At 33.8% G+C, this 71126-nt stretch overlaps 7 protein-coding genes across 13 annotated transcripts; 5 read left to right on the top strand and 2 right to left on the bottom strand.

Moving 5' to 3' along the window:
* Window positions 1-3496: 3496 nt before the first annotated feature.
* LOC7472750 (homeobox protein BEL1 homolog) lies at window positions 3497-7431 on the top strand. The gene is made up of 5 exons (XM_024591550.2): window positions 3497-3816; window positions 4030-5000; window positions 5418-5800; window positions 6288-6348; window positions 6527-7431. Exons 2-5 carry the CDS (start codon window positions 4101-4103, stop codon window positions 7154-7156), a joined length of 1974 nt encoding a protein of 657 aa, XP_024447318.2. The 5' UTR covers window positions 3497-3816; window positions 4030-4100; the 3' UTR covers window positions 7157-7431.
* An 8034-nt stretch (window positions 7432-15465) lies between these two features.
* Window positions 15466-19113, bottom strand: LOC7479297 (uncharacterized). Its single transcript, XM_002297981.4, has 3 exons — window positions 17769-19113; window positions 15953-16495; window positions 15466-15825 (listed from the first exon to the last, which is right to left on the bottom strand). Exons 1-3 carry the CDS (start codon window positions 18678-18680, stop codon window positions 15724-15726), a joined length of 1557 nt encoding a protein of 518 aa, XP_002298017.1. The 5' UTR covers window positions 18681-19113; the 3' UTR covers window positions 15466-15723.
* An 11070-nt stretch (window positions 19114-30183) lies between these two features.
* Window positions 30184-36307, top strand: LOC7479296 (putative pentatricopeptide repeat-containing protein At3g25970). 6 transcript variants are annotated; one of them, XM_052447349.1, is made up of 3 exons: window positions 30184-33228; window positions 34959-35047; window positions 35475-36307. In XM_052447349.1, exon 1 carries the CDS (start codon window positions 30337-30339, stop codon window positions 32794-32796), a length of 2460 nt encoding a protein of 819 aa, XP_052303309.1. In that variant the 5' UTR covers window positions 30184-30336; the 3' UTR covers window positions 32797-33228; window positions 34959-35047; window positions 35475-36307. The 6 variants fall into 6 exon arrangements, with proteins under 6 accessions (XP_052303309.1, XP_024456914.2, XP_024456929.2 ...); XM_024601146.2 differs by having other exon boundaries at window positions 34959-36307; XM_024601161.2 differs by having other exon boundaries at window positions 30184-35047.
* A 1561-nt stretch (window positions 36308-37868) lies between these two features.
* LOC7479295 (uncharacterized) lies at window positions 37869-39651 on the top strand. The gene is made up of 6 exons (XM_024611342.2): window positions 37869-38358; window positions 38472-38586; window positions 38668-38749; window positions 38830-38881; window positions 39022-39076; window positions 39163-39651. The coding sequence occupies exons 1-6, from the start codon at window positions 37996-37998 to the stop codon at window positions 39339-39341; spliced, it is 846 nt and encodes a 281-aa protein (XP_024467110.2). The 5' UTR covers window positions 37869-37995; the 3' UTR covers window positions 39342-39651.
* Window positions 39652-42525: 2874 nt separating this feature from the next.
* LOC7472749 (uncharacterized) lies at window positions 42526-45923 on the top strand. The gene is made up of 5 exons (XM_002299477.4): window positions 42526-42985; window positions 43701-44064; window positions 44701-44771; window positions 45342-45440; window positions 45550-45923. The coding sequence occupies exons 1-5, from the start codon at window positions 42782-42784 to the stop codon at window positions 45640-45642; spliced, it is 831 nt and encodes a 276-aa protein (XP_002299513.2). The 5' UTR covers window positions 42526-42781; the 3' UTR covers window positions 45643-45923.
* Window positions 45924-54697: 8774 nt separating this feature from the next.
* LOC7479294 (beta-carotene hydroxylase 2, chloroplastic) lies at window positions 54698-57191 on the bottom strand. 2 transcript variants are annotated; one of them, XM_024609564.2, is made up of 7 exons: window positions 56525-57191; window positions 56340-56399; window positions 55961-56032; window positions 55743-55877; window positions 55398-55523; window positions 55118-55217; window positions 54698-55000 (listed from the first exon to the last, which is right to left on the bottom strand). In XM_024609564.2, coding segments are annotated over exons 1-7 (876 nt in total). In that variant the 5' UTR covers window positions 56906-57191; the 3' UTR covers window positions 54698-54998. The 2 variants fall into 2 exon arrangements, with proteins under 2 accessions (XP_024465332.1, XP_002298016.3); XM_002297980.4 differs by having other exon boundaries at window positions 55118-55174; window positions 56525-57185.
* A 9669-nt stretch (window positions 57192-66860) lies between these two features.
* Window positions 66861-67620, top strand: LOC7479293 (protein SPIRAL1-like 5). The gene is made up of 2 exons (XM_002299476.4): window positions 66861-67211; window positions 67307-67620. The coding sequence occupies exons 1-2, from the start codon at window positions 66987-66989 to the stop codon at window positions 67379-67381; spliced, it is 300 nt and encodes a 99-aa protein (XP_002299512.1). The 5' UTR covers window positions 66861-66986; the 3' UTR covers window positions 67382-67620.
* The last annotated feature ends 3506 nt before the right edge of the window (window positions 67621-71126 follow it).

Genomic DNA, 71126 nt, shown 5'->3' with positions numbered 1-71126 from the left:
TTATTGTTATTTTATTTTTATTTTTGTGTAGGGACCCAAAAATGGGTTACAACAGTGATCAGCCTGTATCCAAGAGTCAATTGTAGAACAAAAAAAGAAGGTTATTTTTGGTTTTTAGCACATTTGTTTTAAAATAGGAAAAATAACACCATTGAAAAAAAAATGTGAAATAACACAGTATGTACATATCACGATTGAAAAACATGACTTTTATAACTTGTCACTATTCACATCCAATAAAAAATATTAAATGGGAAGGGGAGAGGAGAGAGGAGAGATAAAAATAAAGAAAAAGACTCAGAAGACATGTTAAAGCTCCGATTACGACACCACTAGTATCTTCAAATAGATCTCAACAAGATAAATTCAAAGACACCAAGAAATGTGACTAACGGTAACCTGAGTGAGCCACACGCGACGCCAAAAAACAAATGGGTCACCCTCCATATTTGGACAACAAATGTGGTTCACTTGGAATATTGTTGGTCATTTTTTTTGTGTTGTTAAATTCATCTTATTGAGATTTTTTAATAATACTAATAATATTGTAATTAGAGTTTCAATGTGTTTTCAAAGTTTTTTTTTTATATCTCTCATTTTACCTCTCTCTTATCCATTTAATGTTTTTTAATTGGATATCGCTATTCTATAAAAATCATGTTTTTCAATCAATATATATAAATTATGCTATTTCTTCTTTTTTTTCTTTTAAGTTATTTCTTCAATATTTTTAATTAACCTTGCTGTTTTAAAAAAAATATATTCAAAGAAAAAAAAAAAAGCAACATTGATTACAATGGGATATTAATCAATCACATATTTGACTTGACCCTATCTCAATGTTCCGTTCTGACATCGTACTGTCAAAAAGTACTTTGGATCTACAACAATAATTCCACTGCCAGAACCATAATCACCAATCCAAACCAATTACTGTAAAAAAAAAACATTTGATTTTAGGGTTTTATATATTTTTTTCAAACTCCCAATTTCTGATCCCTATCTGGGTCCAAACTGTTAATGATCACCATCAAATAAAGCTGCACTACCTATGATCTACACTGCTACCATTACAGTACTGCGAGTAGCTTAGGTCGGTCCTAGTAAAAACAAATTGATGAAGGACCACTCCATTAGGCTCCCGAAGGTTCAAAACCCCTTGTAAAACCCTGCAGTCACAATTTTCAAAAACATCTCAAAAACGCAGACTGCAGCTAGTGATACAGTGACAAGACTCAGAATTTCACAGTTGCTTTTAATCCCCCGAATTTTGTGGGTGATAATTGACCTCAAAAATCACATCAAATCACAAACAATATATACACATTTTTGCTTTTTAGCTTCGGTTAAAAACAGCCCCATTAACATATAAGATCCAATGAAAGTTACGTGAAGTTACTACAGACCCTGGACTACTGATGATGGATAAGATGCGCAAATGGCGCAGCTTAAGCTAGAGGGAAAAATAAAAGTACAAGCAGAGAGAGCACAGAATTGTTGATGTAAGCAAGAGGTGTAGTGTAGTGTCGTAGGGTTAAGCGAAGAGAGAGAGTGCGGAAGAGAGAAAATTGGCAAGCGGCGGAGAAAGCTTGGGATAGAGGACCACCTGCTTTTAACGGACAAAAATTAAAGCTTGCGGGAGTTTCTTTACCAACTCTCACCTTAGGCGTTTGTAGAATGTGTGCGTGTTGTAGAATTCATACAAGAAGTGTATTTAGTCGTTTCTAATTTCATATTAAGAATCATAATTATCACAAACTAAATCTAAATAATCTTCTAAATATGCTCACTTGCTCCTTGTCAGTTTTCTAAGCTTGATTTTATAACTATATAGTTTTGTTTCTTATTATTATTGCTCTGAACTTAAAGGGGTCAACCTAATGATTAAGAATATATGTTTTCTGTCATGAATTCTGAGTTCAAACAAACCGATACTCAAAAAGATTCATTGAAATTCTGTAAATACACTAGGCTAGGCGCTGATGCGAGGAGGTCCATGCATCTTAACGATGCGTGCTTATAGGATGTGGTTATCGGAGCGGGAAATGGCAGTGCATGGGTGCCCGTGGGAGGTGGGCATATTTTGATGGCGATGAACAGAAAGAAAGAAAGAAAAGATGCTGGTCCCCCGATGCAATAGAGAAGAGATGGGTGGAATACTTTAATAGAGCAATTAATTAGAGGGATTAAATGTGGAAGCAATTGGACCACCTCGTCTCCTTCTCTCTTACCATAATTTGGGAACCATTTTATGCACTGCTCACGCCACAACTCCACCCTATCAGGCGCATCTATTCTTTTAATAGCGTGTTTTGGAATGTAATTGCGGTTGTTTTTTAAAATATTTTTTATTTAAAAAAGTATTAAATATTATTTTTTTTATTTTTAAAAAATTATTTTTTACATCATCGCATCAAAATAATTTAAAAACATTAAAAAATATTAATTTAAAATAAAATAAATAAATAAAATTTAAAACTTTTAAAAAACACTTTTAAAATATAAAAACAAACATATCCTCGATCTTAAACGACCTCTTCTTCGTTGGAGTTTTTTTTTTTTTTTAGCCATGTTGAAAATGAACCAATTTTATCACCCAAGGTTTAGCCCCACCAATAAGAGATATATAGGACCAAAGACTCTCGCATACACATGTCTCACTGAAACCCATCTGAAAAAGCCTGGACATATCTCCTACTTAGGAATGATTTCTTGGGATTCGTCAGAACTACGAAGATATCTTACATATATTATGAAATTAAAGAAGCACATTTTTTATATTTATGATGGGGTTGCAATACTGTTTTTAATTACTCATCTACCTATTAATTATCGCAGGATATTGTATATATCATGATGGTACGTATGATTATGGGTATTTCTAGGAGATTTTTTGGAAGAAGAAACTATTTTGTCTATGATTGGATCTAGCTAGTAATAACTTAACCAACCATCAATGACATCTAGTCATGGTTGAAATTTGCTTGCATTAAAGGTCTTCAATGATATACTTGCACTGCTTTGAAAGTCATAGAACCATTTCATGAAATTCAATTACTTTTTTGGAATTAAAGAAGTTAAATCTAAAGCCATTCCAAAAGAGTTATACGCCTATGATTAAGGGCAGGACTAGCACATAATGGAGGGATATAGTATTTTTTTTTTTTTCTCTATTTTTTAAGGGGAATAAAGGGAGTGAGTGAGTGGGTAATTAAAGTAAGCAAAACAGCAAGTCATGTGGCGGCTTGTATTTAGTGTACCTTGCAAAGGACGATTATTACTTTCTGTTGCTCCTGGTTTCTGTGTCATTAGTACTTTGTGAAGCAGAGGAGTTCTCTTTATATATATATATATATATATATTAAAATAATGCTTTAAGGATGTGTTTTTCTTGGTTACGGTCATATTTTATTTTGCTGGTGTGAAATAATTGATGAGATTATATGGCTAGAAGTCTATTTTGGATGTATTTATATCTTGCTGCATTGACCCACTTGAGCTATAGCTGAGAGAGAGAGAGAGAGAGAGAGAGAGAGAGAGGGGCATATATCAAATGATGATCATGGCTAGAGGATCATCATCACTTCTATCTGATCTTCTAATTCAGAGAAGTTATACTTGATCCTTTTCTTCTTCTTCTTTGGATTGCTTTTCATTTCATGGCATACCATGTTGGCTTATTAAGAGAAGCAGACTAAAAAAAAGGAGGGCTCTTTACCTCTCTCTGGGCTCCGTTCTTCTTCTTCTTCTTCTTCTTCTCCACCAACCTCTTCTACTAAGCAGCAAAAACCCTCTACTCTTTCTTCCTTGAACTAGGTAAAGTCTACCCTTAAATTAGCAACAAGAAGTTAGTCTTCTTTTTGCTTGTTTTCTTTCTTTTTTTTCTTTCTTTGATTTAGCTGGATATCAAAAGTGGTCATTTCATTGAATTGAATTTTGCTTTATGATATTTGTAACAGAGCTTTAATGATGTGAATTCTGTGAGTTCTTTTATTAGAGTGAATCTTGATCATGAAATTGTTGTTGCAGAGTCAACATCAGCTTAAAGAAAAGGTAGAGAAGCAAGAGCAACACAAGGAAGGGATATTTCTTGGTGTTACATGGCTAGAGAACTGTGTGAAGATAAGTCAAGGAGCATGGTATCATCAGGGAGTTTTTGTTATACAGATGTTTCATCTAGTAACCCAACAATCCAGACCCATCTTGTGAATCAGATCCAAGGCTTTGAATCCAATCCAGAGATGTTCAACTTGACTACAGGCATGGAGATGATAGGGTTTTCAAAGAATCTACAACAGCAAAAAAGTGACAGTAACTCAGCTATGTGGAAAGGATTCTTCAACAAACCACCAAACAACAACAACCCTGGTGGTCCTTCTTCTTCAAAGGCAATCAATGACTCAACAAGTGGTGTTTTTTATCAACATGAGTTCAGTAAACCTGATTTCTCAACTGGGATTTCTGATTCAAGTAATGAGAATCTAATGGTTGGACCTGATCACTCAGCTCCTTGGCAAGAAAACAGGTTGCTTGTTGATGATTCTTCTTTGAGGTGTGTGTTTCCATGTGAAGGAAATGAGAGGCCAAGTCAAGGTCTTTCACTGTCTCTGTGCTCAAGTAATCCGTCTACTATTGGGTTACAGCCTTTTGAACTAAGGCACACATCTACTCATCAGAATCAAGATAATCCACAAGAAATGAGGTTCTTCGGGAAATCTCCAGCAAATATTCAGCAACAGATGATGCAAGCTGCAAATTTACATCATCAAGGGCAGTTTCAGCTTAGGAACTCAAAGTACATGGGTCCTACACAGGACCTATTGAATGAGTTCTGTAGTCTTGGGACAAAGCAAGGTGATGCACTAAAGCAAAAGCTCCACAAGCCTAAACAGTGGGATGATGATCAGAACGGAAGTTCTTCAAGAAAGCAATCTCTTCAGTCTCTTGAATTCATTGAATTGCAGAAGAGAAAGACAAAGCTGCTTTCAATGCTGGAAGAGGTATATGTGTTTCATGAAGTCCTTGTTTTAAAGTCCATAAAGGGCCCATCTTTTTCGTTATTCTTTTCAAACACGAACATATTTCTTGGACCTTAATTACTGAAAAGAAAGATTGAGACTATTACTCTTGTGGTTGATTTGTTGTGGTTCTAAACTCAGTTCTGGAACTAGTTTTTAGCGACTTGGGGGCTCTTCTTTAATGCCCACATCATGACAATTCAAGCTTTTCGTAACTTTCAGAAACCTCTATTCCTTTATTTATTTATTTTTCTTTTCATGGCATATTTGTTTTCATCTTATTACTCTCCTTTTGGATGTATCAATCCTGCTGTAACTCATGTTTTCAATGGCTAAGAAACTTCAACTCTATTTTCACACCTATCTCTGTCATTTTTTCCTTTTTTTTCTATTTTTTAGGTGGATAGAAGATACAGGCACTACTGTGATCAAATGAAAGATGTGGTATCATCCTTTGAAGCTGTGGCAGGTACTGGAGCAGCCTCAGTCTATTCAGCTTTAGCATCGAAGGCCATGTCAAGGCACTTCAGATGTTTAAGAGATGGAATTGTGGCTCAAATTCATGCTACAAAGAAAGGTATGGGAGATAAAGATACCATTGCACCAGGTACCACAAGAGGTGAAACTCCAAGGCTAAAGATTCTTGATCAAAATTTAAGGCAACAAAGGGCTTTTCAACATATGAGCATGATGGAGAGTCACCCGTGGAGACCTCAAAGAGGCCTACCTGAAAGATCTGTGTCGGTTCTTCGAGCTTGGTTGTTTGAGCATTTTCTCCACCCGTAAATATCTCTCTCATTCTCTCTCTGGGCTTCCACAAGATTTAGTCTTTATAATATAACTGCACTACAAAGTAGATTTAATGAAAGAATCAAAGTATTCTCCAAACAAAAGCATAAATACAACACATGTTAAGAGTTATGTTCTAGTCCCAGTAACAGCTTTCATAATTTAAGTCTTAACAAGGGTCTCAATCATTTTGCTTGCAAAAACAAAAGCAATTGCCTTGTTAGTTTCTACCCACTTCCATTGAGATTCTTTGTTTCCTTTTTGTCATATTATTTTCAATCATTTAGTTGCCATTCTATGTGCATATTTTTCATTTTTGTGTGGATTAATTTGATTCTATCGCATAGGACCCATATCACTGGCACACGCAAGAGGACTTAGCTAATATGCATAAATATATATATATATATATATATATAGTTCCAGCCTCACATCAAGCACTAACGATCATGCTTCTCATGGTAAACCCTTTTTGATCAGGTACCCAAGTGATGTTGATAAACATATCTTAGCCCGCCAAACTGGTCTCTCAAGAAGCCAGGCACGTCTACATCTCTCCGTAGATTATTTTAATCTTCAATGAATTAATTTATATTATCAATGGGGCATGTCTTCTTAGGATCCACAGTAATAATCGAATGATTACAAAATGTGATTAATTATATATGTGTAGTGTTAATTTATACGATGCCTCTTTGTTTTTACATGTCTTTCAACAGGTATCCAATTGGTTTATCAATGCAAGAGTGAGGCTATGGAAACCTATGGTGGAAGAGATGTACTTAGAAGAAACAAAGGAGCAAGACAACAACATGGCCTCCTCGGATGGGGTTACTGATCTGGATGAGAATAGTAATGGCCGGCCTAATCAAAACCCTTCTTCAACAGATCAAAAACCGACACCGGACCAACTCGTTCGAATTGACTCCGAATGCCTCTCTTCCATTATCTCTAACCCAGATAAAAATGACACCAACAAAAGCATTAAGACATTTCAGAGCCACCATTTACAGCACCAACAACAGAACTTTGGAAACTTTGGTGCTATGGAATTGGACTTCTCATCTTACAATCATCATACGGCGGCAGGGGTTTCTTATGCTAATGAGAGTGTTAATAACCAGAACTTCAATGGTGGTGGAGTGTCATTGACATTAGGGTTGCAACAGCATGGGGGGAGTGGAGTGAGCTTAGCATTCTCTCCTGGCTCTCAAAGTTCTCTATTTTACCCTAGAGACCATATTGAAGATTGCCAACAAGTTCAGTACTCACTTCTAGATGGTGAAGGACAGAATTTGCCTTATAGGAATCTGATGGGAGCTCAGTTGCTGCATGACCTGGCTGGATAAAATAAAAAAGCTTGATTCATCGGACACTCGGTGCGGGGTGCCGCGCGTATAGCCGGAGTTCCAGCCAAATGATGGTGATGGTTGATAAGTAGTTTAGGCATAGATAAATACTCCATACATATTTATATACATAATGCTACACTAGTTTGGTTTAAAATGCTATGGATCGATGTCCATAGCTTAGAATCTTTGTTTTATTTTTTTTATTTTTTTCCATTGGAAATTAAGAACTCGTTTATTTTCTGCTAATTTGAAATCGCAAGTGATTGGTGAAAGTTAGTGCCGCTATTTCTTACCTCTTTTGGTTCGGAATCTGTTTTTCAAAAAGAAAAGAAATTAATTATCATGTTTTATGGGTTGCAGGTACATGTCCCTCTCCCTCTCCCTCTGTCTTCGTGATCGCCGAGGCTGAGTGATTGAATCATTTGTGGCTCTTGTTTAAGTCGGTGGTTTGATCTTTTTTATTTATTTTTTTAAATGGTTCATTGATAGCTAGATTTTTATTTGCTTTTTGGGTTTTCCATGAAGACAAAACTAAGTTAGCAACACAATTTGGTTGGGCCTTGGTTTTGGAGATTAAGACAATTGCTGCAAAAGGTGGTCCCTAATTCATCTTCATGAATAGGATCTTTCATGCCCATACGAATTGCTTGCTTTATGATTTGTCAACTTTGGCATGGTTTATGCTCTCCTGCTTTTGCTGGTGGAAAGGTGCCCCTTTTTTTTACCTGCCTTTCCACCATGGTATGTGATGGATATATATATATATATATATGCTTCTTCAAGCAGAAGATGCAGCTCTTCCAGATTTTATTTCCTTTCTCGCCTTAAAATTATTCCCAAGATTTAAGATGTGAAAAATGCGTGCCTAACCTGGCTAGCTGGCTGCTCGTCTCTTGAGGGTGACGTCCCTGAGCGAGGATAATCTTAATTTCTCTGAAAATCATCCTTGGAGAATCTCGATTATATATTAGATTTATGGATCATATCATGAGCGGAATCCATTCGATCATTCAGTACTATGGGTGAAGATCTCTCAAGAACAAAAATATTTAAATAAATTAGCATTGCTCACTAGCTAGCTCATATTAATGTAATAGCCTAGTATATTTGAGTTTTCTTTTTGTTTACTTTATCTGCGTTTTTTGGCAACGTTTCTAGAAACTAATGAGGGCATAAAGAGAGGAATTCCCTTCATTCAAGTAAAAACAGAATTTGTTCTAAAATAGAGTATCTATATGCTCTTATGCTGATAAGGGAATTTTGTGAATATTTTATATAAAACTTAAAATTCTTCGTACCAAAAATATTCATGCAATTAATATACTTCCAGTTGTGTGTTTTTCTAATGGTATGCTTCTACTACCTAGTTTACCACGCAGTGCCTTTTGTTAGGCCTGGCTAGTTAAAGAACTTTTTTGGAGTTGCGGTGCAATTTGTATTTTTTTTTTTTGTCAAAATTTGATATATTTTTCTTAAATTAATTTTTTTTTAGTGTTGTTTTATTTTTTTTTATTTTCTGATATAAAAAATAATTTTTTAAAAAAATATTATTTAGATGTATTTTTAAGCAAAAAAATATTTTAAAAAGCAATATTTACCACCCTTTCAAATATTCTTTAAAAAAACAGATGACATGATTGGTATATGTGCTTAGAAATAAAGGAAAGTATGGTTTTTCATGTACTAGAGTTTTTTTATTTTTTGTTCCATGATGTCCATTCATGATAAAATGATTTTATTTTTTTATTTTAGAATATCTTCTTGAAATAAATATCTTGATAACAAACAATCAAACCAATGTTATGCCCGAGGTTAATTCGATAAAGTAAATTATTAAAGTGAAACTATCTTTGACTAACGTCTTTAATTTTATTATAAAAAATATAATCTCTTTTATTATTTTAATGGAGATATTTTGGTTTATTAGCAATTGATAATAACACGAAATATGAATTGGTTTTTTCAATTAAATATATAAAGAATCAATATTTTAAAATATAAATATACAGATAATTATTTTATTATTAAATTATTTATTACTTATGATGAATATAATTAATAAAAAAAGACATTGTAGGATACAACATGATGTCTCTAAAAGAATTTACTTGTCAGGTATATAGCAATTCAAGTACATGGAGGGGGCCAGAGGATGCATCCTCTATCTTCACGAATTTGTCCTAATTTCTACACTCATATTCGTTGGAGGACACTACTAAAATAATAATAAAAAAGGCGTAAATCGCAATTAAGAGTTATTAATTTCTTAAGATTGTCGGGTAGAAAGTAATTTCTTCGATTTTTTAATTGTAACAATAGACATGATTTTTTTACTTTTACAAAACAATCTAAACAAATAATTTTATTATTATTATTAACATGGATGTCCGGGTTAGTTTGCGCGTACTTTGACTAATCTCACGAGACCTGAAGTTAACGACCATATAAGTCTCAAGTGGCCATTATATTAGCAACCACATGACTCGAACTTGAGATCATAGAGGGAGCAAACCCCTTTGATCTCAAACTCTTATCACTGAACCACCTACTAGATGGTTAAACAAATAACTTTGGCTTTCTTCAAAACTTGGGCAAGTAATAATTTTATACATCTTTAACTTCATATATACAAATGCAATATTAGGGATAACATCTTACATGTTATATATAAAAGGTTAGTCCCATCCCAAAGGAGTGTTTTATTAATTGATTTAATATTATGATTTTATCATTTATTATATATGTCCACATAATATTTCACAATGTCATTCATTTAGACTACTATATATAAATAACCTTTATTTCTTGTAATATATATGTATGTTTCTTGTAACAGATGACAATATTTCATTGAATTTTATAACAGTTGAGACCTGAGGAAGAGTTTGTGTACGCATGCAGCTCACACATCCGTCAACTATTTATTTTTTTAAGATATGATCTCTTCATCTATTTTTGTTTTCTAGACGAGGGTACCTAAGAATTATTCTTAGGCACGTGTGATCACCAACGTACACGTGTCAATAAGATTCATACCAAACAAAATGTTATTTGATTAGAGAGGGATTAGCTAGGCTGAAGTACTCCTACTCTTGTCATTCGAATAAACTAAGAATAAAAATCCAGGTGAAAGTAAGCAAGCTGCTATGGCCATGAAACCTCTCTCAGAAAACAGCAGCTTCTTACAAGAGCTGAATAACCCAAGATAGAAGGAAAATGCAAGTGGCAGAGGTTGACTGACGGCATCCAATAGGAAATATTCTTTAATTGTTCTTAATTAGGTTTCCTAATACATTAGTTTTATTTGACTTGTTCATCCTAACAACACTACGTACGTACTAGCTTGTTGAAACGTTAAATCGTTTTTCTTGAACAATCATCTAATAGTTTTATACTAGCTATGTGTCTGCACTTTGTTACCAGCAGGATATATATATATATATATATATATATATATATATATATATATAAACACAAAAACAAATATGCATATGCAAGCACGGGCCTACCCAAGCATTTGAGCCATAAAAAGCCTTGCCCTGCGAGACAGGGCTTTTCTTCAATATTAGAGGAGGGTGTATGCCTTGTTCGTTCTTTTGTCTTTTTTTTTTTTAATATAGGAAGACGATTTCATTATTTGCTAGCCTAGTTTTTCAGTGGTTCTTGGTCGCTAGAAAATCATCTTAGGTTTTTTGTTTTACCTAAATAATTAATTTTTAATCTATTTTGACTTCAAAACATTTAAAAAAATAACTTGTATATCTTGATATATAAACTTATTTATGATCTTAAAAAGCCGTTCAAAAACTTGAAGTAAAAAATATTCTTGATCTCAAATCCATCATCTCAGGCAAGGGGAAGGGAGAAGAACACTTAGGCTAAACTTTCCTCGTTAAATGAAAATCATTGACAGAAAAATAAACCTTTTTGGTGGCTAAAATCAATATCAATTATGATTTTCTCTCTAATAGCAGAATTTGACAACTTTTTATCTCTTCTCTCAAACCATAAACTGAAAATTAAAAAAAAATAAAGTTTTTAATCAAAATTGAATTTTCAAAATATTGAGAGACCTGAAGTTCATCATTTGAAGGTAATAGTAGGATCAAAGTGAACTTCTTGATCCAATTTCAAAATTATCATCTATTTTATCCGTATTTTTTATTTTAGTTCTCTTTCTTTTAATCTTGTCATTCTTCAACAAATTTGAATTAATTGGGCTTTATTTTGGCCATAAAAAGACTAAATCATTAAAAAAAAATTAAGGATTAATATAAAAAACACATGATGAATCTACAGCAAACTGTATCTCGATTTACTGTTCATGTGGCTATAGTATTTATGTGAAACGGTTTAGAGTTTTGTACAATAAAGTTTTCTTCTCATATTAAAGAGACTCGAATCGAGGTTTGTTTTACACACACACACACACACACAATCCTCAGGCCTGTTTTTATACTAAAAGCTAATTTAAAACCCTTCTCAATAACCTATTCCCAAGACCATTACTACAAGCCATCAGTCCTACTAATGCTAGCACTACTCGAGCATAACAACAGGAACCGAATACAAGATTAAGATAGTAGATGCGACTTGCGAGACTAGAGCCAACAGATCATGATATGCAACAGAAATATTTCACTCCCCAATCCCTCCCCCCACGCTCCCGAGCTTTGGCTTCTTGAATCACTTGAAATTTTACGATTATGATCCCAAATGAGATTTATTCATGACTTAGCTATGGCAAGCTATGTTCTTCCTTTCCGAAGGAGAGCATTACAGATTAGAAAATTCAACCCCCAAGTTCAGGTTGGGCCTCTCAAAGCCATTACTAGCAATAAAGGGGTCCAGAAGTAGCAGACGCCGTTTCGCCGCTGCTTTCAGCTTTGGACCAAACTTCCCTTAGATTTCAATTGGAGCTCTGGCTGAGCCCAAGCCAAGTGTGGCTGGAACGTACAATTTCTTGGGCTTTGTTTGTGATCGTTGATATACCTGAGCATCGCAGTCGACACGCAGCCATCTTGCAAAAGAAAAAACTGCTGTAAAAATACTTCTACATGCATAATGTTTTATCCCCAGAGCAGGTGTTGTGGGAGCCCCCCCCATCATCCCATCATATATGTGATTAGTTTATCTTTACTTTCTTTCCTTCTCTTTTTTTGGTATCAAAAGAAAAATAATTCTTTCAAAATAACAAGAATTGTGAAAATGCCAATTTAACGATAGAGAGAGTAGTAGATGTGCTCGAGAGTATAATAGCGGTTATTTTTAAAATGGTTTTTTTTAGAAATATATTAAAATAATATTTTTTATTTTTAAAATTTTATTTTTAATGCCAAAACATCAAAACAATTAAAAAAAAATAATTTAAAATAATAATAAAAAAAAACTATGAAAACGTGGTTGAGCCGCAGGCCCAAATAGACAATTAATGCATTTCGGAATTGCATGTAGGATCGAAGAGTTTCGTGAATCCACCTTATGGCTGCCGATACCATACATTTAGATTCTTAATTCATGCAATTGCATTTTCATTGATTTCTTCTTCTTCTTTTTTTATAAAAGACATGTAATTTAATCACACGTTGATTTTGTGTTTTGTATGTCTTAAAATCTTTCCTTTTTCGTTGTAGGATTGTGAGAAGAAGAAATCTTATGAATCCTTTTTAGCTTTTTTTTTTAAGAATGAATGATTTCATTTATCAGAAAACAACTTAGCAGGCAAAGGACCTGCTTACAAACAGAAGCTGTGCTGCATAAGAAGAATCCAGATTACAACTGGAAACAACTACACAATACAATCCCCCAACAGGTCAGGTTTCAAGACAACTTCCTGCAAAAACATGGATTTATACATTCGGGTGGCTAGCTCATCTTCGTTGAGCCAACGCTTGTATATAGTCTAGAACGTTTTCTCTTTCGACGAGTCCATCGCTGTGCTTAAGGACATTAACCCAGGCTCCAGTGTGATCAACCTAGGGAGGCAACCAGGTACTGGACGGATTTTTCTTGCCCTGCGAGCAGGTCCACAATTGACCATCTAGATTTTTTCTGTCTTGAAATGAAGAGCTACTGTCTAGTTCGATAGAAAGTGGGGGAAAAGAATAGAGGCTAGCTCTCGATGAAACCTATTTTACGAGACACAATAATTCAACATCTGAGAAATCAGGTTTTCAAGGGGTTGGCCGTACCGAGGGGGCCGTTCAGGTTACCCCTTATTTTCACTCTTCTATTGAATGTCACATCAAACTCTGTAGACGGCAAGAAACCCATTATTGAACTTATTTTTTTATATTTTATTCTCTGAATATTAAAAGAAAAAAAATCATAGAAAAATATTGATGAGAGATAAAATGCTTAAATGATCATAATTTGATTACTAAAAATTTGATTTTTGTATTAATTTGTTTGTCTTCTCGAAAATATTTCAATAAAGAAGGTGTTTTTCTATAATTATACTTAAAAAAAACGCTATTATTTGTTTGATTTTTATTTTTTAAAGTATATATTATCTATGTGTTGCAACGGTAAATGACTGCAAATATACTATGAATGAATTTTCAGTACAGAAGGGGTCAAAGACCAATACTTCGACACAACTGGACCGGAACAATAATTGATGGCGGTTGTGGGAGAGATGGGTCCCTAATCAAGGAAGCATGGCCCACCTCCCAGTACCTAGGGAAACGAGAGAAAAAAACTTTTTCCTGGAGAAGATGCGGTGTTGAAAGGGAATTGGATTTGGAGGTAGGATTGTTGCTATCATGTCATGAATTTCAAGGGATAGGAACGCCCGCACTTCTACACATTTTTTATGTGAATTTTGCACCGACACTTTTGGCTGTCATTTTTAAGAATTAGTAGCGTATCATTACTATTGTTTTTTTTTTCTCTCTCTCTCTAGATTTTAAGCCCCGTTCCAAAAACAAATTTATATTTATTTATTATTAAAAAAACTGATCAATTTAAAATTTTTTCTAATAAAATAAAATTTTAATTTAGTTTTCAAAAAAAAATTTCTTTTATTTTGAGTAAAAAAACATTCTTTATAAATTGTGAAAAATTCAAAAATATTTTATTATTTGTTGAATATATCAAATTTGATTCTCAATTTTTTTATTGATATATTTTTTTAATCTTTTTTTTTATTTCATCCTTTACAATTTAATTTACAAAAGAATTAAAAATCAAAAATTAAAATCAAAAAAATAAAGACTAAATTAGAAATATCAACAACAAAAAAAATCAAGCTATCAAGAGGTGGAAAGAGAAAAGAAAAATAAAACGCACTAGCAACAAGCTGCTCACTCAACTCTAATACACCTCATCCAAAAACAAAGAAGACGTGGTGATGCTTTCAACAACACGACAAAGAATGATTTATTTTTTAATATTTTTTATTAAAAATCTAATTTTCTCTTAGATATAATAAAAAAAAATCTTGATGAAAAGATAAATATGCTTGTTGAGGCCAGTTTTAGTGTTTTAGATTATAAACCATAAACCACAAAATATTACTCTTATATTCATATATTTTAAGAATATCTTAATTTATATTTGTCTTTTAATTTTTTTAATATTAATTTTATTTATTGTTAAATTTTTTTATTTAATATCTCATAAGCTAGAATGTAATATGAAGATGTAAATTTCTCATAATTCTTTAAAAACAATTATAAAAAGTTCTTGATTCAGCCTAGGCATCGGTAGTGCCAGCACTATAGTGAAAAACACTAGGAAAAGGTAAAATGCCACAGATGATACGATTGAAGGATCGGACAGGAATCCAAGGGCTAAGAAAGCCACCTCCACCAAACTTCTTACACTATTCTTCCAATAGTTTTTATTTTTTTTTAACTTCAGTGATATTTCATTGAACTGGAAAGTTTTTTACAAGTTTAAGGCGTAGCTTTTGACGACTGTTTACAATCCAACCCAAGGGGCATCTAAACACCCTGCAGCTTTAAGAACCCAGTCAGCAGCTACACCAGCAGCGTTCCTACCCATATGTTTCGTTAGCGCTCGATACTGGAGTTAAATTGTAGCAGTAGAATTGGTCATGTCAAGTTGAAAGAGATCCATCTGACGCAACTACAACTAGGGGAGGCACCATATAATATATTGCATGCAGATGAAATTGATTGCCAGCATGTGCAGAGAAACAAAAAGGTCATAAAATTCTCTTTCCCCGTGTGTTTATTTATGTCATGCTGTGTCCAGATGAAACAAAATTACTGTAAAAACAAGCAACCATCATAGAATAGATTTGAGAGAAATAAGGGCAGCAAACGTTTGGACAGGCAGTATATTTGGGTCTCAAAACTCCATTATAAGCGAGAAAATATTAACAAATTGAAGAGTACACATCAAGCACATGTATATAATGCGTACACCACGATGTTTTATACATCAACATATTTCTTTTCTAATGATTCTTCTGTAAAGTCTACACATGAATACAGTTACACTTGCAAAATTGGTAACATAAGAAATAAATTGAAGAACCAAGAATTTAAAAGGGAAAGAAGAGAAGCAGCTACTATCCTAAATCTCTCCACTTACCCCTATACTTCACTGATCTCACCATCCCTACATACACCCACATTAACCATGACACTTCCTTTCTTCTTTGAGTTCATTACCTGGCAGCAGTTTCTTCTTGGAGACTGCCAATTACATGCACAAACAAAGCCAAAGAACCCCATATTACTCGGTCTGGTTTATAAAGCAGAATTGCCAAGTAACAAGTTTAATGATAGTAGTGACAAACTAAACAACATGAGAACTACTTACTCTATTCCATAGATGAGGATCAGGTTTCTTATGAACCACAATTGTCTCAATCTTGTCAGGATCAGCCATCTTCCACTTGCATGCAGGATGTGGGACGTGATGCCTCCCATACTCACTCACTGTTGTATTAAGCGAAGAATCAAATTTGGCCTTCAACAAGTAAAACACAAAGGGCTTCTGACAAGGGTTTCGGCTAACTGGGCGAGTGTTGAATGCATATGCTGTGTAATCTGCTTTCCTGTACCAATTCAAGAATGTTCTTGAAGGCATTTCTATCTCACGGGGCGAGAAGACTCCTCGGAAAATTTGAACAGCAAAACCCCATGAAACAGAAATGGTCCACCTCTTGGATTTATCATAGCAAATGGATTGCTGCATTAGCCCTGCAGAGTCGAGCTTCATTGGCACCGTTAGCCACCGTAGGGCTTCGACTCGAGTCGCATTTGGGAAAATGGGTTCAACAACATCAAGATGATGCAATGAGACCAAGGGTGTAACAGGGTGTGATGCAAGGAGTCCAAACAGGTTTCCATACACATCATACTGCCAGGCAACACAAACAGCTAGAATCAGTAACTATCCCCATTACAAATAACATACTTCAAATACTAAAAAATTCATAAGAACTTAAAATGGTAATGTAATGCCTAAGTGGGAAAGTCCTCCTTCCTGTCAACAAGCTTCGTCAATAGGAGTTCATTCCCTAGTCACTCCGCAAAACATGATACAAGAACCCTACAAATCAAGCAGCTATTATTGAGCTCCTGATTCAAATAATGAAATTTATATCTCATTATGGACGGTGCTTTACGTCCAAGCAAGCATTTAAAATTACATAGAGTGCACCCTATACACGCAATTCCCAACACATGTTGTCCCATTATTGGCCCACAAGGAAACTAAAAGCAGTTCAAAAGTGATCCTCTCATGATCTGGCCTATTAACCTTTATAAACTTTACTTAGATTGCAAAACATCTAAGAAAACTTCCTATTGTCCATTACAAGAAATGAGTGCCAACAACACCAAAGATGAGTTTCTCCAGACTCCTCAACAAACATAGCCCAAGAACTTACTGTGCCAATAATGTGCTTCCTTTAACAATTAGCAAAAATGTACACCCTATATCAAGATAAGCTTCTCCAGACTCCTCACCAAAGCCTTTTACATTGCAACAGCAGAGTCTTCTGTCCACTTCCTGGTTAAATGAGTATGATATGCACGTATTCGAAATGCATTGTAATTCGTAAGTAGTGACATTGGCATGGTGAGGGACAAAACCAGGTCCAAGTCTAGGTACACGTGGGTCCCATACCGACACCTAACGAACTCATGAATGGACATCACAGCTTCTTGAGCTTATTAGGGTTGGAACCTCAAGAGTCTACGGACCAATGTTGGCATATAGAATAAAGTGAGAGACCCACATCACAAGTCATAATTCAATGCCAATTATCTACCCTGAAAAGTAAATTGCCCGAAACCAAAAATCTTGAAAAAAACTAAAAGGACAGAACCCAGCTCATTAACTAAACAACGATTAACATTAAGTGCCTTTTTTTAGCTCTAAGGCCCCGCAACATCAATCCAACCGATTCGGCCGAAATATCGGCAACAACTCTAAAAACAGAAGAGTCCAGAGTTCTAGAGCGTAAGCATCTATCAGCCACTGAGTTGGTATGGTAAACTCAACAAACCCAATTTGGTAACTCCATCATAGCAGAGAAATCAAAACCCAATAAACAAAAAAACAACGAGCAAAACGCACAAAAAGACATCACTTATAACATGTGAAAGACAGCAAGAAATTTAATTACCTGGTGAAAGCCAACTTCTTTAGTGAGTGGGACACCGAGTTCAGCCATACAAGCCTGCATTCTATCATCAGATCCATAAAGCCCTGGATATCTCTGTATACATCTATCTTGCATCTTATCAAGAGCTTTTGCTAATGGATAACTAATAGCAAAACCACCACCACCATAAGCCATTCCGTAAGAGAAAAAAATGTTTTGCAAATGAGATTCTGATAAGCTCCCAATGTAATAATACTGATTATGATCATATTTCCTCAAGATTCTCACAAGGTTCTCCGCTATAAAAAACGTGTCATCATCTCCCATTACAAACCACCGCACATTTTTTAGCCCGAGACGCAATGTTTCGGACACGATCCGAGAGATCCTGATTGCAGACCTATGACCTTGTTTGTTTGTGTAAGAAAATCTCGATGTGTCCCTTGAAATTTTAATTGGTGGCAAGTTGCTGTCTTCTCTTTCTTGATTCTTCACTTTATCATCTAACCAAACAATGCCTCTCATTTCTTGAGGTTTATACCAAATCTTGATGTAATTTTTTCGTTGTTCCCAGAGCTTTGCTGAGGCTGCAATACCAAAAACTATGTGTTGAAACCCAGTTTCTAGACGGGGTTCTTGATTTTCTCTTCTGGGAATGGCTAAAGATGTGTGATTTCGAATCAAAGGTAAGGAATTGTTGTTGGAAATTGAAGAAAGATGACGATTTGTAGTGAAAGGTTCATTATTGCAAGCACGAGAAGTTGAAACAAGCTTGAGAGTGTAAACAACATAAGTGACTGAAACAAAGAGGATTAGCCATACCATGAGTTTTGGTAAGGTTCTATTTTGTGACCCAGAAATTAGAGTGGAAGATGGACTTCTCATTTGATCCCAGATTATTTTATCTGGGTCTTTCTGGGTATTCACCTTCATGTTCCTTGTCTTGTTTTCTTTTCCTTTCTTTGGTCTCTCACTTTGCAAGAACACTTGTGTTGTTTTTGGTTTGAGGTTGTGGGCTTTTTATAGTAAGCAAGCAAAAAAAAAAATGTGAGTTGAAAAATGTTAAATTTAGGAGAATCTAGGCGGGTTTTTTTGCTAGATGTGGGAGATACGGTGCATAGAAAGAAAAAATGGAGCTTGAATTTAGAGATATAAGAAATTGAGGGACTTGAATGAATGAGAAAATCAATGTGAAAACCCAGAGAGAGAGAATGAGAGAAGATAGATGAAAGAAGGTGAGGGGAAAATTTCGGGAAGTGAGAGATGAGAGAACTGAATTGCAGCAGCAGAGAAGAGAGGGTAAAGATGAGATGAGACTCGAGAGAACATGCAGAGCTGCCAGATGTGCAAACTCTCCTCGGTACGATGCTTCCCTGGGAAATATTATATATAATAATACTGTATTGATTTTGTTTTACTTACGTGGTGTGCGGGAGAATGATAGCTCCTGTCTTTTTCTGTTATTTTTTTAAAATTTTAATATATTAATATTAAAAAAATATTTTTCACCATAACATCAAATAAACACTTAAGAGGGCGTTTGGCATTGCTGTTGGAAAGCACTTTTCAAAAAATTTGAATTTTTTTTTTTTTTTTTTTGCTTTGAAGTAATATGTTTTTGATGTTTTCAAATCATCTTGATGTGCTGATCTCAAAAATGATTTTTAAAAAATAAAAAAATATTGTTGGCATACTTTTCTGAGTGAAAAGCACTTTGAAAAGCAACCACAACCACACTCCCAAACACCCTCTAAGAATGGAAGTATTGTAACTTTTGTTTCTTAGTATGTTTTTGATTTTTGAAGTGCTTTAAAAGGATGTTTCATTTAAAAATCATCAGTTTTTAGTATTTTTTAATGATTTTGATATGATAATATTAAAGATAAAAAATAATATGAAAAAAAAATATTTTGATAATTTTTAAATAAAAAATAATTTTAAAAAACACTCTACATTACAATACTAAATACATATAATTATAAAAAACACTCAAAGGTGTGATTTTTTTACTGTGTACATATATTATTCACTCTCTCACATTTTACTGAGGACTCACTATTCAAAACTTTTTTTTTTATTTGGTTCTTCAACTTTTTTGCACAATTGCATCATTTTTTGACCGAATTAAAGGATAGTTGAACTGAATTTGTTGAAAGGGCGAAATTAAAAGATGATAGACCAAAGTGAAAATGATGCCAATAATTAGTGTTGGTTTTAAGGTTATCACTAAAAATTCACTTTAATCCTCAAACTTCACATATTATATCTATTCAGTCCCTTAATATTTTTTAATTTAATTTTGATATAAAATTTTATTTTTGTTATTTTTTAGTTCGAGAGAGAAAAAAGAGAAATCGTTGAATTCCAGCAGTAAAGAGAGAAGAATATTGTTAGCACAAATTTCAACCACTGAAACAATCGGTCTTTGTGTCAAATGATTATATTCGATGGAGAGAGTCCAACTTAAGTGTTATTTTACCTTGAAAGTGCTTAAAAAATGTATATGAGCTCGAAAAGTTTTTTTATTTGAAGTTGATTTCAAGTTTTTGGATGATTTTTTTGTTTTATCCAGATTATTGATGAATTTATCAATGTATTTAAGGTATTTTATGGGTATTAATAGTTAAAATTAATTAAAAAATAAGTTTTTAGTAAAAAAATCTACAGCCTCTATTTAAAAGCCACCTTAGTGGATGGAATCTAGGCACAGAAAAAAAAATCTAAAGCCCCAGTCTTCAAGCCACCTTAATTGTTTTTCTTTATATGGTTTTTATAAATAAAAAATATTTATTTTTTGATTATATTTCTAATACATGTAATATTCCATAATATTTTTTTTCTTTTATTGTATTCATTCAATTTTATATGTATTTGTTTCTTTTTTCATTTGATTAAATAAAAAATTAAATTTGATGAACATAATTATTAAACACAACCGGATCAAGGCTTGTGTTGCGAGGTTAAATATCTTAATCTATATGTCTTTTAATTTTTTTTACTTTTTATCTTTATTTATCGTTGATGATTTTTATTTTTTTTATTTATTAACATATATAATTCTTGATTTATTTTATTACATGCATGTATACAAAATTTTATTTACACTTAGAAACTTTTTATGTACAAAAACACATAAAATTTACATATATAATTTTTTTAGAAAAAAAGAATTTAACTCCCAGCAAAGCGCATGCTAAATAACTAGAATATTATATTTATGTACATACAACAAACACAGTTAAATATAAACTTGTATCAAACGATTTACTATTCATATAGAAATATGCGCATGCAATATATTTATAACCTTCAATATACTTAAGTTTCTTAAAGTGTATTTTATTTATAAATACTTTAAAATAATTTTTTTATTTTTTTAAATTTATTTTTAATATCATCACATCAAAACAATTAAAAAATATTTTAAAAAATAAATTTCAAATAAAAATAAAATATATCTTGACAAAAAAACTGGTTCAATAGTAATACTAAACACTCTTAATGTGAGATACATGCAATGCTTTGTTTTCTTAACCACCTAATACAATTATGAAAAGCGTGTTATCGTACTCAAATATTTTTTTCACCTGAAATATATATTTCTGATTATACTATACTTTCAGTCTTTAATTGAACAATTTATACCTTATTTGTTTGCAGGAAAGTAGTTTTTTTTTTAAAGTGGTTTTTTTAGAAAGTGAATTCCGGAAAAGTAAATTATTTTTCGATGTTTGGTAGTGTCATGGAAAATAAGTTGAAAAAAACTTTCAAGTGTTTGGTTATGTTATGGAAAATGAGCTGGAAAATAGTTTATTAATTTTTAATTTTTTTGATGTGATGATATAAGGAATAAATCTTACAAATTAAAATAAAATCTTTTGTAAATATGAATTAGTGGATAACATTGCATTCTCTTCCTCATTGTTTATGGTAAGATAAAATAAAATAAAATAAATCAATATAGAATAAGTTCGATAAGATATTTCTTGATAAATTGATAATTCGAGAGGTTTAGAAAGAAATCAAAGGAGAAATACATGACGTATAGAAATTTTGACGTTAAAAGAAATGATTTGAAATTGCATATGAGAGATTTCAAGCGTGAACCAAACATAGCAAAAAATTGCTACGTAATAATCTTGGCTGGTTGAATGTTTCCCTGTTAGCAGCTAGGTCTTGTTGAATCTTTCAAACCATTCAGAAAAATACAAGGCAAGCAGAAATCAAATATTGAATTTATGGAATTGAATTCTTCTAGAGGTTGCTATGGGAAATATTCTTCAGCCACGACTAAAAAACAACTCTTTTTTTAATACAACTCGAAACAACCTTTTGATTTTATAGCAAGAATATTCTTTGATTAGTTTGTATATTAATTGAAATTAAATCTTTAAGAATTATTTTGAACTAAGAATTGAAGTTGTTAGATAAATATATAATTTATATTTTTTTTAAGATGATAATTCTTTTAAAAAAGTTAATGAGATAATGACAGATTGAATCGATCTGAATCCCTCAGTGACCTGTGACACGAATTTCATTGAGTTTTATAACTTTTTAGAAAATATTTTTTAATTATATGATAAAAATATATAGCCACAAAATTGAGCACTAACCTAAAAATAAAAACATTTTTGAATTAGTGATAACCCTATAGAAAGCAAACAAAAATAAATCATGTAGTTTATTTTCCAACAAATCCAATATTGAAGTATAAAATTAAGAGAAAAAAATTAAAAACAATTAAAGGAAAAAAAAAGTATATTCAGCCAGTGGGTGAACTCATCAAACTTATGAACTGGGTAACTCGGGTTAACATGTCAAACCTGTTAGCCGGATTATGGACTCCAGTTGTATTATAGTTTGTTTTATTTCCAAAATTATTTTTTATTTAACTATATTTTAATAAAAATAGATGATCGTAAAATCAAACAACAACTCAATACTGAGATATTGAAAAAGATAATTAAAAAAAGAAAAAAAAAACTAAACTTGCCAGATTTGCAAACCCAAAATCAACCTGAAACTCAATTTCTTTTCGAGTTCAGATATGTTTTTTAGGCACTTTTAATGTAAAAAAAAACTCCTAATTCAAACTCCATTCATCATATAAAACCATTTGGAATAAAAATTTGTCATTTTAGTGGCCAAAATCATAGACATAACATCTTTCTCTTTCTATGCCGAAATCCGGTGATTCCTTCTCTCTCCTATCACCCAATAAAAACTGAAAAATGATGAAAATAAAATTTAGTATTGAAATTAATTTTTCTAAAATTAGAGAGCCTAGTCACTTAATAGTTAAAACAAATTGGGAACTCAATATACTTTTCAAACAAAATTGATAGACATCATCTATTTCACTTGTGTTTTTCACTTCAGTTGTCTATCTTTCAATTCAATCATTTCATAAAAAAAACATGTAGTTGAGTGCTAATTTAGGCTAATAAGGGCACAATCGTGCAAAAAACAAGTTTGAGGATCAAAATAATTTTTTTAAAAAAATCACTGTTCCAATCCAAAATAATATATAAAATGATGAATAATAATTTTGAAACAATAAAAAAAAACCACACCATTTAGCCTTTCTTATAACATACAAGTTTTTTTTTTTTTTCACACACTGCGTGACCTTTTTATTTATATATTTTTATCTATGAATCCAGGTTCATTCCTTTTAAGAAGTCAAACATGTTACTTATAGAAAGAGTGTTGCTATCAACAAAGTTACACCGTAAATGTAAGGATTATGGACACCTCCTATCTCCACATTGGTATGATATTGTCCACTTTGGGCCTAAGCCCTCATGGATTTGCTCTTGGGCTATACCCAAAAGGCCTCATACCAATGGAGATATTTGTCCATCCTTATATACCCATGATCCTCCCCATTTCTAGCCAATGTGGGACTTTGGTCGTATACCCAACAATCCTCCCCTCGAACAAAGGACCACCGAGCCTCCCCTCAAACCGATCATTCATCCGTCCACTCTCTACCAACCAGGATTCTTCATTCTCTACTTCACCGTGTTGGGGTCAGAACACGTCCATGAAGCATCCGGAGAGCACTACCTGACTTGAGAGTTTTTGCTCTTTCTAGGTCAACTCCTCTTCACCGTGTTGGGATCAGGACACGTTCATGAAGCATCTGGAGCACACCGCCTATCCAATAAAGCTGATCCATGGATTACATCGTGATTGGGGGCCCACCACCTTTTGTTCGGCATTCCGAGGATTCATCCATCATGGCTAACTCCGGGGCCTGGCTCTGATACCACTTGTAAGGATTATGGACACCACCTATCTCCACATTGGTATGATATTGTCCACTTTGGGCCTAAGCCCTCATGGATTTGCTCTTGGGCTATACTCAAAAGGCCTCATACCAATGGAGATATTTGTCCATCCTTATATACCCATAATCCTCCCCATTTCTAGCCAATGTGGGACTTTGGTCGTATACCCAACAGTAAAACCTTCTATAGATAGAACTAGATATTTAACCTGTGATTTACAGTGGGTAAAATAATTTTTTTCTATATATATATATATATGCACTTTTTTAACATGTTTTATATATAAAAAAATTATATAAATAAAAAAAAGTTCATACATACATATAATCAAATAAATCAAGAATTATGTATTAATAAACAAAGAAAAAAGTTATTAACGATAACTAAAATCAAATTTAGAAAAATCAAGAGACGAGTATAGATGAAGATGTCTAATCTCGAAAAATAGGATATTTACCTGGTTGTGCTTACTGAATTTGTTTATTAAAAGTATTTTTTATTCAATCAAACGATAGTAGAAAATAGACACACATATTAAATTGATTGAATAAAAAAAAAAGAATATTATATAAGGTTGCACATATTAAAAATATTATCTGAAAAATATTTTTTTATTTTAAAAAATAAAGTTAATCTATATAAAAGATAAAAAAATTATAAATAAATCAGAATAATCTTTTCAAAAACTAAATACACAAAACACCGTTTAAAAACAAATCTTTATCAAAAAAAGGTCAATTAAAAAAAATCACAGATGATAAATATTAATCGAAACATAAATTTAAGAATTATTTAAGAAAAACACATTAAAAAAAATATCAATTTAAAAAAGCAATATTAGAATAAAAACCAATTTAGATGTTGTGACTTAACTTATCAAACCTGCGCTCTAAACCATGAACTCAACCGAGATTGTTTTTTCTTAAATTTATATTTAACCTTAAAAAAAGTTTAAACTCCGGGGCTCATGGCCCAACACACCTAGGCCATTGAAAATAAAAAGCCTAGGCGCGTTGGTGGGCCTTTAAGGCCAGACTCTCGTGCTTAGGCTTGATTTGTTTTTTGGATATTTGAAAAGAGTGAATGACAGGTTGCCCATCCTATTTTTTTGTTTTTTAGAAAAACAAATAAGCAGACAACATATCATCTGCGTGCTCAGAATCTAGTCACTTGGTGGTGGTCGAAAAATCAGGGCAGTGATTTTTTTGTTTTAAAAAATAAACTTCAAAGCCATTTCAATTTAAAAACACTTCACTAACACCCTTGGAACACCCATAAACCAACTCATCAACTTAAAATACCCCAAAAGGGTCAAAAAACATGAAATCAAGCCGTGTTAGATTTATCTTCCTTGGTTTATATCTGTTTTTTTTTTTTTGCAACATTGAGGTTGTAAACAACCAACATTAAGCCTCTCTCATCTCATGGAACCCGTGAAACCAAAAACTACCATTTTGGTGATCGAAAATGAGTTGAACAATAATCTTTTCTTTTATGGCTGGAATCCGGTGACCCTCTCTCTTTTCTTTCTAACTAGGAATTGAAAAATAATATAAATAAATTTTTGTAACAAAACTAATTTGCTTGAAATCTAAAAGGTTCTAAATTGTATAAGCTGTGTTATTTTTAAAATTTAAGAACTTTAAGTGTATTGTTAAAATATTTTATGGCACGCCACCCAGGTTGATATCCTTTTCATTCCCATCTTTTTTTCTAAATTTTTTTATTGTCGAAGAAGCTAAAATCAACTGATTTCCAATTAAAATTAGATCACCAAAAATAAAAGTTCAAAACCTAAAATAAATTATTAAAAAATACACAGTTTCATCCACAAAGTTTTGTGTTTGTGTTAATAGTACGGCTCAACACAGGCCTTTTAGATTTTTTATTATCTAGTTATAGCTTCCTACACTGACATTCTGCATCCCAGAAAAGGACCTTACTCTATATTAATGGGAGTGAAACGGGACAGCAGTAGCTATAAAACCAACCTAATTAAGAAAAGGAAAGATCTGGTAAACGATCATCATTGCTACCCTACACAAAGCTACTCAGGTTAAAGCATGTATTAGATAGAGAGGAAGAGCATGGATAGAAAAGCTTTGAAAGAAATAAAAGCAAAATCAACGAGGAATCTGAAAATAATTCTACATATTAGCCTTTATGATTCTTATACGCAACATACACACGTCGGTTCAATCATCTTTGCAAAACATTGCTCATAGTTTTTCCACCAGGAGAAACTTCACACGATGAGATGTTAACAATTGTTTGATCTTTAAACATCCAAGCGTGGCCATTAACATCAGTTTTGTGCTTTACCATAATTGAATTTTAAATAGAAACTTCACACGATGGAAAATTATTATTATTATTATTTTATTAACGTGGGTATCCGGGTCAGATTTTGCACACATCGACTAATCCCACGGGCCCTGGAGTTAACGAATATATAAACCTCTAGTGACCATCATATTAGTAACCACAAGACTCAAACATGAAGTAAACTTCTTAATTTTTAAGTTTTAATGCTAGACCACCCTACTACATGGGTAAAAAATTATTTTTGATGAGTCCAAGAATCAGTTAATTGGTCTCCAAATAAAAGTTACCATTGGCGTGTTTCTCTTTAAGAACTTAAGAGGACTGTTGTGTTGACTCCTTTCCATACAATTGATCAAGTCAGGAGGCAAAAAAGACAGACAGTGCAGCCAGCCAGCCAGCCAGGAACTTCTTCACCCGTGTCTTTGATTAGAATTCCGAGAGCATAATAATCCATAGATAAAGTTACTTTATGCTAAAATTATCCGAGGAAAAAAAAACATGTCTTACCGTTGAAAATCACAGCTAGCTAAGAAAACAACTTTTCAACAATCTTATTTGGACAGACTACGGAAATTAGGATCACATGCCCGTCGTGGAAGTACTTTGAACTTGGATGTATCTTAAAAATAAAATAAATTAAAAAATTAAAAAAATAAACTAGAAATTATTTTTCACAATATTATTTTTTGAAAATATATTAAAATAAAATATATTTTTTATTTTTTAAAATTTATTTTTAATAATGCCATTAAAAAATATAAAAAAATTTAATTTAAAATAAAAACAATTAAAAATTTACAAAACTCAAACAACCTCGTGAACTTGACTGGGAGAGTCTGGCTGGCAAGCTGGAACCCACAAAAGAGAAGAAAACTAGCCACGTCGACAGTGATGGAAAGAAGTAGGGACCGGGCTCACAGCGACTGAAACTTTTCAAATCCTGTTGACTCTAAGATCTCGATAACTTAAACTAAATTGAGTGGTTCATTTTTTAAAGAATTTCTGAAGAAATTAAATTGAGTGGTGTGTCTGTCTGTCTATGCAAACCGTGTCGGCGAGATTTTGGAGGGCAGACAGAGTGAGAGAGCCCGAGAGGGACGTTAGAGTTTGAGAGGAGGAACATATGTTTTTCAAAATAATTTTTTATTTAAAAATATGGTAAAATAAATTTATTATATATATATATTTATTTATTTTTAATATTAGTAAATCAAAACCATAAAAAAACACTAAAAAATAAAATTAAAAACAAAAACTATACCTGGGATAGCACGTATATATACATGGACGGTGGATAGGAACAATCTCGCAGTTAGAAATGCAGAGCGGAGAACCCTGCCGTCTTGTTCTTTTTTACCTTCTAGGCTTAGTACTGGCCTAGGCCCATGTTTCATGAGCTACTACTATCTTGCCGTGCTGTGTCGGCTCGCCTGCTGGTCCGTTTCATTAATTTTTTCCTATGATGCATTATGAAATTCGTTTATTTATCCGTTTAATTGTATGAAAAACGATGGAAAAGTGTATTTAAATACACGTAAGTCAACTACTTTATAGATCACACGTACATTTGTGTTATCAATGCTATGCTTCTGGTCTAAAAATCTATGAATTGTGAATCTGTGAGCCAACAAAAAAAATAAATTGTAAACGTGTACTTCCTTGTTTTTTTTTTTTTTTTAAATATATTAATATAATAAAAACTTATTTTGATCTCAACTGTCAGTTCGGGCCATGTCAAAAAAGGAATCGCCTGCTGTTCGGGCCATGCGAAGGCCTCCTAGTGAACAATCCTGTTTTTTAGACCTCAACAAAAAGCTAGCCTCGTCCCATTTCCTGAGGAAAAATCCCAATCCTGTATAAATTTTTAGAAGGCTGAACGATTGAGAGCCTGATTAGGAAAAAACCAGTTTTTCTATGAATGACACATCTCCATTTAGCTATTGAAAACTAGGTTTGGCAACATACACTCATTGTTCATTTAATAATTTTTTCTTGCATTTGTTTTCATATGCACTACACCACCCTTATACATGGTGCCTTAAACATACGAATGTCTTCTATTCCAATAAAAAACTTACTTTGCAGGAAAAATCGTATATTCACCATCAAGCTTAGTCACACCAACAACCCATAACATAATTATGGAAAATTCAATTTCTATTTGAAGTTTTTTTTTACTCAGTGATATATATATATATATTAAAACAACTCAAAAAACATTGGTTGGCTTAACTCGAACAATGAACTGATTTAATATATTATTTTTTTTAATTACTTTATAACATTTTCATGTTGTAGCTCAATTAGTTAACACATATGTATAATGAGCCGAGGTTACGAGTTTCAAGAGACACATTAATATTTTTTATGTTACAAATGACCTATCATTTGTTTTTTTTTTTTTTTATAAAAAAAGGGGTAGACAATAAAACCTTACAAAAAGAGAAAAAAAAATACTAGGCAAAGTGTGCAGGCCAAACTAATTGAGCTCTTTTCAATTTTAAGGGCTTTGGACATGGGGCTTTGGACTTAATAATAATGAATTCTATAGATCTAATTAGGCTAATACAAATATCTCTTGTCCATATAGTGGAACATTTTTAAGCAAAGATTAAATGTGATTAAAAAAAAAAAGTAAAAATTTTTTTGTTTTTGTTTTTACAGTCTTGGTAATTGACTGGTTTAAGTCAATGAAGCGCATGAATTCATTACAAGATTGGTGCTTATTGGACCAACAAATTAAAGTACTTTAATTTACATAAATTCAGTTTATATAGAAGTTTTGTATAATAATAAGAATGAGAGAAAGGTTATGAGTAAATAGCGAAGTGGATCAAAGTAGTATATTATTGTAAATCCACTATCAGCGGGTTCAATTCCCATCATTTTCCCATAACCTTGAAGCAAATGCTTTATATTTGTTCTTTTTTCCTCTTATTTGTTATAGGATATTTTACTTTATTTATTACTTTTAATCTTATTTTTTACTCTTAAAATTGGATAAAATATACAAAGAAATATAAACAATGAACTACTAATGAATTATACGCAATTTGGGTTTTTTTTTGCAATTGTTTTTTTTTTATCTTTTGCTTATTTTTTGTTCCAATTCTATTTTTTATTGAATTTTATTATTTAATATTGGTTTGATTATAAATTGGTTTTTGTATTTTCTTATCATATAATAAAATATAATAAAATAAATATACTCCAGGAAATTAAATAATTCAGGTTGTGAGTTTAATGAGTTGACTAAGATTGACTTGACTTGTAACCTTTTTTTTTCTTTGATTTTTTTATTTAAACTTGCTAATCAATAAGTTTATGTCGCTATAGCTTTTATAAAATTTAATTTAAAATTTAAGTTATGCAAATATTTAGGTTGAGAGTTTTTAAATTTAAATCATAATACTAAATTTAATGATAATATTAAAATGTTTTCAACAATTTAAATATTATTTTTTATGCTCTAATTTTTTTTAAATCCAATCCTAGTGAGAGCACGAAAAATAGACTACTTAGGGCATGTTTGTTTCTGCGTTTCAAAAGCACTTTTGATAAAATTTAAATTTTTTTTATTTTTTTATTAACTTCAAATTAATATGTTTTTAGTGTTTTCAAATCATTTTGATGTGTTGATGTCAAAAATTATTTTTAAAAAATAAAAAAAATTATTAACATGTATTTTAACATGAAAAGCTATTTGAAAAGTAACCACAATCACACTGCCAAACAAACAGTTTTGAAATTAACTTTAAAAACGTTTTTCATGAAATAAAATTAGTTGAAACCAGCTACAAGCTTTACATGATTCGGACGGATTCGCCTCATTTCTCCACTCAACCCTCCTTTCATTTCCCGCGTTTAGCACGTCATTATAATTTATAACTACCTGTTAGTTGCTTAAACCCTTAAAAAACCTCTCGCAAGCAAACCAGAACCTCTTTTATCACCACCACCATGCATGCATGAAGAAGCTAAGAGCCCTGGCACAAACTCTCTCCTTCTCTCAATTCGAAACCCTAATCTCCCAAAAAGGTTATCCTCAAGCTCTCAAATCCTCACTCACTTTGTCATGTCCTCTCCTCACCGACCAAACCTACTCTCTCTTCATCAAATCAGGTCACTTTCTTGACCCCTACGTATCCACAGCTCTCATTTCTCACTTCTCCAAACTTCACAACAACAACAACAACAATCTCTCTCGCTCTCTTTCTTTCTTCTTAGACACACAAAACCCCGATATCATCACTTACAATGCAATCATTTCTGGGTTTGCAAGGGCTAATGATTCTAGAACTGTTTTGGGACTTTTCAATGAATTAAGGCATGCGGGTTTGGTGCCTGATGTGTTTACTTTGAGTTCTTTAATTAAAGGGTGTGTGAGTTTGAGAGAGAATTGGGTTTCTCAAGGGGTTTGTTTAAAACTTGGGTTTGGGTCTAAAAGCTTTGTGATTAGTGGGTTGATTGACAATTATTCAAAGAATGGAGATTTGGGGTCAGCTGAGAGGTGTTTTAAGGAGTGTTTAGATTTGGATAATGTGGTCTGTACTGTTATGGTTAATGGGTATGTGTGGAATGAGGAGTTTGAGAAGGGAAAACAGGTTTTTGTTGAAATGAGAGGGTTAGGTTTCGAGTTAAATGCATTTAGCTTAACTGGTGTGGTCGGGGCTTTGTTTGATGTAAGAGAAGGGGAGCAAATTCATGGTTTTGGTGTAAAGATGGGATTTTTACGTGGTTCTTCAATGCATTTTAGCAATGCTGTTATGAGTATGTACGCTAGGTGTGGAAGAGAGGTTGATGCTATTAAGGTGTTTGATGAAATTGCTGAACCAGATGTTGTTTCTTGGACTGAGAGAATAGGAACTGCTTCTGATGGTCATGAAGCTGTGGAATTGTTTAGAATTGTACTTTCCTTAGGTTTGGATGTGAATGGGTATACTTTAATTAATGTTTTGTCAATGATTGGAGGAGTGAAATTTTTGAATGCAGGGAAGCAGATTCAAGCACTTTGTCATAAGACAGGGTATTTCCAGGTGGTCTCTGTCGGCAATGCTTTGGTGTCCATGTATGGGAAGTGTGGGCAAATCTGCGATGCTTGTAGAGTTTTTTATAACATGATTATACGAGATTCTGTTTCTTGGAATTCTCTGATCTCTGCATGTTCTGAGAATGGATTTGTTAATCAGGCTCTAGAGGTGTTCTATCAGATGCGTGAGTTGTCACTGCAACCTACTATACATACTCTGGCTAGCATTCTTGAAGCAGTGTCCAATTCAAACAATACAAAGCAGGTGATACAAATCCATTCACTTGTTGTTAAATGTGGATTCATGTTTGATGTTTCTATGATTTCTTGCTTGATAACAGCGTATGGGAGATGCAACAGTATGGATGAATCCAAAAGGGTGTTTGCTGAGATTGATAAGGTAAACTTGGTTCATCTGAATACGATGATAACTACTTTTGTCCGTGCTGGTTATTATACTGATGCTTTGGCATTGTATCAAACCATATGGAGCTTGCACCGTAAAGTGGACAGTAGAACTTTCAGCATTATCCTTAAAGCTTGTAGTGCTATAACAGATATGCAACTGGGAAGAGCAGTTCATTCCCTAGTATTAAAAACTGGATTTGATCAGGATAGCTTTGTTGAAAGTTCTGTCATCGACATTTATTGCAAGTGCGGAAGCATTGGACAAGCAGAGAAAGCATTCAGGAGTTCATCTATGAACAGTTTGGCTGCTTGGAATGCCATGATGATGGGATACGCCCATCATGGTTGTTATCAAGAAGTTTTTGATCTCTTTAACAAGATGTCTCAATTTGGAATAGAACCTGATGAGATAACTTATCTTGGTGTTCTTAGTTCATGCTGCCATGGAGGGCTCGTGAAACAAGCACGCCACTACTTAGACTCTATGTTTGAACTTCATGGAATAATCCCACACTTAGAACATTATGCCTGCATGATTGATCTGCTTGGTCGAGTTGGGCTCCTGGAAGATGCAAAGAAAACCATAGATCACATGCCTATTCAACCTGATGTTCATATATGGCAAATTCTTCTATCTGCCTGCAATATCCATGGACATGTTGAGCTGGGAAGAGTTGCAGCAAGAAAACTTCTTGAAATTCATCCTGAAAACGAATCTGCTTATATTCTTCTATCAAATCTTTATGCTTCTGTTGGTATGTGGAATGCTGTTGGAAGATTAAGAAAAGAAATGAAAGAAAAAAATCTCCGCAAGGAACCTGGTTCTAGTTGGATTCAAGTAGGTAGAAAAAGTCATACCTTTTTTGTTAATGATACTTCACATCCTCAAAGTAAAGAAATATATGCGGAGTTAATAAGGCTGTATAAACAAGTGATAGTGTCCCTGGAACCGGAACAAGATGGTGCTTTTCTATGGATCAATGGACCATGAGGCATAGAAAATTCTCTTGATTTCCATGAGAGGCAACAAATACCCCTTGGTTTTTACATTTCATAAGTGAACTATTAAATACTTTTATTCAATCAGGAGTCCTCAATTATAGCTTCTACTGAATATTTGCACAATCCATTCTGTATTTGAAATGAGTATTTAATGATTAAATGCACTCAAACACTGAAAATCCTCCCTATCCTTCGTATCAACTCTTCCAGAATACATTCAGTTAGTCGTCATACTGATCAATGAATGAGTGGTTCCAGTTGCTGTGAGGTGCATGTTAAAGTTACAGCATGGGAGATATAATGATGTTCTCAGTATTAATTAGAGGAAGGTGCATTATGCTGATCATCAAAAATAAAAATCGGGACAGGACATTGATATTTGGCTCAGATCCCTCCATCCTGGTATGATGGTATCGTGGAGGTTAGTTTACCATGGTAATGCTGATATTCCTGTTATTTAATGTAGAGGATAAGATTAACTAGTTAGACACCTTGAAACGTTTTCTTGTAATTGTTGACTCTTCTGCTTTGTTTTACCTGCGTACTAATTCGAGTTGATGTCTCTCCATTGCGTCCTTGTTGATGAACAATTTATTTCCTTAAAAATTCATTGATTCTGATCCTTTTCTAGATAAGCTGAGTTAGCAAATGTTATGCAGGTTATTTCTTTGAAAGAACCTTGCTGGTAGGCTGTCGGGGAATTTAAAATATGTGCTCAAAACCTATGTCAAGTGTTTGACAGAATTGCTTTCCATTACATTCTAGTGGTCCCTTAACATTTGAGATTTAGTGTTCCTGGCATCATATTTCTCCTAATTTTAGTGTTTATCCTGCTATCACATTGTTATGTATATGCTCTATGCTATTAAAAAACTATTTCAGACACTTTGATGAATATGTTCAAGAATATTATTCTGTTAGAATGGAAATGCTATGCAAATAAAAGGGTAGATTATGTTAATGAAAAGTTCTTTTATCATCAATTAATATCAATCTATCTGAATTCCCTTTGGAAACAAACTCTCTAAGAGCCTAGAGTGCATGCATTGGAGATGGTAGCTGCTGTGGCATATCATGCTGTTGCATAAATAGCAGGGTAGAGATTTGCTTTTTTGGACTGTAACCAATAATAAGTTTTGATCTGTCCAAATAAAAAAATTCCTCCTAATGGCAGGAAAACAGAAAATAAGAAAGAAGATATAAATTGTCTGTGATGCTACAATATTTAATATCAATCAGAATATCCCAACATTTTCAATATTTTCTCAAATATGAATTTACCGTTGAAATGTAAGCTTGGTGAAGTGTCTAGCAAAACAGGTATCGTGGATTACATGATCATTTGTTGTTGTAGTGCAGAAAGTTTTCCATGCATATTCTATAGCAAGTTCTAAGAAGTCAGGAATTACTTCAATATTTCTATGGGTGGGGTGGGTGGGATGTGGGGGTCTATAGGTGGGATATCTGGTCTAGGGAGGAAATGTGGATAGGCCTGTCAAGTCAATGGGAAGTTACGAGGCATGCCAGCAACTCATTTGGTTGTACAAGATTCTGTTCAGATCAACTCGAGATAGATTGAATTCATAGGTCGACCTAGAACTTGAACAATAATGGATCATGTTTGAGCATGTAATGGTTGTCAGCGTATCTGATTGTGAACACTTGCGGTTGAGGACTATTGGATATTTCTTGTTGGACTACGTTATAGTATTTGGCTGTACTTGAAAATGGATTAGGACGGGTCAATACAACAAAATTCTTGTGTTACAATTAATTTGTGAATCCCCAAAACTTTTGGTTTCACTATGCTTTACCAGCCCATTTCCATGCTATTTCATGTTTTCTCATGGTATCATTCTGGATTGGAGTTTGATGCTGGCAAACCATAAGTCTTAAAACTTCATGCTCTAATTTGCCTAGTTTGGAGGCTGTCTGTTATATAATTTTTCCCACTGTGAAATCGAAGGCATTCGAACTTGGAAGTAAACAAAAGTATAATTTTTTTCAATAAATGCATCCTTCACAAATGAAAATTTTGTATGAGCTTTGAGGCTATTGAGCCACCTTCATTCTTAGATTTAGATGTTGGCAATGCCTTTGTATATTTAGAAGTTCCTGGTTATTATTTCTAAGCATTATTGGTACTGGTAGGTAGTGCCTTTTCTGGAAACATGACTATCTTACACAACAGGCTGAGCAGATTAAGCAGGAAAGAAAATCCACGCAACTAATAATTCTAGGTAAATTCAAGATATTTCATGCTGTGAAGATGATGATTTAAGACTTGCTTTCTGTTTGACATCATGTGATATAGTTACAAGTTTAGATATTATCAAGTTGGTGCTTTCAATTGGCTATGCTCGTTAATGGGTGCTTATTGCTAATGATAACTATGGCAACGAAATTTGTTAGGAAGGAGCATGTCAAGTGGTTTCGATGTTAGTTCCGTTGCTTTTTGTGCCAATCATGTGGGATGCCTATTTTCATTCGCATGCAATTTTTTTTTGGTGAATATTATTAGCCTTTTGTTTTGGAAACCAAATGATATCTCACTAAAAATGAATAATTCAACTGGAATTTGGATTAAAGAGAACAAAAAAAGATGAAGAGGCTTGATTTGATAATTGTGGCGATCATACAATGTCTAATATTACTTGTAGCATCCAGCTTTTTATGCCTTCCTCGGGTAGCTTTTTCTCTGGGAATGATGTTGATGTGAAGAGGCTTTGGATAGCACGGAAACAATAGAGTGGAAAGCATTTGCTGCTATCCTTGACTTTATCTGCCCTCTCTTTGGAAGTGGCCTGGTGCCCCTGGAAATCCTGTCAAGTGCAGCAGCAGTAACATCACGGACCTTGTTCATTGTGTATATCAAGGTATGTGCTGAGCTTTACTATTTGAAGAGGCTTGGGTTGATAATTGTGGATATTTGATTGAGTTGCTTCGGTCAGGACTTAGAAGAAGTTTATATAGTGCAACAACAACTCATTGCAATACCAGGTCCTGGAGATTATTGATTAGGAGAGTGAAACAATGGCTGTTGATAATGGTGAAGGGTTGGGAGGCATGCCAGCCAATTTGTCAGGCTGTACAAGATTCCTTGTAGCTCAACTTGGGAGATATTGATTTTCGCAGTATGGTTTGGTGACTGATTGTCTGAACAAATGATCCATTGTTTAATATACATGGTGATAGCTCAGAGCATATCTGCCCAGGAACACGTGCGGCTTCCAGAGCTATCTAGGAGCTTTTTGCTGGATCTCGGGCAGGCTTCTAGACTTTTTGGTCAATAAAACTTATAGGGGGATGGGTACAACATACACGTTTTACAAGGAGGCAAGACTTGTTGGGTTGTTTTCATTGTTTTTTGTCGGACATATATTAGTTTAACTAGAAGCAATTTGAACAAGCCTTGGGAAGCAAAACCTGTATTGCTTTAATGTTTCTGCCCATGTTTTCAGGGAAACAACCTTTGAAATTTAAAAAACTTATATTACTGATGCAGGTCTGTCCACCATCTTCTATTGCAAATTTACGTGTAATTGATGCTGAATTACGCATTCATATACAGGAGAGAGTACCACAACTATCAACTAACATGTTCAATGACTGTCGCCGACAATTCTTTCACACTGCCAGTATTTGACAATCCTCTATTGATTTTGAGCCTTCAGTTGGTGAAGAAATTTACACAGGAAAACTGATTCTAGCCGAGAGAGAGAGACCTATTTTGGTATGTGAAGCTCCCATTTTGGATTATTTTAACCTTATGGTCAGCTGTAGAAACTAGGGTATCTCTCTACCATGTGCAGATTGCCAGTGTGGACAAAATCACGTCAACTAGGATTCTTTAATCTTTGGAACATATAGCAGCCGTTTTCATTGTCATGTAATGCAACTACTGGACAATCTTCTGTTTGTCTGGGTCACATGGGTAGCCAACCTTGGCAAATTCATCCTTTTCTATTGGCCATGCTCTAAATCTGTCTTCGCCCATCAGGAAAACGCTGACACTGTTCCCATTGTTTACATAAAAAAACAGGGAGCACTGGAAGATAACAGGAGAGAAGAAAATCGCGAGCACAATTGTCACCCGAAAACACAAGACCATTAATTGTTTAATCATGATTAATTGCCTTATGATCCTCAGAATCTCAACCTACACCCTCGTGCAAGACAACAATTTCGCTGGCATGCCTCCTAACCTCCGATTCTCGCTACAAAGCATGTTTTTGTTTCTATCTCTGTGGTTGGTACAACTCCCAATGTTTAATGCTAATTTGCTATCTAGTTTCCAAATCATATAATCTGCTTAACGTAAATGTTTAATGCGTAGGAAATTTTTGAAGGGACCAAACACGTAACTAGACCAGAGTTTAAAAGAATTTAAAGCTTTGGAGCTGTCATGGCGTAAACAAACGAGACTCCACAGGGTATAGGAATCAAAATGTAGGTTTAGCACCAGCCACAAGCTATGATCATGACAAGGTTTGAACCAGACATGCTATCTGACCTTAACCATCGAACAATCCATTGTTGGCCTTGCACAAGGAACTTTGAAACATTTTATTTTTCTAGGTAAACCCAGGGACTTGATCAAAAACTACAAAACAAGTAGTCATTTCCCTTCTCATAAACCACTTCGCTCCCACTCTAATCAGATTACAATTCAGAACCTTCAAAGTCGCAAGGGTAGTTCATGGTGTTAGCTATTCCATCCGAGGCCTCGAGACATCTTATTTATTCGTTGATTGTGTTATGAACAGGACTAGAGTTTAGTCATGGTGAAATATGAAAGTGAGAATTTCAGAGTTTTTCAGCTTCTTGTGTACATCTAATATCTCCATAAATATATTTGTACTGTCGGGAATTTGTCTTCTAAAATCCCAAATGAAGCATTCGTGTAGATAGCATTCAAAAGAAAAACTCTTTCAAGAGAAACCTTGAAGGCTTAAACTACATAAAGTGACAAGGTGGAATTAGTCCTGGAGATTCTTCACAAACTTTACGCTTCGTCGGCTCAAACTCGCATTGTCATGCCTAGTACGTGGAGAACATTCTTTGATTTCCTGTCAAGGCAAAAAACATGCTACTTTATTCTTTGCTCGACTCTCTAATATTTGGTTCATCCTTATAGTCCTTTCCATACGTACATTTCAATATCACCATTTTCTTATGCGAGTCACCAATGGCAGCTACTGTCAATTTCTATGGCCAACTCCCGCGGCAGACCATCTGCCCCGAAGGAGTGGCTGGACTCACTTTTGGCTTCTCACCCTTCAAAGGGTCGTCTCAATCAATGCAGAACAAGATGAAGATAACATGTTTAAGAAAACGGGCAAGTAACAAATCATTCAACAAAAGATGGGCAAATATGGTTGTGTCAGCGGCAGATGATTTCGACTTCAAATTGGGTCCTTCTCCATCCCATATGATCAAGCAATTCTATACATGCATCAATGAGAAGAAGTTGAAGGAACTAGATGGCTATATTTCGGATGACTGTTTCTTTGAGGACTGTTCCTTCCTTCAACCAATGCAAGGGAAAAAGGTACCTTCTTATTCCTCGTTAGACTTTGTTTTATATCTGACAAACATATTTCTCGATTCTTCCTATCAAGAGAGCCTATAGCGCATAAGAGACCCTGTTATGCATCGCTGCAGGAGGTTATGCATTTCTTTGGACAACTTACAGCAGGCATGGGCCAGAATGTGAAGTTCATTCTTGAACATGTATGTGAAGATGATGAATTTACAGCAGGAGTGAATTGGCACCTAGGTATAATCCTCAGCCATTGTCTAGCATTAAGATGTATTTGTTCGTAACAGTCTAACAAATTGATGAGAATTCTCTATGCAGAATGGAAAACGATACAGATACCCTTCACCAAAGGATGCAGCTTCTACGAATGTTCTCAAAAGGAGGACAGACTTGTTATTAAGTAATAACCAACTCAACAAACATTTCTGACCTCCAAATTTCATAAGAAAACGAGTTTCTCACTAATACGCTTTGCTACAGGAAAGCTCTGGTTGTGATAGAATCACCCATCAAACCAGGAGGCATAGTTCTGGTAATTGATCAAATTAACATGATTCCAACACTCCCTAAATCTTTTTGGTCAAAGAACAGCCTTTCTAACGAATTCTATTACCTGATTTTAACAACTTTGCTTTCTTCTGGATGTGCTCTTTGTTCAACTGACAAATACAGACTCTGTTAAAGAATGTGACCGCAATATTTGACGATTTCCCAAAAGCTGCAGAATGTACGTTAACTTTCATTAGCAAAACGGCCACGGGCATCGAACTCATAGCAAGATGACATTTATGCTTCTCTTTTTTTTCCCTGCAGGGTTACTAAAGAGTCCTCATGTCATAATGCAATTCTGTTCAAAAATTTACAGCAGACTTTTGGCACCTTTTGTCAACCCACTTCTGGCGGGCTACATCAGAGCCTGGAATCTCATTGCAAGATTATTTGCTTTTGCACTAAACACAATAATCCATTTTCTAATGAAGTATTTTGGATAGGATGCACTCACTAAGCTTTTATGTGCATCAACACCAACACCAACAGTAGAGAGTAGTAGCTATGCATCAACAGTCAGTCATCATCACCATCATGGCTCGACCACATCTCGAACAACGAAAGAGCAATCAATAGTACAAGAACAGGTGGTAATGGGGGAGGTCTGCTGAAGGAAACAATAGGATCCGTCTTTTCATTTGGAACTAGCCCTTCTTGGACAGAAGCATTGCTCCCTTGTTTCTTTGGAGTTGAAGTGACTGCAGTACCTGGTTTTATGAGCTTCTGATTACCAGTAATAGAAGTCTTTAATTATATGTGATGGTTCAGTTTGTGTGTGTGTGTATATATAAATGTTTGCTTAAAAGTTGATGATTAAAAAAAGGGTTATAGGAAGTGTGATATCTCAATATATTTAGACCCGCAATAATATCAAGTCTATTCAGGCTTAATATTTTTAGGAGTACATGTGGATCTGACGAGATATCAAACCAAATATCCTTAAGTTCAGCTACGCATTAAGCCCAAGTATATATGGGTCTAACAAAATCCTAGACCCAACACTTTTGGGTTCAACTATGTGTTGGGTCCAAGTAAATGTGAGCATGACGAAATGCCAGACTTAACACCCCTGAATTCAGTTATGCGTTGAACCCAAGTACATATGAACTTGACGAGATAACAGACCCAACACCCTTGGTTCCAGCTACGCGCCGAGCCCAAGTACATGTGAGTTTGACAAGATGCCAAACCTAATGTTCTTGGGTTCAGCTACGTGCTGAGCCTAAGTGCATGTGGTTGACAAACCCAACACCCTTAGGTTCAGCTACGCGCTGAGTTATAGTACATGTGGGTTTGACGAGAGGCCAAACCCATCACCCTTGTCATTCAAGGTCCAAATACATATAGAGTTGATAATCTTTTTACGCCCTATATTAGGTCACAAAGATTTGTTTATTTTTTTTTGTCTTTTAACATAAAATATTAAAAGTCAAGAATGATTATCTCTTTACATTCCTAGGTAAATAAAAGTCTTCTAAAAGCCTATCATATTTTCATCAATATTAATATTGTGTAAGAGATATCTATCTTTTATTAATGATATCAGGAGAAAATGATGTTCCAACCCCTTCATTCAAACAGTATGACAAAGTTCAGAGGCTATATATACCATCTGAACCATCCAAGTAAATGATTCACATTTTTTTCTATTCTCTAAGTATTCATATTCTTATTTTCAGAATATTTATTATACATAACTAAGAACAAACACTATTATTTTTAAAATAAAAGCTCATTCTTTCATTTATTACGAGTAATGAATTTGATTTGTTTTGTGTCATCAGAGTATCAAGTGAGCTTTTGGACCTAAGCCTTAGAGTCAATTGGGTTTGTGATATGATTTCAACTCTCAAACTTTGGGCAACATAGGTTTAGAGATCTAACCCTTACCCTTTTTATTTTTATTTTTATAATGCTATGATTATTGAGGTTTTTCTTTGTATCATGATTTTTTTTTGTGTTTAGTAATATAATGTATGATACTTTTTTAAAGTGTTTTTTAGTTGAAAATATATTAAAATAATATTTTTCATATTTTTTTATATTTTTAACACCAGCACATCAAAATCATCGAAAAACATCCAAAAATGCATTAATTTGATGTTTTTTCAAGCGAAAAACACTTTAAAAAGTAGAAACTACCATGGTGCCAAATATATAATCATTGTATTAGTGAATTTGTTGATTTGATATTCAATTGGTCAATTTACAAATGTTATAATTCAACATATATCTTGTAATGATATTTATATCAATGTGAAACCCATTTCTTATAGTGGCTGTCATAACTTAATTTTGGCTTCTTAAAATTTTCCTTTTTAATGTAGAAAATATTTTTCTTTCAAAAAATAAAAAAAAATAATACTTCGAATCATAATTAGACATGCATTTAATTCATAGCTGGTCAGAATGCTAGGTTGATGAATAATTTGGGTACTTGCTGAAGAAATTTTAGAAAATAGACTGAAATTGGTCAAGACTACCAAATTAAAAATTTAAGGACAAACATGGACAAGGTTGCAAACTTTGGTAGTCCATTTTGGATAAATGGGGACTTAATTAAGAATGAAGTTAAAAGATCAGGGATTGATTTATATTAAGGTATGATGTGTTAATTTGTAGAACAATTAGGAAGTATAATGTGTTTTTGTTACAAACACGAAACTATGTGATAGTGGACAAACTTGGTGCATGAGTACTTCAAGTTTGATCCGACGAGGACGTCAAGTTCTTTTGATGAGGGGAGGTTTGTAACGAGGTTAAATTCATCAGGAGTGCGTTAACAAAGACAATATTGGAAACACATAATGGACAGTGGCATCCTGTGAGACTATTGAAATCAACAATGTCGATAAATTCAATAACATTGGTTAACTTGAGTTTGGACTTAGATGATGAACATTCCAAGGTTTAATGAAAATATTTTTGGTACAAATGACAACATACATAGGCAATGGAAAATTCAGTAGCAATGTATGTCTAACGATTCAACATGACATTGGTTCATGTTCAACATGAATTCTAACTCGTACATAGGGCAGTCCAAAGCACGTGGACGCACCTATTTTGGTGGGGTTGAGATTTCAACGAGAAAATCGACCATGTAACGCTATCCATGTTGATTTGATAAATACATAATTTCATAGGCCATGATCAAAGTGATCTTAGAATGAACTAATGAGTGTTTAGCTAGCCTTCCAATAATGTTTCTTATTGAACCCAATTCTGCATAATCTAAAACCCAGACAAGTATGCGATCAAACCAAATAAGATAACTGGCTGGGTTAGAAATGATAGAAAATGAGACCTTTGTAGCCACATATTTCATTTCCATTACACTCTCAGTGTGTCATCAAGTTATCATCTTTTTACAATTATTATTATTTCCTGGTGCAGTCATAGTTTTGTCAAGAGTATATATACTTCTAGTGTTAAACAGGAGGCATTATCAATGTTTTTTTTTTAATTATTAATATTGAAAAGATGACGAGTTAACAAGCATCACTAGAAAAAAAAAAAAATTTAAAATATTTTTAAAATGCAAAAATAACAAAAGTGACAGAATAAAGATAAAAAATAGTTATATATCAAGAAAATAAAAATAAAAAGACTGACCCACTCAATTCCCCTTGCAGACAGACAACCACTCACCCAAAGAAGAAAAGATAGAAAATCAAAAATCCCCAAAGCCAAAATAAATCCCCTCTTCTCTTCTCCCGGCCATCAGATTTTCTTTCAAGCCCCGCTATCTTTCAAAGTTCAAACCACCAGCTGACATCCTTCTCTCCACAGAAAACCACAAAGCAGCTCCCTAACCACCTCAAGCGCTGCCATTCCTCTCTCCACCACCGCCACCCATCTTCTTGTTGGGTAGTTTCTAGTTATGGCGTCTCGCGTGTTATCCACTTGCTTAATCACTCCCCCTACAAGATTTACCCATGCTTCTCCTGTGAAACTCTCAAACAAAGCATCATGGTTGAGGTCTAAAAATAGACGGATCAAGTGTGAGGCTGTTGGGGACAGCTCTCAGACGGTTTATAATGGTGTTTATGGTCCCTGGACAGTTGAATCATCGGACGTTCGAGAGGTACTTTTTAATTTGAAAGTTGTAGTCTTTCCTCAAAATGAAAATTTAATGGTTTAATGGAATAGTAAAGGACTACTCCTGCATCAGATAAATGACAAAATGAAATCTGGTTTGTAGTGGTGTGCATTTATGATCTTTACTCATTCCCACCATGGAACGAGTCTGATGAGGGCTGCGTTAAGGTGGAAGGGATGATAAAATTTAGTGATTTTGACTATTCAGTTTGGGCCATGTGGCTTGGGAAGACGGAAAGGAATACCAAGGTTCCTTTCCTCAGGCAATTTTAGACGGGGCATAAGATTTCAACAAAACGTATCATTTCCACAGATTTTGGTGTGGTTTTGGAGTGGGGCGTGTTCCATGTAGGACTTTTTCTCTGTTCAGGAAGAGCACAGTGCATTTGTCCTTTTTTTCGTTGCCTTGAGTTTCCTTAAGAACCAATGCTGTGGCTCTGTTTAATTAATCATTTGTTGACGTGCATTGTTATTTTATAGTCTTGTTTTTGTTAAATCAAGATGCTGTGATTATGTCATCAAAATTGTGGAACTTCATAAATTGAGAGAAGGACAAGCTGTTTCATGCTAATTTGTCAATCTTGAATGCAATCGTAACAGCATTGTGGTTTGAATTATTGCCTCTAGACATAACCAAATAAATTTAAATAATACTTTTCATAGATAACTCTTTATTGAGGATAAATTGCTTGTTGTAACAGGTGGTTTTATACAGATCTGGATTAGTTACTGCTGCTTCATCATTCGTGTTTGCTGCATCATATGCTTTTTTACCCAGCGACTCTCTGTTGAGTGAAATAATCAAACAAAATCTTGATTTATTATACACTCTTGGAGCTGGGGGTCTTGGCGTATCTTTGTTTCTTATTCATATCTATGTAACTGAAATTAAGCGCACTCTTCAAGCTTTTTGGGCACTGGGTGTTATTGGATCTTTAGCTACATGCACGAACCTTGCTCAACCAGCTGGTGAAAACTTGATACAATATGTTGTTAATAACCCAACAGCTGTCTGGTTTGTTGGTCCGCTCTTTGCAGCACTTACAGGACTTGTCTTTAAAGAAGGTAATATGGTTGTTATATTCTGTGCATACTCTGCTAGTTTGGGTGGTCACTTATGAATTGAATGCAGAATTATTTCGGGGTATTCACCTTTCGATTTTGTAAATACCATGGTCAAATGGGACACGCTTGAAATTAAAATTATTACGGGGATATTTCCTTAAGATGAAATTTACTTAACCACAATACCCCCATTTTGCATAATGTATTGTATTGTATTCAATAATTCCTTAATAACGATACAGGGAAAACAAGTCAGTAGAAAATTGTTTCTTATTTCACCCGTGTCAAACTATTGAATGGAAATGGGCATTTTAATTTGCCATTTCCAATTATTTGTGTCGAAGTTCTTATGGGATCAGGGGGTTGGGACAAGAACAAAGAGAGGAGTGCAAAAAGAATTCGATGTGTTCAGCCCTTCAATCATGGAACTGCTTGTCAGCAAATAATAAATTGTCTTAAATTTGATATTTTCGTCCTTTCATTTTGATTATATCAGGATTTAAAGCTGCCTTTTGCCTCTTAGTATGAGTATGTAGTTTGTGATTTTTGTGTGTTTATTTTTATAGCTCTTGATGCCATGTTACATATCTAGTTCCGAATGCTATGTATACCGAGTTATATGATTTTGTATTACAGGCCTCTGCTATGGAAAGCTGGAAGCTGGTATTCTTACATTCATTATACCAACAGTTCTTCTTGGACACCTGGTATGCTTTTGGAAACATTCAGCATGCGATCAATATATTTCCCTTACCATGGTCAAATTGGAAATATATTCACATGTTTTAGAAAGGATGTTTGTTTTTTTAGAATAAGTCGAGGTTATTCTTATAGTCATCTTGTCTGCAATTTTCTAATTACTTGTTTTTCCTCTTTACAACCCTTGCAAGATGTTAGAAATTGCTTGAGATGTTGGAGATCGTTATTGCAATTACTCCTTGTTTTTCCTCTTTTCAACCCTTACAAGATATTAGAAATTGCTTGATAAAAAATTTTATTCTAGTTTTTCATCCTTTTTTTACGTCAATTTTTGGGCTAGATTTTGCTGGGGCTTGGGTTGGGGTAGAGGATGTTTGCTTGCCTTCATGATTATCTGAATATTGAACCTCGAGGAAGTACGTTCTGAGGTGTCCTTGCAATTGATGATAGAGGCTGTTGTGAAAACCTCCTGCATGCTTCTGTATTTTGTTGTGTGCTTGTGTAGCACACTTGTATTCCTGGGTTTTTGTATTCTATTTTTATCTAGATTTTGATGGCTGTCATCTGTTATAATGCAGACTGGTTTAATGGATGATGGAGTAAAACTTACACTTTTAGCTTCATGGATGGCCCTCTTTGTGATATTTGCCGGAAGGAAATTCACTCAGCCCATTAAGGTATGTTGTTGGTCAATAATTCATGTTAATGTCCTCGGATAATTGAAATGATTGGAGCACGCAGTGAATATCCATGGAATTTTCTGACGCTTTGTTATTTAATTTCAAGGATGACATAGGGGATAAATCTGTATTCATGTTCAACTCTCTTCCAGATGATGAAAAGAAAGCCTTGATCGAGAACCTTGAGCAACAAAATTAAGTCAGGAAATATAATTTATAAAGGATCGATTGTGAGCCAAACATGAAACCATGGTTTAAATAGAGGAAGGTTCTTGTACAATTTTGATCTTCCATCCCCTGTAATATGCTGTGATTAGATCAGAGTTAGTGTTCTGTATAGCATACCAGCTGGTTGTGGTTTTTTTTTTTTTAATGTATTTCTCTCATTTGTAAATGCCTTGATAGTTGTCACAGAAATTTTGATCCTGGAGACCAATAATCTTGTTCTTTGCAAGACTATCAAAAATGGTTTTGAATCTAGCTTGAAGCTTTGATAAAAAGAAGGCCTCTGCCAATTACAACCCTTAAAGGAGCCCATTGATTTTTTCTTAAATAATGACCTGAAGCTTAAGTTTTTTTTTGGGGCATGCGAGGATAAAACGATGCATTGCCTCCAGGGCCAGGCCAGGTAGTCCCATTTCCATTGATCATCGTAATTAGAGAGGGCCGAGGGTTGGTCTGATAGAGGTAAGCTGGATATGCGAGTTGTGCACGACTGAATGTCATTCATTTTGTACTGTTCCTAACTTCCACGTCTTCCATATCCAGACTGAAAGTGACTTAAGATTTGTAAGGTGCTTTGGCAATCACTTTGCTTGCACGTCTTAGTAATAAATATGTTTCTATCCTGATTCAAGTCCTCATTGCTTCAAAATATTAAAACTCTGTTACTTGGGAGTATTGTTTTCATGTTTGGACTTGAACTAACTTGTTCAAAAGTCAAAAGAAACTTTAGTAATCAAATCCTAATTCAAGCACTCATTGCTTCAGAATATTAAAACTCTGTTACTTCGAAGTATTGTTTTCATGTTTGGACAGAACTAAACTTTAGTAACCAAATTGTTACTCTGTCCACACCACAATTTTTTTTTTTTAAAATTCAGATAGTGCGTTGTTTGATTTGCTCGGATTCCAACTATTATGGTGCCCGGAAAATTAGGCTCATGGCCTAAAAAAAACCAAAAACCATCTCATAAACCAAAATCAACCTGAAAATAAAAATCAAACCGAGCTTAAATATATTTTTTTTATGAACTTTAAAGGTAAAAAACACCTAATATGAAGTTCCCTCATCAAATAAAACCATTTGATACAAATATCGACTGTTTTGGAGGCCTAAATCGATGTCAATGATATTTTTCTCTTTCTACCGTCATAATCTGACGACCTTTCTCTCTCCTCTCTCAACCAGAGACAAAAAAAAATACCAAAAATTTTTTTGAGAAAATTAAGGCACTAGAATCGTATAATTTGCGTTATTTTTAAAGTTAGAGAACCAAAGTTTATATTTCCCAAAACTTCTGGCACGCCACCCATGTTTGACACCCTTTTCATTTTCATCCTTATTCCTCCACTTCCACCCCTGACTAAGAAATTAGAAGTAATTGGCCTTAAATTAAGATCAAATCGCCTAAAATAAAAATTTGAGGACCAAAATGAATTGTCAAAAAATGAATAGTGTCATCCACAGTGTTTTGAGAGGGATGAATAGTGTCGACTGCACAGTGTTCACCTCATGCGTTTTAGTTTTTTAAGTTAATGGAGATAGGTGGCTTTTACATTATGACCATGCACCTATCAAGACCACCTTCATACGTGACCGACCACACTATCATTTATTTCATGCACATATATTGCTTCATATAAAGTGTGCCTACAACGTGTAAATGGTTTTTTAGCATAATTTCTGGTTTTTATTATCATCATCATTTAAAAAGATAAAGACGCGTATCCCATTTGGTTCCTTTATTTTCTACCTATAAATTTATTTGTTTTCAACATATAGGTATGCAACCCACCCATTCTTATCCCATTAGTTTGTGGGTCAAGCTGGTATCTAGGGTACTTGGTTAATCTTCTAGTTTTAGCAATCTAATCAATCCATCTTTGGCGAGGCTTGTTAGATGAACATGCTTGATACCTGCAAAAGGTCATCTCTTATATATTTGGGGACTTTGCGATGATTAAATGAGTATCATTTGAGAGAAAAAACAATTATAATTTAGAAGAAATCCCTAAAATAGATATGCCATTTTTTATGAAGAAAAATTAAACCTCCTTTTGAAGGATACCCTCTTTTTTTTATAGTCCCCTTCAAACTCTTTATTAAAGAGAAAGGGTTAAAACATTAGAAAAATATCTTTGACTTATCAAGATAAAATATCTCTAACTTGTTAGGATAAAATATTTATGGCGTGAAAAGAGCACAGACTCAGCGTTTGGGTGAGCCCAAAGATAGTGGGATGGAAACTCGCCAAACCTACATATGTTTGGGCTCAATGCTTAGTTGAGCCTATAGATGATGGATTATTACCCCCTTTTTTTTTATCATTCTTTTGAAGGGCAAATCCAAACAAAAATAATAAATGTTGATCTATCAATAGCCCCCAAAATCTTTGGGTTTTATACGTAAAGATTTTAAAGAGTCTTTGTTAGCAATAAATGAGGCACCTTTTACCTTCCCTATGAGATCTTATGTGCCCCATATAGGACTGTTGGAATATCCTAGTCTAGGTGGCTCGTCCTCACTGGGAAAATGTGTCTATTAGAAAATAAAATGGTGGCTAGCTTTCAATGAAGTAATTGAGTGAATTTTTTAGATTTATGATGATATGAAAGGTTATTCGTCTGACCATGAGAACAAAAAGTTTATTTCTTTATAACCCTAGCTGTTCTTGCTTGTGACTTTTTTTCACTTTCACTTTCTGTGATTTTTTTAAAAATTCACTCCCGCAACAAGACCCCAGGTCATCTCTTCTCTATTTCAAGAAAAGACCCACTTCAAATATTTCCTATTCTAAAACTTTTTACCTGAGTTTCTTTAAAACAAAACAAATGAACCCAAGAACGTTAGATCCATCTCTGAAAAAAACACTCATATCCCCGACAAGGAGTTCGAGTTCCAACCAGAGCCTAAAAGAAGCAGTAGGGAAAAAGGTTCCATTAGACTGGGTCCTAGGATAAGAGGGTATGCTATATTGACATCCTTATCTAGTGGGGAGAGGAAAAAAAAATCCTCTTGTAGGAGTCTTTATCCTTCCCCCTTACCAAAGATACTCAGGAGAGGAGGTCTCACATGAGTCCCTTTCCCATCCATATGAGAGATTTTAAGGAGAGATGAAGGTTGCCCCAAACTCCTAAAAATAACATCCCTAACAACATATATGCGATAGATGTAGAATTTATGGCCCACCACCAATCTGAAGAGTATGTGGCTCAGATGCCCGACCCTGCTAAGCATATTAGTAAGTAGACCCAGACACTACTTGGAGTTATTTTGAAATTATTGCCCCTATCTATATGTATATGATGGGGTATCCTTCCTTCTTCAAGGGTTCACGAGGGAAGTGTTCTACTACTATTAGCTGGGTCCAGGCCAGTTGCACCCCAATGAATAAACAATCATGTCCTCTTTTGAATAAACAATCAGGCTCGAGCATACAATTAATGTTTTTAAAAGATGTTATCAATTTATTTATTAACACCGATGAAGGCAATGACTTGTGGTGGTTCTTCACCTTCTCCAACAGAAACAACGGTGCCATAAAGAACATGTTGGTTGGAAAGCAAATGCATGTTAAGAAGTGAAGGTGAAGATGATTGGTTGTGAGATTCATTAGGATAATCAATCTTGGAGAAGGACTGTAACCGATCTAGGGTTGTTTCCACTACTAGAAGGTCCCCTCATGACGTAAATAATAAGCCTCGTTTGAGCTCGGATGAGGAAAAAAACTGTTCTGTGCTGGATTCTATTTTAGCTGAGTATGGAATCAATAAAATGGTCTAATGACACTACCACACCATTTTGCAAAGTAGGTTGTTGTCCCCCCCCCTTTTTTTTTGCCTTGCTTCTGGTTTTAGTTTTGCTTTTATCTTTATAAGACTAATAGTTGAAGGAGGAGAAGCTTCAGCAAGGCCCATTGGCGAAAGTTTACCCCGGGGGTCTTTGTCTCTTGCAATTAGTAGAGGTAGAGGTGGAAAGGTGATAGGGAATGTTAGTGAACTCCTCGCTCCTGAGGGTTATATTTTTGAGAGGATAATGATGGGGGCCATTGCCCCTATAAACATTGGGGGTTGTGATCTTCCCCTAGCCAGAGACGAAGTAAACCAGACTCCCCTTGCTGTGATTGCGGGTGTCACCACCCGTTTCAAGAGGAGGAGAGTTTTTACCCCAACAATAACTCATGCTCCAACCCCACCAATAGAGGCTCCCAAGGTGTTATTTCCTCTACCTCAACTTTTTATCTTGTCGGCTGAGGAAGCAATAGTTGGGACTTTTACTAGGGCTAACCCTGAGGAGTTCAAAGACACCTTTTTTTAAGTGGTTCTTGGTCGCTCTCCCTTTGATTTTCCTATCCTGATGAAAGAAGATAAGGAGACCATGATTAGAGGAAAAACAGGCCTCAAGGTGGTAAGAACACCAGAGAGGATCCTCACCATTTCATCAGACATCTCCACGATGTCTGATGAAAGCTTCCACCCCTATTTGGTTTTAACTGGCCAAATGAATTTTAATATAAAGAGTTTTCTTGTTATTTTTTCTGTTTGGTTTGGTTTGGTTATTACCACTTTTAATAGTTACCTTTGGGAGACCTTCATGATATGCACCCAATTTTAGAAGTGTTGGGTAACCAAAAAGGGTTTCGTGAGGAAGGTTGTTATTGTGAACATGGCAAATCAAGTTGCCTTTGAATGACTACAAGAGAAAAAAATATGTTGTGAAGGGCGAACTGTAAAGCATTAAGGTGGTTTATTTCATACTAAAAGACCAAGCACATGACTTTGCCCTTAAGCTGGGCTCTAACAAAAATTCACTCGAGGTCGCCCATAACTAGGTGGTTCCCCTAAGATAGGAGCTTCTTGAAGCAAGGACCTCCCAAGCTAGTCTGTGGGGCTGAGCTTGCTATTACCAGGAAAAAGGCTCAGTGTTCCCAGGAAAAGTTTGAGGCTTTAAGGGACTTTCTTAAAAAGTTCCAAGAATGTTTCAGGGGGTCGACAACTTTGACCAAGATTGTGAGAGACAAGATATTCCTCACAATGTCCAACATGTATTTCTTCAGTCTCTCGAAGGATGCATGTGGATTTTAGTGCAGCCTTCTATCCGGTCCCAGCCCTTGATTTCACAAACATATTCTCGGCTAGGACCTCTGTAGCCCAATAGGGAGAGTACCTAGCTAAGGAGCTTGAGCTAGATCGTTAGACCCCTATTTATGTATGTATACATATTTTTTTTTAATAAAATTCATTTATCGCAATAATGATTTTCATAAGTCTGAAGTCTTTGTGTAGAAATTTTATTTGGGTCCAACGTCTACACTTGACAAAACATTTCTAGGTCCAACACCCATGCTTAGTTAAGCATTTCTGGCATTGGGTGGCAAATCATCTTACCTTAATAGAGTTTAAAAAGGTCATGCCTTCTTGGAACTAAGAAGAGGTGTCATTTTTTAATGTCCTTTTATCAGTTCAGATGTCTCTGTTGTGGGTTGTTAAGACGCCTCTAGATGGGAAATTATGTTGAGAAGCTTTAAATTTAATTCCTAGGAGAACAAAGCTTCTTCATTGAGGAAAGGTTTATCCCATAATTGGAGAATTATATTATTGCACTAAGAAGGCCATGTCAATCCCTTTCAAGGTAAACTATGTCGTAACACTAGGAAGACAGTCATTCCTTCTAAAGTAAATATGTTATTGAACTAAGAAGAGTGTATCCATCCCATTCTTGAAAGGTTAAGAGCTTGTGCCCTGGGAAGATTGTATCCATCCCTGTTGTTGAGGTAATGTCCATCTCATTCTTGAAGAGATGTGCGAACACACTAGGAAAACTATATCAATCCCTTCCAAGGTAAATTATGTCGTAGTACTAAGGAGACGTTTATTCCTTCCAAAGTAAATATATTATCGTACTATGTAGAGTGAGTCTATCTCATCCTTGGAAGGTTGAGGGGTTTGTGGTCTAGGGAGAACCTAAAGAGTATAAAACATCTTTACCTTGAATGATTTAATTCATATACAAGAAACTTACATTTTTAATCATTGACCATAATACATTTTTATTTCTCATTAAGGTATAATCAATAGAATAACAATATAATTTCAGCCCTAAAAAGGGGAGGGGATGGTGTTTCTCTAATAGAGGTTTTATAAATGGTCGTTAAATATACTCTTCCCAGATCAACATAATTCTTTGGATTGTTGTGAAAGTATGAATAGCGAACAAGAAGGCAACCCCGATACTCAGGGATAATCTACCTTGCCAGATTTGGAAACCTAGATGAAGCAAGGTTGTCAATACCGTTTCGGCAGGTGTTTCGTTTTTTCAATTGGAACGGAATGTTTTGGTTTTAGAGCATTTCGGCGTGCTGTTTCGGGGTTGTACTGTTCATATATATATATATATATATATATATATTCAAGATAAATTAATTATAAATTATGCATTACAAAGTACAAACACAATGTCAAGCAAGGTGATACTTCAGACGAGTAATACCACCACCATTGATCCTTTTGCTACAATGAACACATATACTTGAGTTCTTTGCACTAACAACCACTTGCCCATGAGCCCATGCTGGATCATCTGATCTAGTTGGAGCTGAAGCCATAGAAGAACCACCACTTGATGAGTTTTCAGCCATGTAATTTGATCTGAAAAAAAAATAAAACACAATTAATTTCAGCAATTACAATTTACATCAACGTGATTTTTAAAGTAAAATGGATGGTAATGATACCAATAACTTAAAATGAAAAAAATAACATTTCTCAAGATACCATGTTGATTTACAAATATTATTTGTTGGCTTCACACTTTAAATTTATTATTTGATACATTCGGTTTCATACAATAATTATGTATCCTTCCTTATAATTAATTCGGCCATGGTCAAAACATATGAAGAAGAATAACACGTATTACACGCATTTAAAAAAAAAGAGAGATCGCAGTGTTAAAACACCCAGAAAGCACTTGGAGGAGAGAAGACGCGGGGGGGGTGTTTGAAGAACCCAGAAGAAGTCCTGCAGAAATAGAGGACCCAAAATAGACGATGGTACGAAACAAAAAGGTGGAAGTTGAAGAAAATTAATAGCCTTTAAGAAAATGGTTGTCAAGGCACAAAGAACTACAGGCTCACAACTCAGCAAAGATGGCAATAAGAATTATACTAAGACAAATATTAAAGCTGATTAGAAATAGAACAAACATCAACATCAATCAGCATCAATCGGGCTTCCAGTTTTAACTTATTTTCTATATACCTCCATCGACACTAATCACCATGTTATCCCAGTTACTAAATCACAATTACTAGCCAAAAAGTTGTAGCTAAACTTTGCTGTATACCAAAATATTCCTGCTAGATAAATCAGATATCATGGAAGAGTACTTACTGTTCTTTGATTGGATACATGCATCATGCTTCATGCAACAAGCATCAAGGCCATCACAAGGCTTCTCTCCTGGGCATCCACCGTATAGAAGCCCACAATACTTGCCGATTGAGAGATGAGGCTTATGTAATAGTTTGAGAGATGATCGAACGACCAAACCAGGGAGATAGCAGAATCAGTTGTTTGAAGTCTCCAATGGAAGGGGAGTTCGTGAAACTAAAAGACAAGATGCCAATTGTAATTGTTTTGGTTGGGAACTTGAGTCTGCGAGGAGAAAGAGAAATTAGGGATTTGGTTTAGTTTACTTTAGACTTCAGAGTTCAGAGAAAAAAGAGCGTGGGTGTACTTTGCAGTTAATGAAAATGAACCGGGTTTAATTTTGAGTCTTTGACTTTGACTCGGTGGCTTTAACCCGAAACGGAACACATGGAATTCGGCCGGAACGTTCCGGCTGAAATTTGACCGGAATTTCCGGATCAGCCCGAGATTTTAAGCGAGGTAAAACTTGTTCCGTTTTGTTTTGTTTTTTTAACTGGTACGAGACGTTCCGGGCATTCCGGCCGAAACGGAACAGAATTAACAACTTTGAGATGAAGTCCTCAGCTTGCAATAACTCTTAAGGTTATACGGTTTGAACTAATATTTTACTGGTACTCATTGAAAGCTTTTCAAAACCTTGAGGCTCCAACTCTGATGCTGATTAGGGTTAGTAATAGCCCGCCTCTTGAAAGAGTGATCAAAGGCTTTTCGATTAGTTCCCTGTAAACGACGCCACTAATAAGGTTTGTGTTTATCTTATGGGCTTATAGTCCAAGCTAGTGTATGAGATACTTGATTAATCTTCTGATTTTGACTTGTCAGGATAAAATATCTATGACACGAAAAGAGTACAGGCTCAGTGCTTGGTTGAGCCTAAAGATGACGGGTCTAATAACTTGCTAAACTCATATATGTTTGGGTTCAACGCTTGACTAAGCTTAAAGATGGTGAGTCTAGTGGTTTGTTAAACCCATATATGTATGGGTTTAGCACTTGGCTAGGCCCATAAATTAAGATTTATTATCATCTCTTTGATCATTCTTTTGAAGAACTCAGCCAAATAAAAATAATAAATGATGATTCATCAATATATATAGTTTGAAACTAACATTACAAGTTTGATTTTTTTTCTCATTCATGGATGGGAATGTTACGAATGACATGTTTTATTTTTATTTTTTAATTAGTAAGCTTTTTTCGATTTAGGAATGTTAAATTATTTCCTGTTTTTTTTTTTCTCAGTCAATAAAGATCAAGTTCATGCATATCATTTTTAACCGATATTCAAAGTTTTCTGAAAAGCAGGCAATTACACTTCGGAGGTCAAGCACTCATTCGTTCAAAATATTGAATGGAAAAATATCATTGACCGTGGAATTTTACCCTAGCTATCCAATAAAAATAGGTCTCCTAATCAACCAGACATCCAATAAAAATATAATTTTGTGGAAAAATATCATTGACTGTGGGATTTTTTAACTAGTAAGCCTTTTTCGATTTAGGATTTTTTTATTTTTATTTTTGTGTGTGTTTAAAGAAAATGGTTTGAAGTATTTTCCGTGCTATATGTCTAGTTTTCTCTAACATTACTCATAAATCTATTAAGACTGCAATAATAATCTGGTTCAATTACTTTTTTTTCCTCTTATCTGGGAATAAATATACAAAGGAAAAGAAGGGGAAATAGAAAAATAAACAGAAAGAGGAAAGAAGAAGAAGAAGAAGATAGAATTTTTTCTCTTCTAACGAGTTAACTATAACTTTCTCTAGTTTCTGACTTTGGCCTTTGCCTCCTTTAATGTAAATGGACAGATAATTTAGGAAAAGTATTTCTATCTTGATGCTTTAATCCTTCGTTGAACCTCCTTCTCCAACTCGTCTAAGCCTCCTACCTCTTCTAGTTCCTGCACCACGATGCAAATCAATTTCTCCAGTAATGCTCCATTTTTCTTGTCTTCTAAATCAATTTATCAAAAAAATAAAAGAAGAAATTAAACCGAGAAGAGGATATGAGCGCTCACATAAGGTCCCAAAAACAGCCCATAAGGAACCCCATCGAATTTGTCTGCGTGGTGAAGCTGTCACAAAAACAAAGCAGCAGCAGCGTCCAATCAATACCCTCTTGTAAAATAGACAAGAAAATGATATATTATGTGCATGATAGCGCGGATATAATTAGGGATTTTGATGTGGCTTGTTTTCAAAGTACATTTGGTTGAAAAAGTATTAAATATCGTTGAATAAAACAATTTAATAACTCTTAAAATGAAAAACATTTTAATTACAATTATTTTATATTACTTGGTGAGCTGCAGCCACTCTCCTGAGGTAAGGAACGTTAGCAACGGGCCCTACTGGGAATCTACGGTGGACAAGACCGTCGTGTACAAACATGTAGGCCATCCCAAACACTGTAATTCCAAGACCCTGTGGAAAATAAATAAAAAGTAAAAAAACTACTCCATAAAATATAGCAAGAGAGTCTAAAAAAACACAAAAACGTGTCAGAAAGAAGAAACAGCCGCCGCCGCCGCCGCCTACTTTGGGACAAATACTTTCAAAGACAAGAAAAGACTTGGCTAAAATTGAAGAAATTTAGAAAACCGACCTCTGTAAGCAGAAAAGAGAAAGAATGGACTCACTCACCGCACCGAAACAAAGTCCAGGAAGAAGGCCTTTGTTGAAGAAACCATAGGAAAAGAGTGCAATCGCTGGAACGGCATTTATTACTGCGAAAACGTCGTTGAGTTCGAAGGGACCGTTCCTTGGTCTATGATGAGACTGCAACCATTATCAAGGTTATTTTTCATCAACTTATTATCGTACGTGCACGTTTCTTCTTTCTTGTATTCAAAATGCCTAACCTCGTGCATATGCCACAGCGAAGCATGCCACAATGCCCTATGAGCCCACCTTGCCCAAAACTCCATTCCAACCTAGGATACCAACAAGGCCTGATCACATTTCTTTTTCTTAAAGTAGTGATCGCAGAAATAGACTATAACTGGAAAGCCGAAGCCACTAATTAGTTGATAATTATCCAAACCTTTAAGAAATCGAAACATTTCATCTTTCGAATAAATGGGTTCACAAATGAATTCTACAAATTCAATCCTTTCGAAAAATCATAACAGAATTCTCGATCGAATTAGCAATATTTCTTAGTTGATTATTACCTTTTACTAATAGACAAGTAAAGATCCTCTATAGAAGAAACAGTAAAATAAAAACATTTCAAGTTACCACAGCTCCCACGGACAGAGCAAATGTACCGAAGATTTCCAGCAATGGAACCTCTCCACCCTATTTAGAAAGCAACGGAAAAGTAATCAATACACAAAATTAAACCTAGATTACTTTGAGGGTTAGGGAAGAAGTAACAAAGCACTCAAATATCAGCAATAAGTAACTATATTTTATTAACGTACCTCCATTTGCCATAAGAATCTGTAATACACAGCCATGGCAGCCATTGCAGTGATACCAACACTAGACAAGACTGCAGCAACAAGGTAAGTATATCTCTCTGATCTCTTTGTTGCTAATCTCTCCTCCACACGTGAAACCGCTTTGACATCATCTAGATCTGGTACTTTGTCATCATCTTTGACCTCAATAGAATCCTCTGCTCTCTTCTCCACGACCGAACATGAATTCAAATTCCTGTTATTTCTCCAGTATTCAAAACCCTTTGGTTTGAAATGAGTTGATATTATTAATGAACTGGGTTTATATTCTAGGAGAAAACTTTGGCGAGAACGGTGGGTTACAGAACTTGGAGTCATTGATATTGAAGTAATACTTGCCATGGAGTCGTAGCTTGAGACTTGAGTGTAGTGATCTTTATGCAGAATGTTAGAGCGAGAGATCAGAGAGAGAAGCTATGGTATGCTAGGAAAATAAGTAGCATCATATTTATGGAGTGACACAAAGAAATGCAAAATTTCAGGTTTCTGTTGCTGGTCATGTTTTTTTGGAATGAAAAGAGAACACCATCTAGCTAGCTAGTCATGAAGGACACTTCGACGACATTTCTTCTGTTTTTATGAGGTACAAGTTAGGTTATAGTCATAGATTTTCCTTTTCTTTTTCAGGAAGTGATCTTCTACGAGGTACAACCAAAGACTTGAGTGTAGTGATCTTTATCTAGGTTATTTTTTTTTCAGGTTTTAGATTACTTTGGTTGTAAGACATGATTAGATATATTAAAATTTGGGCCAGCCAGCAATAACTGATATTGAAGCCCAGGCCTTTCCTTTGCTAAAACATTCAAATTATGTTCTCATCCCTCGTACACGTGGCTAGCCTTTCCTCTGCTCTTGGAACTTTGAGAATTTAGCCCATTGGAGCCGTTGAATACATGTATAAGAAATTATTTGGAGCCCAATAAAATAGAACACTGACAGGCCCAAAGTAACTCTTTGGGTTAAGAGGTCATATCTTTGGACACTATGAAATTTTAAATAGCCTAAACTCTAATAAAGGCAAAAAAGTAAATGGCATATAATGGGCTTTTGCTCAATAATTAGGGAGCGCAACATTTTTTTAGCTCCTCCTCCCGATAGAAGTTTTGGATAATATTATTAAACTTAATATAACTTGATGGATTAACATGGTAGTTGGTTGACTCGGTCCCAAGAAGAGTTAGTTTTTAAAGTAAATCGGGGTAGAAGTTGATCTAGCATGGCCTAGCCAACCTGGCATGTATGCTTATGATTAAGTCGATCCAGTCAAAATTAGTTTTGATTTATTTTTTAAAATAAAACAACATCAATCTAATGTTAAAAAAACATTGAAACGATGATGTTCTAGATTTATCCGTCCAACCCGCGACCTAAATCATGACCCTAACTAATTTTAATAGCCTTGCCTTTTGAAATACTTGTTTTTATTTAATTAAATGATTATAAAAATAGATGTTTACATGAAAGACAACGAATAATATTATTGAAGAGAAATGTATTTATTCAATCAAAACTTTATTTTGTTATCAATGCAACTCTTCATTATTTTAACAAAAGCATGTTTTTTAACTGCAAACACTATTTTTAAAATAAAAATGACATGTTGTCTGCGAGCTCAGATTATAGCCACCATTGTAGTGACTAGTATTTCTTTTGCTCTAAAAACCTAATTTTTAAGCCATATCAACATAAAAAAAAAAACTTAACATCACCCTTGAAACACTTACAAACCAATCCATTAAGTGCCCGTTTGGTAATGTGGCTGCGGGTGAGGTTCACCCGCAGCCACAAATATTACCGTTTGTTTAAGAAAAAAACAGTGGTTTATGCTGGTAGGACCCACCAAAAATTCAGCTGTGCCGCAGGTTTTGTAGAAGCAGCATTTTGCTGCTTCTCGTGGGGGAGGAACCACTGAACAGCTATGCTCCACTGTCGTACTATTCATTAAAGTAAACAGTTTTTTTTCCTTTTCTTTTGAAAAACCAGTGTGGGTGAATTTTAATTCACTCGCACTGTTCACATGAATAATTTTTTTTCTCAAAAAACCAGTGCAGTTAATTGATTTCACTCGCACTGTTCACGTGAACAGTAATTTTGTTTTTGTTTTTTTTAAAAATTAGTTTAAGGTGAATTAAATTTACTCGTACTGTAATCTCAATTGTATTCCTGATAATATTTTACCTAATTTTATTGCACGCTCAAAAAATCATGGAAACTGTAGTTCTTGTCAGATGAAATTTTATATGTAATGGAATTGTAGATAGTTTAATGGAACAATAATTTTTTTTTATATAAAGTATGATTTATTTCATGATGTAATAGCAATAGTTAAATCTACAATATTTAAATTAGAAACCATAAATATTAATATATATTTTGTTAAATTATTTTATAACCTCAATTTCAAAAGCATTCTTAACCAAACACATTAAACTACTTTTTGTTCAACATCAATTTCAACCACAGTTTTAACCAAACATATATTTTTCCAAACCAATCTCAACTAAAAGTACTTTTTATAAAACAATTTTTTTCAAACCACAACCGCTACTGCAATACCAAACACACCCCCGACACAAAAAAAGTGGTTCAAAAATTCAAAATCAAATTGGGTTAAATTTGTCTTTATTGATTTAGATTTGTTTTTTCAAGTAATATTGAAACTTTAAACAACCACTATCAAACCCTTTTTATTGCATGGAGCCCGTAGACACCAAGAAAAACTATTTTGGTGGTTAGAAACAACATGAACGATAATTTTCTTTCTTATTGCTGGAATTCAACAATCTCTCTCTCTGTCTCTCTCCCCCCCCCCCCTTTTATATAGGGACCAGAAAATAAAACAAAAGAAATTTTGTACGAAAACTAATTTTTTGAAATTTACAAGTATCTAAATTGTATTATTTAAAAAAAATAAAAGATCTAAGCGTATTTTTCACTAAAAATCTAGAATGACATCCATTTTTTGTGCTTTTTATTTTCATTTCGGCCCTTTTCTTCCAATTCAATATTACTTAAGAAATAAAAAAACAATTGGTCTTTAATTAAAATTAATCTGTCCAAAATAATACTTTGAGAAATAAAATGAATGGCGAGTCCGCAATGATTTATGAGTGGGTAAACAATATTTTTGTACAATGAAAATGCCTACATGTTTTAATGTATGCTATAATTAAAGCAAAAGTCATATAGACTTTGAATATCATATAGCCATTTGAAGTGACATTTGACACAATATATATTTTCCTTTTTGATGAATATGAGATGATCTTACTAATCTTAGCCAAGTATATAACGATAAGGATTGGTGTGTGTGTGTGTGTGTGATATAATGCATAGTGAGAGAATATATTTGCCTAGTAAAATATAAAGAGAAAGTTCCAATATATTTTAATTGATTAGAAGTGATCACTACCTTCAGTTTGACTTCTTCTTCTTCTTGAATTACAACGAGCAAAAATAAAAATAATAACATAATCAAAAAGATCATTCAGGACCTAGCTAAGGGCAAAGAGACTTCATGTAATATGAAAAAGAAAACAGAAAAGGAGGGCTTCCCCTTCTATAATCTAAGCAATCTTTGAAGATATAGCTTAAAATTTTGGGTATTCTCTGTTTAGATCGATGAAGAGGTCTCGCCTACAGCTCCACTTTAATTAGTTGCAGAATATTGTCAACAATAATTATAATAATGCAATACTAAAATGCCAAGATCTAGTAGCATGTATATTCGGAGTAATCTATGTTTTTTAGAATATGAGAAAAAAATAAGCAAAAAATAAAATAAAATTCAAGTTCAATAAAAAAAAATAAAAATAACACCCCTAACAAACCCATTTTTGGTTTGTTATTTTGTTTCTAAAAGAAATGAGAAAAACTGAGAGACAAATGTAGATCAAAATATTTAATATCGCAATATGTGTAATTTATCTAGTTGTGTTTAATGAATTTTTTTATTAAATTCAATTTCAAATAGAAATCGATACACACATAAAATTTATTGGATAAAATTAAAAGTAAAAACATAGGCTGTACATATTCAAAATATCATAAGAAATAAATATTTTTTTATTTCTAAAAATAAATTTAATATATATAAAACATATTTAAATTACAAATGAATCATAGTAATCTTCTAAAAAATTTAACAAATCCAATATAACTAAAAATTAATAACTATGTAAAAAAGGATAAATAAGCAAAAAACAAAACTATAAAGGAAGAAAGAAAGAAAAAGATGAGGCCAAGCCTAACGCCTAACCCATGACCAACTGGCGCGAACGAAAACCTACAAAGTCAGGTCCTATCGCGCGACCCTTTTTTTTATATATAAAAGATAATAGGGTTGACGACATGTCGTTCGTCCCAACTCAATAAAAAAAAATAATGCATCATCTCGCATACCCAGATTTTAGCTACTATGGTGGCCGGAAAATCAGGGTGCCTAGTTTTTTTCCCTCTAAAAACCTATTTTTACCTATTTTCAACCCAAAACACCTAGAAAACACCTAATAACCTTGTGAAACCAATCTTTAAGCTCCAAAAGAACAAAAAATTGGTCCAAAACCAAGAATCAACACAAAAACCAATTTCTTCTCGATCTTAAATCTGGATTCTTTAGAAACTTTCAAGGTAAAAAAACACCTAAGTCAAACTTTTCTCATCATATGAAACTATTTAGAACAAAAATCTAATGTTTTGATGGCTGTAATCGTTGTAATGACATATTTCTCTCTCTAGGCTAGATTCCTATTATTTTCTCTTTATCTTCTAACCCACTAAAAACTAAAAGATAACGAAAATAGAGTTTAATATTGAAATGAATTTTTGCAAACTTCAATGGAACGATCACCTAATAGTACTTCACAAATAAATTTGCACATGTTATTTATGCTACATGTTAGCACTTCAATCCCCTATTTTTTTTTTAATTTAATCCTCATTTCTAAAAAAAAAACATGTAATTGGACTCTAATTTGAACTAAAAAAACTAAATTATACTAAAAAAAAAATTTAAAGATTAAATTGAAAATTTTAAAAAATAATATTATTGTAATACAAAATAAAATATAAGAGAATAACCAGTAAAGTCTTGTTCAATAAAAACACCATCATTTAACTTTATACTTAATATAATTATTCATTGGTATTGCAAATTCAATCTGACCCCATATCTGATGCGTATCACATTTATTTTCTTGCCAAAGACATCATAATGGTTTGTTCCATTACTCACTGCAAAAGGTTGAAGCACACAATATGTATACAACGACCGGCTCTGCTTCAATCTGAGAACTTTCTGGAACCTGAGACGATCGAAAGATTCTGATTTAAATCATTTTGATTTGAATGCCATTTATAAAAACCTTTACGTGTCAAAGTGTGTTTGAGAACTTAATATGCCATTAAATCAAAATTAAAAAAAAAACAATATATAAATTGTTTTTAATTAAGCAGAGGCCGAATCATAGAAGAGGAAATCTGTAGAAAGAGGGGCTCTCCGAGTTGGGCTGATTTATCCTCTGTTTTAATTAAAATAATATATATAACTCCGTTGCACTTACATTTGTTTCATCCCAATCAATTCAATTTTTAATTCATAATCAGGGTTTTTTTACGTTTATCTTTTAAATTCTTGACTTAATATTTGATTAAAAAATAGCATTATAATAATATTAATATTTATTTACTCATCAAAACCACGGTAAATTTTGTTATGCGTATGCTTTAAGTTTTTAATTCATAATCAGCATTCTTTTTAGTCCTAGAAAACAATTGCATGTATATTTATTGTTTTGCATTATTATTTTTTTATTTGAACAGTAACAAGGCATGGCCTAAATAACTAGTTAATTTATAATTGTCTAAGGCGCTGTTTGGGAATGCATCCCAAACAGTATTTTACAAAAATTTAAATTATTTTTGTTTAAAATTTAAATTGTTTTTTTATTTTAAAATTGATATGCTGATATCAAAAATAAATTTTTTTTTTAAAAAAAATTATTTTAATATATTTAAAAAAAATACTTTAAAAAACAACTACTATCAAATAATAAACATTACCTAAGACAAAGACAGCTGTGTAAATTAAACCATATGTCCAATGGATTCCCTTGCCCTACAAGCTCCCTTCCAACCGAACTATGTCCATCTGAATTTAAGCTAGTTTACTCCTATCTTTTCACACTTTTTTTTATTGAGTAGTACAAGTAATTGATGGGTCCAATTTGCAACACTAGGCCAACCAAAAGCTATTATTTCTCATTATATTTTCCTGTTAAAGTCACCCATTATCTTGATTTAACCTTACTTAAACATCTCTTTAGCTCATAAATTAATGTGTGGTTTAGGCACAAACCAAAGCCACCTAAACCTGTCGAGATTGATGACACTTAAAACAGAGGTCACAGTAACTCGCAAAGAAAAATATATTTTTTGTACCTATCACAGTGAGGTATCATCACCCTTTTGTACGATAAATTCAATTGCTTGATTAGATGGGAGTTGCAGACTGCTGAGTTTTTGCTTAGATGCCACAACATTCCAGCAAAATGGCCCCCCCGCTCCCTATTTATCAAGGCACAATCCGTGTGATTAGTGATATTACTTAGAGACGGGTTCTGCCGCTAATCTCAAATTCTGGTTGGCATTGCTCTACTTAACAGGTTGAGCCCACGAGATGACAATTAACCAACTTATTCCGTCTACTTTGGTATAATTGTTATTATATGACATATACACTAACTTCCACGTACGATCATGTGCATTTTGATGGCTCAATACCCTACTAAAATTAACAAATATAAATGGAAACATGATAAAAGAAATTTATTGGTATATGACAATGATTTTTATTGATAGAATTTTTTATTCTTGTATCTATCGATAAATATTGATAGAAAAATTTTCTTGATATATACTGAAGGAATTACAGTGAAAAAATAAAAAATAAAAAAAACCAAACAGTACAATGATGTGTAACTTTTACAGACGATATTACCGATGAAATTACCCGACGGTTATGTCCATAAATATGCCAACAAAATTTTTTTATCGGTATATACCGAGAGAATTATAAAGGGGATTACAGTATGATTTAAAAAAGACAAGTCGTTTGGTGACGTGATATTTTTACTGAAAAAATGACTGACAGAGTTACTAAATGAATAATTTTGTTAGTAATATTTAATTTATGACCTGATAATCGACCCTCATCTTCCCCTTCGTCATTTCTTCTTCTTCCCTATGCATTTTGTTTTTGTAACAAACAACCAACCCATTCCCTTCCTAAACTCAACACAATCTAACCTTCCATAACAAATCCAGCCATCACAACACTCAGTTTGTCACCATCCGTGTTCTGATTCAAATTTTATTGAGGATTCTCCATTTTAAGTAAGCAAATCTACCCTTTTTTTATTTGAAATCAATTTTAAAATGTTATTTTTCATATTTTTATAGTATACATATTTGTTTGGGTGTTTACTTGTTTTACAGTTTTTTCTCATACAAATTTGTTGTATGGATTTATAATTTGTACGTGTTAGGGTTTGTTTTAGATTTTGTAAAATTATATTTGTTTGTATTTGATGAAACTTATTTTGAATTTTTGACTTTGGTGTTTTGTGATGAAATAAATAATAACTTATTTAACGAATCTGTTTTATATTTTGTTAATTTTATTGCCTAGTTAAAAATTTTAGTAAATATATAGACATCTGAATTTAAATAGATAATTGATAATTAATTAAGAGTAATATTAAAATAGATTGAATAAGTTTGAGTTAAATTAATATTTTTGCAAATTTATTTAGTTAATGTAGTTAATTAATATATGTTGTCATCATTATTTTATATAGGTTTGATATAAGTAATGCATGATTGTTCATGGATGTATAGAGATTCATCCTAAGTTCTCGATTTAGATGTTGCAACAATATATCTTCTACAAAAAGAGTTCATGGAGAAATAATTGTGTTGGTATGCACACGGAGAACCATATGTTCCTCACGATACCATGGTAGAAAGGATGATTGGATCAACTTCTAGTTCTAGCAATGTGCAAGAAGTTGTAGATAACAATAGCAATCCTTATAGGAATATAGTTAGGGATGCGATGAAAATGAATCAAGGTTATGCCGGTCAATGTCCAATCCTAGATGAAGAACCTAATGCAGACGCGACTAAGTTTTTTAATCCTTTGAAAGATTTTGATGAATTATTATGGGATGATTACATAAATCATAGTAAATCAATTGTTGCACAAGTATTCACCATTAAGTCAGATTATAGGTTGAGTGAGGTCAGTTATGATAGAATTGTTAAATAGGCGATAAACATTTTTACCTAAAGGGAACAGACTGAAAAAGAATTTTGATGCTACTTAGTCCATGATGAAACCCTTCGGTCTAGGATACCAGAGAATTAACATGTGTCCAAACTTCTATATGTTGTATTCCCTTGAAAATGCATAGCTGACCGAGTGCAGAACATGTGGATATTCTCATTATAAACTCATGACTAGCAGAGAAAGGACATGACATGACATCAATTACATGATGTTGTGAATGGAGTGATGATGCACCCTTCCGATGGTGAAGCCTAGAAACACTTGAACAGTGTGCATCCTTAGTTTTTAGAAGGAATGAACGTCTTGGGTTATGTACAGAAAGATTCAATCCATTCGAGTCATTTTATACTCCTTATTCTTGTTGGCCAGTGATACTCACGATTTATAATTTGCCATCGAAGATGTGTGTGAGGTCAGAGTTTATTTTTTTTTATCTATGGTAATACACAGTCCTAATAGTCCAGGTCGGTTTATGGAAGAAATTCACTTCAATATAATGACAATGATGTTAATTTATTATTGAATGACAAGAAAATATTTATTTTATTATTGTGATGTGAACTAGTGTTATTGTGTTGTATGTGTAGCTGTGAATTTAAGTATTTGTAAGATGAATAAATAGAGAATACAAATACAATTTGGCATCAGACATTGTTTGACAACAATGAAAATAATGATAGACTGTACATTACATACAAGTATACTAACAGAATATATCCGGTGGTATATTTTAGTGACTATGAGAACTGTTCCCTTTCTCCCAAACATTATTCATGATATTCATTACATACAGGTCCACCGACATAATTTCATGAATTTTAAGTCATAACATGTTTTTGGTTTAATCTCTAAGAATGATAGGTAATTGAAAAATATCTTCCGGCCATCATCATCATTAACATAATAATAATAATAATAATAATAATAATAATAAAGTTATAGGTCTATCCAAAAACTATATCTTGAATTACAAGGGGGGAAAAGTGTGTATTTTGCATTTCTAGAGCTAATTAATTTGATATATTTATGTATTTCTGAAAAATCTTAAGGTAAAATTTTAATTAGCAACTTTATCACTACATGTAATGCAAGATTCAAGTCGGGTAAACACGTGGAGCATTATGCTAGCTGCGGTTTCTTAATATTGATGGAATTCATTGCTTGTAGAGATACAATTGAAGACCTATAACGATTCTTTTGTGTGCTAGACTCCGGGAGGAAACTTCTAAGCCTTCCTGATGATCAGTAGTATCCATATCTATGTCTGCCACCTTCTTGTTGAATTTGAAGTACAAGTTTTTAGTGCTTGAAATGAAAAAAATTCCTTTAATCTTGCTGGCACTACTTATTTTACTTTTCGAGAAAGACTCATTATACCATAGGCATAGCCCGTAGCAGATCAGATAATAAACTAAAAGATAGCACTATGAAGGTGGTGTTTTTTATTATTATTTTTATTATTATTTACATATTATTAACCATCTCTATTTCAACCATGTATTTTTGTGACCAAATATTATCATTGCAACAACCATAAATAAACTATATATATAGCAATAACCACAGTTACAATCCAAACTCTAAGCCGACACGCACCTTGAATGAAGTTCCTTAATTTGGCTTGAGGATCCTTGGAAGATTATCATTGAACTGCTGCTATATACATCCTTGGAAGATTATCAAAGAATCTTGTATTTTTTGATGCTTCTGTTGATGTAAATATAGTCCCTGACAAATGACATCATCCATATATACGTACATTTATACTAGCGAGGTAAAAAAGAATCATACGCCCCCTTTATGAAAAAGGAACAGTACATGACATGCTCATGGTTAATTCGGTCTTGGCGTGCAATAATGAACATTGATGACTAAGTAGTCATGATGTATGTGTATCATGATCAACATCCAAACACACAGTCAGCATACCTATGTTAGGTAAACATATCTCCAGCTACATACGAACACTAACTTGGTATATATATATATATATATATATTAGGGTTCTTTCCTCTTCTTTCCCTTCTTTGTAATTGAGTCATTTGCAGATCTTGATCATTAATTATATAAGCAGCTATGAGTAGAGGTGGGAGCTACGGCGGCGGGCAGAGCTCTTTGGGTTACCTTTTTGGTTCTGATGAGCAACCAAGTGCACCTCCGCCTTTGCGCCCGGTTAACCTACCACCATATGGGGTTGACATTACCGTAGAGAAGCCACCGGATAGTGGTTCGGCTGAGAAGAAGCAGGTCTCCAACAATTATCACAGAGCTCAAGGCCAGAATACAGGAAACTTTATTACTGTGAGTTGTCCTCCTCATGTAGGGACATACATACACTAAGTATTTTTATCTGCCACATATGTATGATAATTCACCTCCTTCATGATTTTTTTCAGGATCGTCCATCTACAAAAGTCAAATCAGTGCCAGGAGGGGATTCATCTCTGGGGTACCTGTTTGGAGATAAGTGATGTTTCTTTCTCCAAACTTTGTCTACCTTTAATATTGTGTGGATTTCAAATTCAATACCATGTAAAATAAGGGATTAAGTTCCCGTTGCTGTTAAATTCGAAGAGTGTTGTACTAGCATATGGTGTGTGATTTTCATGTAGATGTGAATGAAAATTAGTCAGTTATGTATTATAAGCACGTAATTTGTATGGTTTATCATCTATATATACTAAGTGAAGCACGATTCCTATTACTATGATATTAATTTTTCCTCATATGATCTTGTTGTTCAATGATGAGGTTTGAAGCATGGCCAAATTTGGAAACAAAAAAAGAGACCCTTCTCATTTTAGCATACCATGTTGTGGTCTAAACCATTTGCAGTTGAGCTTTGTAAAATCTTCACCTTTTCTCATCCCTTTCTCCATTAATTGTTAACTAAAGACTTGTGATTTCAGTGATCTCTAAAGATTTCTTCTATGGATCTTGTCATGATGCATTACGACATTCCTTGCTTTCCTTCTATGGAAGAAAAATGTTCATAACTGCATGTAAATCTCAAAATAGAAAGTGTATGTGGGTTTTTTCCCCGGTGGTGGTATTTGCTATTTACTACCATGAACAAGCACTTTTTCCTCATGATATCTTCGGTAGAACATAATGAAATATAAGTGAAAGAAGAAGTTGAAACCTCATTTTCTTCTTGTATTACAATTGTATTGCATTAACTCGTAACTAAGCTTGAGATTCTCAGTCAAGTTACAATTACTTGGGTTTAATTATCTCATTCTAAAAAAAAATTACTGTGGTTATTTTTACATTGATCTCTTCATTACACTCTTTCTACCACTTTGGATGACTGAAGAACCCTAGTCCTCTTTCTATTCCTACATTCTTTCAAGAGATTAAAAATTTGTGATGTTTATATTATTTGTAAGTATTTATCTCTTCTATACTTTCCATTTTGTTTCTATCCGAGTGCAAAAAACTAAATAAATAAAGTATATACTCCAGTTTGCTCTCTGTCACTGAAAAAGATGATTCAGCTTTATTTGGAATATTTGAGGCTGTTATATTTTCCATCATCAATATCAAAAAGTAGTATCAATCTTTATATATATGGAGAAGATGCTTGATTTTAAAATTTTCCCGATTTCTCTTCTCTAAATTCATTATAAGATGGTAGCTTATGGTCAGCTGATGACTAGGATAATTTTCCACAAAAAAACATAAAAATTGGATGAACAAGTTCGAACTAATTAAGACTCGGTATGCATCTATGGAAAGCCAAATGAGCAAAAAATAGGGCTGGAAATGAAAATCTTATGGTATAGTCCAACATGTTCAGCACATTAATAAAAGCTTGGTCAATGGTCTCTTATATATTAATTGTTTTCTCCCATACTTGTGTCGGAAAAGAAAACTAAAAATTTATACAAGCGGCAGCCAAATGATTGAAAATCTTAAACTTTTTGTGATAAGAATCAGTTTTATTACAATAATACACAAATCAAGATATATCAAGTTGTGGTACTGACTTTCATGCATCTTTTGGCAGTAAGATATTAGAAGCACTTGTACAGGTGCTGCAAGTTTTCATGAAAGTGATCGCTGCTGTTTAAACTTCTTAAAGAAAAGCTATTAGTGCCCTATATAGCATTAGAGTATTCATTCAAAAATGGAAGCATATGAATATCCTTGAATTTATTAGAGTATACAGTTTGTGGCCAACACATGCATGCAGCATAAAATTGTTTCTCACCGGAGAAACTTTCACTCATAGAGCAATACGGATTAAGGTTTTTGACTGGGATTTTTGAGTCTGTAATAGAGTACTATCGGGTTAATGTTGAGAAGTTACCAGCTAGATTCCTGGAGTTTCACTTTAGTAAGATTATGTTAACACAGTAAGTGCTTGTTTGATTTTATTGATACTTTTGTACTTGATAGAAGAAATAGATCACAAAATTAAAAACTTCCAAGCTCTTTCATGCCTTAATCTTCAATATAGTTTCTTAATTCATCAAAGACTGGTTTTCTTGTGTTCTTTTTTTATTCTTTGTTGGAATTTACTATGCTAGCTTGTACTCTCGAACTAGTTTTTGTTTATAGAGAGATTGCTATGATCGTATATGTGTGTGTGTGTGTCTCATGTGCCGGAACTAGGAATTCATGAGAATAATATTTAGATAAGATTTGAACCTGATAATTAAGAAAGAGAGCCAACCTCCTCAAGCAATCCTCTCAAGTTAATTAGTTTTGTAGCTTGTATTCCAATGTAGCTAGCAGCATTCGTTAGATGGAATTAAAACCTATAGTTTTAAGAATATGAATTGAATTGTCTACAATTATACTTGTCTTGATCAATTAGTGTCTATTTGAGAATCACCAATTTAATTGTGAATGCGACTGTAACTTTTAAGTATTTGATAATATTTTAAAAGATAATATCACACACCCTTTTATATATGTTTTATTTAAAGTTACAATTTGTAACTTTTTTTTCAAAAAGAAAAAGAAAAAACCAAAACGTCATTTATATTGAGTTAACAAAAAGGTAGGGCTTCAATTGCCAGCTTCAATGCCTTGTTCCTACTTTCCTAGCTAAGTGGTCAGACATCGGGATAGCTAGCAAGATTGTTACTTGTTTAAATATCAATATATGATGTGATATCTTGATTAGAAACTATGAAACCTTAATCGAATGGAAAGGTGTTCAAAAGAAAAGGAAAGTGCTCGCTTACCGGAAAGGGCTTGACTTCCCATAAAGTTTCACAGCTTTCTATGCTACTTTACCTAGAGTTGGAAGCATGTATAAGCTCTGATGCTTCTTTGAACTGCACAGAAGCCATGGGTTATTCATTAATTACCCTACAAGGAATCCAATACAATGTAAAACAAACAAGCAGGCGCACAGGCATATGCATGCATGTTGGTGCTTAATTTCTCGATCCAACAATTGCTACTGCCTATAAGGAACAAAGTAATTAATGCAATATTTTTTTTTCCTGAAAGATGAAAAGATCTGAAGTTTTTGTGTTCTAGATGCATGTGTGCTTGATCCTCAGAAAGGTAAGCGGTGGTAAGGAGAAAGTAGAAAAAAGTACGGCGTACATGGGCTAGCTAGCTAGCTAGTTGGCATCATCGAGAATAGAGGATCATGCAAACCTGATTTCTGCTTCACAAGAATTTTATTCGTTGTGGGGTTTTTTTCCTTCTCCTTCCTCTCCTCAGAAAAGACATGGTCTGGGTCGGCCCAAACATTCAAATATAGGTCCCGCAGAAATAGATCGGCCTGACATGATAATATTCTCTTCCGTTACCTCCTTTTCTCTTTCTTTTAAGTACCCTTCTGCTAGCTTTCTTATTGTCAAATATGTTCCTTTCTCATTGAATTTTAAACATGACATTCATGTCTTCATAATGGCAATAACAAATCATAACTATGTGTATTTTTTACTTGTAAATGGATGATTTGAAATTTTTAAAAACATATTTATGATGTTTATATGTTCAGATATTAATTAACGATTTTAAATCATGTTTATCTAAAATAAATATGAAAATGAATAATATGTAAGATAACATTAAAATCAACATGATAATTTGTCAAAAAAATATTACAAAAATAATAATAATAAAAATAACTCATAACTAAAAAAAGTAACACAAGATAATAATATACATGAGTCTATCTATGTCTTTTGTGACAACAAGTGGATCGACTGGCTTCATCAATAGCACAACTTCCACTTGTTTGTGTGG

The sequence above is a fragment of the Populus trichocarpa genome, chromosome 1, assembly GCF_000002775.5.
Source record: "Populus trichocarpa isolate Nisqually-1 chromosome 1, P.trichocarpa_v4.1, whole genome shotgun sequence".
NCBI classification, from domain to species: domain Eukaryota; kingdom Viridiplantae; phylum Streptophyta; class Magnoliopsida; order Malpighiales; family Salicaceae; genus Populus; species Populus trichocarpa.
This window is presented reverse-complemented; position numbering and strand designations above follow the sequence as displayed.

Coding starts and splice junctions, on each gene's coding strand:
- LOC7479295 (XM_024611342.2), top strand. CDS start 37,996: ATGGCAGCTACTGTCAATTTCTATGGCCAACTCCCGCGGCAGACCATC. Junction 38,750..38,829: donor GAGGACAGACTTGTTATTAA/GTAATAACCAAC, acceptor GCTTTGCTACAG/GAAAGCTCTGGTTGTGATAG. Junction 38,882..39,021: donor AACCAGGAGGCATAGTTCTG/GTAATTGATCAA, acceptor TGACAAATACAG/ACTCTGTTAAAGAATGTGAC.
- LOC7472749 (XM_002299477.4), top strand. CDS start 42,782: ATGGCGTCTCGCGTGTTATCCACTTGCTTAATCACTCCCCCTACAAGA. Junction 42,986..43,700: donor AATCATCGGACGTTCGAGAG/GTACTTTTTAAT, acceptor TTGTTGTAACAG/GTGGTTTTATACAGATCTGG. Junction 45,441..45,549: donor AATTCACTCAGCCCATTAAG/GTATGTTGTTGG, acceptor TTTAATTTCAAG/GATGACATAGGGGATAAATC.
- LOC7479293 (XM_002299476.4), top strand. CDS start 66,987: ATGAGTAGAGGTGGGAGCTACGGCGGCGGGCAGAGCTCTTTGGGTTAC. Junction 67,212..67,306: donor ATACAGGAAACTTTATTACT/GTGAGTTGTCCT, acceptor GATTTTTTTCAG/GATCGTCCATCTACAAAAGT.
- LOC7472750 (XM_024591550.2), top strand. CDS start 4,101: ATGGCTAGAGAACTGTGTGAAGATAAGTCAAGGAGCATGGTATCATCA. Junction 5,001..5,417: donor TGCTTTCAATGCTGGAAGAG/GTATATGTGTTT, acceptor TCTATTTTTTAG/GTGGATAGAAGATACAGGCA. Junction 5,801..6,287: donor TTTGAGCATTTTCTCCACCC/GTAAATATCTCT, acceptor CTTTTTGATCAG/GTACCCAAGTGATGTTGATA.
- LOC7479294 (XM_002297980.4), bottom strand. CDS start 56,905: ATGGCAAGTATTACTTCAATATCAATGACTCCAAGTTCTGTAACCCAC. Junction 55,524..55,742: donor CTGGACTTTGTTTCGGTGCG/GTGAGTGAGTCC, acceptor TATTTTCCACAG/GGTCTTGGAATTACAGTGTT. Junction 55,001..55,117: donor GGCTGTTTTTGGGACCTTAT/GTGAGCGCTCAT, acceptor ATCGTGGTGCAG/GAACTAGAAGAGGTAGGAGG.
- LOC7479296 (XM_052447349.1), top strand. CDS start 30,337: ATGAAGAAGCTAAGAGCCCTGGCACAAACTCTCTCCTTCTCTCAATTC.
- LOC7479297 (XM_002297981.4), bottom strand. CDS start 18,680: ATGAAGGTGAATACCCAGAAAGACCCAGATAAAATAATCTGGGATCAA. Junction 16,496..17,768: donor AAGAAGTTGGCTTTCACCAG/GTAATTAAATTT, acceptor GTTGCCTGGCAG/TATGATGTGTATGGAAACCT. Junction 15,826..15,952: donor ATCCTCATCTATGGAATAGA/GTAAGTAGTTCT, acceptor TGTAATTGGCAG/TCTCCAAGAAGAAACTGCTG.